Source organism: Triticum aestivum, chromosome 6B (genome assembly GCF_018294505.1).
Source record: "Triticum aestivum cultivar Chinese Spring chromosome 6B, IWGSC CS RefSeq v2.1, whole genome shotgun sequence".
NCBI lineage: Eukaryota > Viridiplantae > Streptophyta > Magnoliopsida > Poales > Poaceae > Triticum > Triticum aestivum.
The window spans coordinates 146255566-146327654 of record NC_057810.1 but is presented as its reverse complement, the minus strand read 5'-3'; the positions used below and the strand labels follow the sequence as shown (position 1 = coordinate 146327654).

General features: G+C 44.5%; 4 protein-coding genes and 1 pseudogene across 4 annotated transcripts; all 5 read left to right on the top strand.

The window, feature by feature from the left end:
• Positions 1-12331: 12331 nt before the first annotated feature.
• On the top strand, positions 12332-24632 carry LOC123136245 (phosphoglycerate mutase-like protein 4). The gene is made up of 7 exons (XM_044555579.1): positions 12332-12607; positions 13482-13614; positions 22259-22309; positions 22550-22660; positions 22811-22942; positions 23552-23627; positions 24190-24632. Exons 2-7 carry the CDS (start codon positions 13513-13515, stop codon positions 24411-24413), a joined length of 696 nt encoding a protein of 231 aa, XP_044411514.1. The 5' UTR covers positions 12332-12607; positions 13482-13512; the 3' UTR covers positions 24414-24632.
• Positions 24633-28185: 3553 nt separating this feature from the next.
• LOC123133799 (eukaryotic translation initiation factor 5) lies at positions 28186-30739 on the top strand. Its single transcript, XM_044553208.1, has 2 exons — positions 28186-28249; positions 28958-30739. Exon 2 carries the CDS (start codon positions 29200-29202, stop codon positions 30499-30501), a length of 1302 nt encoding a protein of 433 aa, XP_044409143.1. The 5' UTR covers positions 28186-28249; positions 28958-29199; the 3' UTR covers positions 30502-30739.
• Positions 30740-33972: 3233 nt separating this feature from the next.
• LOC123138987 (eukaryotic translation initiation factor 5-like) lies at positions 33973-47073 on the top strand. Its single transcript, XM_044558821.1, has 2 exons — positions 33973-33985; positions 45968-47073. The coding sequence occupies exons 1-2, from the start codon at positions 33973-33975 to the stop codon at positions 46822-46824; spliced, it is 870 nt and encodes a 289-aa protein (XP_044414756.1). The 3' UTR covers positions 46825-47073.
• Positions 47074-48064: 991 nt separating this feature from the next.
• Positions 48065-57591, top strand: LOC123138986 (eukaryotic translation initiation factor 5-like). Its single transcript, XM_044558820.1, has 3 exons — positions 48065-48177; positions 48361-48572; positions 56489-57591. The coding sequence occupies exons 1-3, from the start codon at positions 48065-48067 to the stop codon at positions 57343-57345; spliced, it is 1182 nt and encodes a 393-aa protein (XP_044414755.1). The 3' UTR covers positions 57346-57591.
• A 991-nt stretch (positions 57592-58582) lies between these two features.
• LOC123138985 (eukaryotic translation initiation factor 5-like) lies at positions 58583-67917 on the top strand (annotated as a pseudogene).
• Positions 67918-72089: the final 4172 nt, after the last annotated feature.

Here is a 72089-nt window from a genome sequence, read left to right as displayed (position 1 = left end):
GTTCAGCACTCGAAGACAAAGCACATTCAGATCCGTCATCATTTTCTTCGTGATCATGTGTTGAAGGGCGACATTGCTATTGAACATGTGAAGACTGAAGAACAGCTAGTCGATATCTTCACAAAGCCCTTGGATGAGAAGAGATTTAGCAAGTTGCGGTGTGAGCTAAATATCTTGGAATCTTCGAATGTTCTTTGAAAAGGACACACATCCTAACACTTATGCAAAATTGATGACTTAGATGTGCAACACATGAAGAAAAGTTTTTCTTCAATCAATGAAGAATAACACTCTAAGTGTGAAGAAATTAATGAAGAATTTGATTCTCAGAACCCTACGACAATTGTACGAGGTGTCTGAAATCATCATTCTTATACATTGGGTCACACCACCACCAAAGTTGAAAATCTTCAATTTGAGTTATTCCTCAGTTTTGAAATTCTTCAATTTTTCAAATTCTTCAACTTTGCAAAATCTTCACTATTTCCGTCGTCTTTCTTCATTGGCTATATACATATATATGTGTTTATGTCCTCTACAACATTCACTTATGGCTATTTCTTCAAGTTGCATTTTCTGCTAAGTGAATGTGATCGAACCCTTCCCCCTCTATGCTATACTCAACCCAATCTATTCACAAATTCTTCATGTGCGTTCTATTTGAAACCCGTTCAAAATCTTCACTGTGTCCTTGTCAGCTGAAGAAATTGCGAACGAAACTTTAAAACCTATCTTATCCAATTTTTCGGTTTTGCCACTCAAACCATCCCGTTTCCCACGATAGACTTATCTATTCACCCACGATCTAACACGATCTCCACTATTCAGTACGTGGGTGACACATGTCAAGCGAATGAGAAGGGCCAGGGGCACGTTCGTCCTAAATCTTCGGGCGAACAGTTTTTCACTGCGACTATAAATACCCCCTCACCCTTCCTCACTTCCTTTACTCCGCTCGATCGCTCTCCCTCTCGCTCGAGCTTCTCAAACCCTAGCATCGCTGCTACTCCATCATCGCCGGTGAGGAAGAGCTTCACTGCCTTGACCTCGTCGCCGTTGTACTCGTGCCGGCCGCAAAAATCTTCACTCCACCGCCGCCGTAGCTGTCTTCCTCCGCCAAGTTAGGGCGTGGAAGATCTGAACTGACGAGCTTCAAATCTACTCCTTTTAGTTCGTCATGTTCTTCAGTCAGGGTAATTAAAAGTTACTTTTACTGCCCTCTTTGATTCAAATTTTCTCCACAAAATCTTCAAAGGTGTTTTTATTCTTTAAATCCTCACACACAAAACACCTCACTAGTCATATGTTCTTGATTCGTTTCCCTAAGCATCATTTTCTTCAAAATTCCTCAATTGTGTGGATCGTCGATCTATACAACTCTGGAACCTAAGACAAAGTACGCTTACTGAAATTCTTCAAGACTCATCTGGTCAAATTCCTCAAACTTGTTCATTTTGAAAACCTTCTGAGAACGCATAGGACCTCTTCAAATTCCTCGCAACTATACTCTGTTCACAGGTACTCATGTCCGCTGATGAATCACTAGGTTCTCATCAACTTAACTCATTTGCAGCGTTCCTTGAAGAAAAGTTGCATACTTCTTCAGAGTGTTCAATTGTTCAAATTCCTCATCTGAAGAATATGGCTGAAGGTAAGAAACCACAGAAAGGAGGAAAGAAGCCTAAGGTCATGACTGCTTTTGAGATCCCTGATGACATTTATAAGGACTATTGCACACTTGATGAGGCCAAGTTTGGCAAAGAGAACAAAAATCAGCGCAAGGTGCGCATACAGAGGATTGAAAGGAGATGGGCAAGAGAATGGAGGGAGTACAGATATGTTACTCCAAAGTATATGAAGAAATTCGCTCTAAATCCTCCATGCCCAAGAGCTCCATTGGCACCTGGTCAAGAAGCTGACCCCACCAGCCTCAAGCGCGGTGAGGATTTTCCTGAAGAATGGGCCAGGCGCCAAGCCAAGTTGGCTAGACAAACCAAGGAAGCGGTGAGGAAATTTAATGAAGACTCTGCTGCTGCTGCCACAAAGGCCTCTGATAAGCCTAGGAAATCAATGGCAAAGAAGCCACTCACAAGCCAAGTGCTTCAACAACTGTGCCCTCACGGCCAAGTTCCTCAGCAATGCCCTCACGGCCAATTTCTTCAAAGCCCTTACGGCCAATTCCTCACGCTGCACCAGCTCCTCCAAAGTCCTCAGTTGCTCCGGCAAAGTCCTCAACACCTGTTCACCTGGCCACATGCCAAAGGACTACAGGCATCTCCATTGCCTCTGGTGTCTCAGCAAGTTCCTCAGCTGCACCAAATTCTTCATCAGGCCCCACTCTGCTGAAGACAAAGGCCACTGTTGGACGAGGTCCTCGGCCCAGTCCGAAGAAGAAAAAAGTTGCCTTCCATGTGCCATCTGACGATGAAGCTGATGATGAAGAACTTGCAGATATCATCAGAGACAGGCAGGAAAGGGCCGCTAGAGCCAAAGGCACAAATGTGCCACTGCTTTTGGATCCTAAAGTGATCCTCGACTACATTGATCTCTGGCACAAGGACCCAAACACTCCTATGCCTGATTTTCATCTAACACCTGGCCAAAGTCACGTGCTGACCCATTTCATCAATGAAGAAAAATGGAAATTTAAGAAGGCCAGGCGGATCAAGAAGGCTCAGTTCAGGAAAGAGAAGTTCCTGAAGAACAATGTTGTCAAAATGACACCTGATGAACTCCTCAAGATCCAGTCTGAGATCAAAACCCTTAGCGATAATTTCAATTCCTATTATGCTGATTGGCAAGGAGCCAAAGTCAGGTTTGTTAAACTGACTGAGAAGTTCACCAATGTTGCAGACCCATCGCAATAAGAAATTCCTCAAGTTGAAGCCTCTGCTCAGCAAACTAAAGAACATGCCAGCACCGCTGATGATTTTCAGCCTGCTGAAGAAAATGCTAGTTCCAGGGCTGATGACTCCATTCCAGCTGCTGAAGAAACTGCCAGGGCATCCACTAGCGGTGCGCCTGAAGAAAATGAAGAAGTCAGGGCAACTGCATTAGTTGCGCCTAAGGAAATTCAACCAGATTCCTCAGCTCCTCCTGCGCCTACACCAACTCCTACCCTTCCATCTGCATCAGATGTGAGGAAGACCAAGGCTGCAGAGAAAGCTGCAGTGAAGAAAATGAAAGCATCTTCTGCTTCAGATTCTTCAGTTCCCAAGAAAATGAAGACTATGACCAGCTCGTTTGAAAACCCTATTGATGTTGTTCCGATTTCCACCATGTCATCAAAGGAGCTTGTCCCTTATGATCAAGAATATGTGATCCCTAGCGGATCTGATGAAGAACATCATTCTGCTGCTTCGTCAGAGCAGATTGATGAAGAAATTGAAGTGGATGTGATCCCTTCAACTCCTGCTGCTTCCTCGCCCATGCCTCAGTTCACAGCTGAAGAGGCTGGCGTTGAAGAACTTGAAGATGAAGACGTGGACATTGGATGCACCACGTCTGTGATGAATGATGACTTTTGGGAAAGTCAGCATCCCAATTCCCCACACTTCACCCCACTACAACAAATACCTTAGTCCCCTGCACCAACTGTTCAAATGGGCTCTGAAGAAACTCATCCCACCTCATATGTGCATGAAGAAATTCCAGCCACTAGTGCTGAAGAAACTGCTGCTGCTGATACCTTGAACATGCAGCCTGCCACTGAAGAGGAACCAGAAATTCCTCAGCCTGAAGAACCTGAGATTGTGATTCCTGAGGTTGTGATGCAACTCACTGACACTCCTGTGCCCAAGGCAAAGGATCCATTCTCAAAGAAGCAAAAGTTCAAGGCTGCTGATTTCTTCAACGAGCATGTGTTCTTCACTGACTATAATCCATATGATTCTGCTCGCATAAGGAAGAGGCGTTTCTGGACTGCTAGTCAAGCAAATTTCTATTCCTCTGTGCTATTCGACAAAGACAAAGTCTTCGAGCATGCACACATTCCTCACGTGGACATGGAATCTCTGCCGTGCTTTGAGCCAGTCCTCAGTGTTCTTCACTATGCTGGATTACTGAATTTCAGCACTGACATATGTGATTGGAATGAAGAACTCATTCTTCAATTCTATGCGACGCTGCACATCACAGGAAATTCTGAAGATGTGAACACTTGGGTGCTGGACTGGATGTCTGAAAATACTCACTACAAGGCACCAGCAACTGAATTGCTTCGTGTCCTCCCACTCAGTCCTCCCCTTGATGGTGCTCGTTGCATCTACAATGAACCTGAGCTTACAAATCATTACATGCAAGTGCTGATGAAGCCTTTGAAGCCAGGGCAGGCCCCACAAACCAAATTCCTCGTCAAGGAATTAATGTATGTGCCACGGACTGTCTATCACATTCTGACGAAGACAATGAGTCCTATCAAAGGCCATGACTCAAATGATGAAGAAGTCGTTGGCATCATGAAGAATATGCTTTTCAATATCATTCATGGCATTCCCATTAACTTCCATGATTTCTTCATGAGGACTCTGGCCAATATTGCTATGTCACCGTTTGAGCTGAAGCCTTATGCACCATGGATTATGAAATTCATCAGGACTAGGTCTTCACTCAACTATAAGGCTGATACTCTGAACCATGGCGGTTTCTTGCCTCCAATTGAAGTCCTCAAAAGGACATATTCCTTAGCTGATGACAAAGGCAAGGCAACTACTGTGATAGATGAAGGCACTCGTCCATTGGATGGTCAATTTCGCAAGGCTGCATCTTACTCCACCAATGATGACTCTGCCACACATGATTCTGCCGCCAACACCTCTGCCAAGCAAATTCCTCAAGCCACAGCTCCCAGGGTGATGACTGACCGTGAGTTACTCCTCAGTCTTCATCAGAAGGTTGATCACAATCATAAATGGGTCAAGCGTCAGTTTGGTTCAATTCTTCACAACATGACCTCAACCCACAATGCAGTGAAGAAAAACCAATACTACCTCCATGAAACCTTCAACCGTACCTGGGCTGTTCTATCTCATATCTACAGCGCTGGTGATCTGAAGAGCATGGGTCTCAAGAAAGAATTTGACTGGTCTGCACCTCCACCGAAGAAATTCAAAAAGGTCAAGGTTCCTTCCATGGAAGGCAGCTCCTATTCTTCATCGCGCGCCACTGATGAAAATGAAGACTTGGACGACACTGCGGCAGGCCCTACTACAACAAACAACCCCGACAACGCTGGCGCTCCTCCACCAACTTGATAATCTTTAGGGGCGTTAGTCCTCAGTTTTGATCCTTTTGGTCATTCGATGACAAAGGGGGAGAAATCTGAGTTAGTCTTCAAGCGGGTCTATTATATGGGCATTTTTTTGTTGTTAAGTTACAACTCTCACTCTTCTGAAACTTTTATTGAATCGAGTTGTAATCTTAAACCCGATGGTGCTCTGATACTTTTGCTGCACTGTGCTCTAATTTTGCATGCTTATTCCTCGTTAATATTATTGCTCGCATGCTGAATTGCTTCAGGCACCATATTTCATCATGCATATCAAATTCTTCATATTATATGTCAAATGCATGTATGAATTACAAGATATAGGGGGAGATCTCCATGATTCAACTCTTCAAGTGTGCATTGCTTCAAAAGCAAATTCCTCACTATGCACATCTTCAGGGGGAGTTTTTATATATCTTGCAATCAAATTCCTCAATATCAGTACTTACACTTCATATGTTTATCCCCGTTGAAAACTTAACCTATATTGTCATCAATCACCAAAAAGGGGGAGATTGTAAGTGCATCTAGTGCCCCTTAGTGATTTTGGTGTATTGAAGACTTATAGGTTAAGGGACGAATGTGTTTACGAGTGTACATAGGTCTATAAGTCTACGAGGAGTTTGATATTTACAAAGAAAGTCGACCCCTAAAAATGAATATCTTCGACTGAAGATTTTGGTATTCCTGAAGACTTTCATGAAGACTTTGAAAGTGAAGAAATTGGTGTCTCCGTGAAGACTTGATACTCATGCGAGGAATATGAAGCTTGAAGACTTTTGTTTTCATAGTTTTGTTTTTCTCTTTCTTGAGTCATAGGAAACATCGTACTGTTAAAGGGGGTCGAGGAAATACTAAGGAAAAATTTCCATGTGATGCTCAACTCAAAATCCTACACCTAGCAATCCCTTCGAGTGAAGCCATTGGAAATCTCATACAGTTCAGTCAATTTCTTCAGAGTCAGAGACGAAGTTCTTCTGGTCGCTGAGGAATTTGTCCTGACTAAGGAGTTAGGAATTCACCAGTGCAGATTGCCTACACAGTGAGGAACATGATAGCCCTGAGGAATTTGTGAGTCAAATTTCCGACCGTTGCTGTGCTTCGCACCAGCTGTCCCAAAATATCTTATCCACATAACGGTCATATCATTGAAGGGCATTTATGTCTTATCATGTCGGGCTGCTCCCTAGGCTATAAATAGCCGCCCCCTACAACCACTAGCTGGTTGGCTGCTCCGAGAGGAACTGACACTTGTCATTTGAGAGCAACCCATCCTCCGAGGACTTTGAGTGAAAATCATCGAGTGAGGAAAATCCAAACCCAAACACCCACAAACCCAAAGTGATTGAGCATCACTGAAGAGATTGATCCTGCGTGGATCCGACGCTTGTTACCTTTGAAGATTGTGCTTCTTCCAGACGGTTAGGCGTCATGGTCTAGAGCATCCAAGAGGAATTGTGGATTGCCGAGCGACCAAAGTCTGTGAAGGTTTGGAAGTCGCCTGAAGACTTACCATGAGTGATTGGACGAGGTCTGTGTGACCTTAGTTCAAGGAGAATACAGTGAGGACTTGGTGTCCTGAGCTGCGTGCTCAGTGACTGGGTGTCCGGGACTGTGTGTCCTCGAGTTTAAATACTCAGCCGCTCCAACCAGACGTACAACTGAGACAACAGTTGGAACTGGTCTACCAAATCATTGTCTTCACCAACCTTACTGGTTCTATTTCCTCAACTCTTTCATTTCCTCATTACTGTGTTGAGTGTTTGTTCATATATGTGTTTGAAGATTTTGACTGAAGACTTTCTCAATTTCCTCAGTTCAATTTCTTCAGTCTGTTTGTCTTCATCTTGTGTTATCCTGTGTTTACGCTTTCTGTACTCCGTGTTTGTCTTCATTTCATCATGATGACTATGTATGTCTTCTGTCATGCTTACTTCTGAGTACTTATTCCGCTGCAAGTAGTTCTTCGCTAAGGAATTTCCTCACCCGCAAATTCCTCAGTGAAGAATTCATAAAAATCGCCTATTCACCCCCCCTCTAGTCGATATAACGCACTTTAAGATCCCCACCGCGTCCTCTTGCCATGCATGCCGGTATTGCCCCCGTTGCCGCTCTCTTTTTGCCTAGATCTTCCATCTAGTTTTTAGGGGCAATAGGCATTGTGTTTCTCGATTTTTGGCTAAGTCGAGGCTTGAGTAGGATGGAGATGGCTTCTAGGCCTGTTGGATTGAAGTTTGGTAGGTTTAGTTTTGAATTTGGCATCCACGGCCGTGCCGGATCCATCCACGGCAGTAGGGAACCTCCGTTCCCCGTCTAGAGCGGTACTACCGCTCATCTGGAGCGGTACTACCGCTCAAGCGGTATTGCTGCGGTTAGGTCGCGGTACTACCGCTGGTGCCCAATTCCATCATTGTCCTACCAATTTTTGATCCATGTTGCTTTGTTTGGAGGCTTATGCTCTTTCTGTCATGGTGTTTCTTTTGCTCGCGTGTTTGGTTCCAGGTGATGAACACCCTGAGCAGCAAGCCTATCGTGTCAACCCCGGACGTTCAACGTCAAAGCGCTACCGCACCTCTAATATAGAGGGTGCTTCATCAAGCTCCCATCCTTTGCCTCAACTCAAGAAGAAGCCTGCCAACAAGCCAAAGCCGAGGGGCAAGACTATGACTGAAAACTACCAAGGAGTTCTGGGAAAGGCGTCTCTGCAACCCCTATGCGGAAGACCAAGAACCCACTTTGGTCAACTGTCTGTTCTGGAATCGTTTTCAGTTTGCCATCTTCTTTGATGTGATCAAGGTCAAGAAGAATCTCTACGTTGATGTGCGCTCCATCAACACGAATGCTATGGAGAAGGACCCTGAGTACTTTGGTGAAGCCCTTCAGATGTGCTCTCAGCTGAACATCCTCAGAATCATGCAGTTCAACAAGGACTTTGATGCATACTTGGTGGCTCAATTATATGCCACTGTTCATCTCGGGACTGATGCTGAAAGGACCCTGACTTGGATGACAAATGGCAAGTTGCTATCTGTCAAGTGGAAGGCCTTCATGGAGTTACTTGGGGTGGAAGATCATGGGCTTGAGACTCCAGTTGGCTTCCGTCCTCACCGCAATACCACCTCCACTCACAAGCAAGCTCTCTGGCCCTACTGTTCTGTGAAGAAGCACCCCATGACTGAGAAGGTAACCTATGAGCTGTCTGCCTTTCTGGACATCCTTCACCGTGTTTTCCGAGAGACTCTATTCCCTCGTATCGGGAATCTGGATATGGTCCACTCCTATCTTGTGGATATGCTACTCTTCTGCCAGCATGAGAAGGAAACAAACACTGGCGAGTCCCTGGACATCTCTCATGTTATGTGGTCTGAACTTCTTTCTGCCGTGTCTGAGCGCAAGTGCCCAATCTATGGTCCATTTATCATGTTGCTCATTGAGAAGGCCTGGGCTCACGTCTATCCCAAGGTTATGCTGGAAACTGGAGAATTGGTTTCTCATGAGATCAAGCGTCTTAGGAAGAAGGACAACTAGGGCACCCCGGCTCCTAAATCTGGAGGTCCATCTACTGCTGCTGACATAGATACCGAGGGCGAGGCTGAGGCTGCTAATGATGAGGATTATGAGCCCTCTGGAGTGGAGCCCTCTTGGGCAAAGAAGCTTAAGCATAAGATGAAGAAACTCTTATGCATGGAGTCTCATGGCCAGTACATGTCACATGTCTCTGAGAAGAAGGCCCGCTGCCGTCACAAGGAGCTCATGCGTCAGTTGGGTGCAACTGTTAACAGCGAGTCTGAGGGCAGGATCACCGATGAGGAGGAGTGGGTTCAGCAGCACTACTAGTGGACCGATTCAGACGCCGAGCAGTTTCCGACCGAAGACGGCGATGCAGACGATCCCGCTGAGATGTGATGGTCGAGATCCTTAGTTTGCTATCACCTGGAGCCGTAGCAACGCTCTTTGCCTTTTTGGTGTCTCGATGCCAAAGGGGGAGAGAGTATAGGGATTTGTGTCTTTGCTGAGTTGCGAGTGTGTGTGTCTTTGTGGTTTATTTGTGTCGTTGCTTTCTCTTGTCGCTTGCTTGATTTGGTTGTGTGCCTGTGAGACCTAAGTTCCAGTCATATGGTGTGAGACATATGCTACCTTATCCTCTATTATCTATGTCCATCAAGTACTTTGGGAATCTGTGAGTTGCATGCTTATTCTGTTATATACCCTGCTCTCGTACCCATATGCTTAGGTTGTTGGACTATAAAAGATAGGGGGAGTGTTGATCCTAATGTGTGTGCTTTGCATTCCAAAGGCACTACTAATTAGGTGCACACATTCAGGGGGAGCCCGTCTATACTTTGTAGTTCTAAGTATATCTTTATTCTTGTTCTATCCTTGTGCAAATCCCTTGTTGTCATCAATCCACCAAAAAGGGGGAGATTGTTAAGGCATATCTCTCTCGATGTAGTTTTGGTGATTGATGACAACATGTTTGCGGACTAATCGTGTGCTTTGAGCATTTCAGAGATCTATCATTTGGCACGAGACGATTCCTTCCCCTCGGAGTTTTAAACAAGACGGTGTAGCTCTTTCATTTCTGTTTTGGTGGACATGTTTTGTAGGAGTCACCGTACTATCAAGAGGGGATCCGCTTTTGATAAGGCTAGGGTGGAATCAACACGTACACATCCATTTTGCACCCCCTGAGCCTTCCCGCTTTGATTGAGGCTTTCTTCCCCTTCTATGGGTTTTGGCTTGGTCCCAGCGGTAGTACCGTGGTGCCCAGCGGTAGTACCACTCAAGAGACACAACGGCAGCACCGCTCTTTAGCGGTAGTACCGCTTGTGGATCCTCAGCTGTAGTACCGCTGCAGTACCGGGGTCCTGCCGCGTCGACTCGAGGGGGTCGCCCCTCGTGTCGGACTGTGCGACACTAAGCAGCGGCAGTACCGCCCTACCACCACGGTAGTACCGCACTGGGTCCATCCCTTGCCCATGTGCCTGCCCTTCCTGGCTGCACGACAGTACCGCGAGCGGTAGTACCATTGGGGCCAGCGGTAGTACCGCTGTCCCCTGCGGTAGTACCGCTCTCTGCAGGGATGTTCTGGGGGGTAACAGTTGGATTGTTCCCCCCACTATAAAAGGGAGTCTTCTTCTCTAAAGTTGATTTACCTCTTCCCCCAAAAGCTCCATTGTTGCTTCAAGCTCCATTTTCGCCCGATCTCTCTCCCTAGCCAATCAAACTTGTTGATTTGCTCAGGATTGGTTGAGAAGGCCCCGATCTACACTTCCACCAAGAGAAATTTGATTCCCCCCACTAATCCCTAGCGGGTCTTGTTACTCTTGGGTGTTTGAGCACCCTAGACGGTTGAGGTCACCGCGGAGCCATAGTCCATTGTGGTGAAGCTTCATGGTGTCGTTGGGAGCCTCCAATTAAGTTGTGGAGATAGCCCCAACCTTGTTCCTTCAAGGGCACCAATAGTAGAATCACAACATCTTGCATTGTGTGAGGGCGTGAGGAGAATACGGTGGCCCTAGGGTGCATTGTGCCTCCACACCGCTCTAATGGAGACGTACTTCCCCTCAAAAGGAAGGAACTTCGGTAACACATCCTCGTCTTCATCGGCTCCACTCTTGGTTATCTCGTGCCTTTACTTGTGCAAGCTTATTTGTGTTGTATCCCTTGCTTGCTTGTGTACTTGTCGTTGTTGCATCATATAGGTTGCTCACCTAGTTGCATATCTAGACAACCTACTTTGATGCAAAGTTTAATTTGGTAAAGAAAAGCTAAAAATTGTTAGTTGCCTATTCACCCCCCTCTAGTCAACTATATCGATCATTTCACAAGCCTCAAGGGTACCACCGCTCCCAACGCCTCGAGGCTCATCGTGGCTAGGATGCAGTGCTTGTTGGGATGGATCAATGGATGTAAGCTCGATTTACCCCCTAGTGAAAATCTTACTCTATCCCGTTCAAAACGCTCATCCCTAATTGGGCATGCCTAAATCAAGTGCCAAGTTAATGCCCAAGAGGTAGATTGGATGCCTAGTGAGTGATGCATAGAATGCGGGCATGATAAAACGATTCCATCGGGGACAAAGGGCTTACCGCCAGTGACGACACCTGTTGGTGAGGTGATGAGGCCGGTGATTGATGCCGGCGGTCATCGCCTAGATCTTTCCTCCGATGCTCACCGTTCAGATCTTTGTGCTTGCCGCCGTCAGTGTGAGAGTGGTGAGGGGAGAGTAAGCAGTGAGAGAGGGTGATGAGCGTTATGGCGGCGCTTCAGTAAGCAACACGACGTCTTGAGCATGGCTCCTCGCGTGCAACCTCAGACGCCCACATGCCTTGAGTTGCATTGCTTGGGCTGGGTGTGGAAAAGCGGCCAATTTGAGCATTCCTACTCAGCAGGGCTTGGAGGTGCTTTAAATATCGTGCGGGTTAAGATTTAGGTGCAACACAAACAACTAAACGGGCCGAAACACCCATAATCCTTTTCCTGATATTCACAACCATGTCGGGTGGTTGTAGATGCAAGAACACCTCAAGATTGATTTCGTCAATACATTTTCGAAAAGTGAACTTGACATAGCTCAGATGGTTAGATTCTTTGCGATGGAGCCAACTCACCATGATTCAATTACTAGACTTGGCACTTATGCTCGCATTTTTATAAATTTATTTCAGACTTTTCGGCTATGTTCATTTGGTGGAAGTAGGCATTCCATCGACTACGGAGGGGCCCGTGGTGACTACGCAATCTCCAGATGATGTCGGCTCAGTCTCTCGGAGGTGCTCATAGGATAGGATATGCGTGCGTGCATCATAGGAGTGAGTGTATGTGCGTATATATGAGCATCCGCGTCTGTAACGTGTTAAAAAACTTTGTATTAGACTTTTTTGAGCAAAAAAGTAACTATATATTTTTTTGAGCAAAAAAAAAACCTTTAGATTTTTTTGAGGGTTAAAAAAAAACCCCTTTAGATGAAGGAAAGCAACAGGGCTGGATATGGATATGGGGTGGCCTTTGGGCTTTGGCCACTCAAACGTGCGCGTGAAGTTGTTCGGCCTGGCTCAAACCCAAGTTACCAGCGACCGTCGAATCGATCCATTAGGCAGCCAGCTCTGGCTTCATCGCCAACGCGTCGGCCCAGCGCCCCATTGCCTAGTGCAGTCGCTCCGCGGCACTGGAGCAGGGCGGCGCCCCAGCAGCAGCGGCGGCGCGCGCCGCGCTCGCCGGCCCAGGCCTTCTCCCCGCGCTCCGCTTCCCCGCGTCGCCCGCCTCTGGTCGGCAGCGCCTCGCCCGCAACCTCCTCTGCTCGGTTCCTCCCAGCCGGCGCCGAATTCCCTGCTCTAGGTGAGCAATCTCGTCCGTCATCTCTCCTCCAGTTCCGCTGTTAGTTGGATTCGCCGTATCCGTTTGTGCTCGACGTATCGGGACGGACCTGGGGCCCTATGCTGCTACCTCTGGTTGATTCAGCGAGGCGAGTTTAGACTTCAGATTAGATTAAAAATCTTCTCTGCCGCTTGTTTCTCTGTTTTGTTTCCAGCTTGCAGATTATTTTTTTAGGAAGAAAAAGGGAAAACCATGCCAGTATTTGTAGTGATTGTCATGGCCCGTTGTTGAGTAGTATTTTATTGGTGACCTAATAATACCTGAAGGCAGATAAGTAGGCATCATCCTCTTTGCTTTTCAGTTTTAGATACCTGTTGATTTGCCATCCTGAGCATTGCTTCCTTCTCATTGTGAACCGAGGCCAATCATGTGAATACATCCACATTCATTGGGCTATTTAATGAAGGATGGTGACATGGGTAAGATGTATGACTGCCTGTATACTAGCCTAGTAGTTTGTACTTGAGTAGTTCAAGTATCGTCATTTGAGTGTTAATAGAAGAATACTGGCGATTAATCAAAATTTGGGAGTTGCACTTGCGGTTAAATGTCCTTTGCATGTTGCTACTTGCTAGTGGATTTGCTTCTGCATTGCATCTTTCTATAGTTTGCACGGAACCATTGGTAATTTCTAGGCACTATCTGATTTGGTTTTTATACTGACCACACCTGTGATGTATGGAATGTTGTTGATTTTGCAGTTCGTGCCATATGGATTGATAGTGTAATCCCGTGTTCCCTTTCTGGGAAATACCTTTGGCTGAATTGGATTTTTCAGTCTTACCTTGTATGCAGAACCGCTAATGCATGATCTTTGACTTGTTTTAATCTATAGGTGGCAGAATCTCTTCGCTACAGCTTTAGGGATGTCGTCCTCTTCCACAATCGAGGGCAAGTATGGTGAGTTCACCGAGGTTGTGGTGGTGCGGCATGGCGAGACTTCCTGGAACGCCTCGCGCATCATACAGGTGATCAGAATTGCTGAATACTCCCGTCTTTTTTTCATTGAATTTAGAGCTTGGTACTATACTGTTAAAAGATAGGCGAGCCAGCCGGCTGATCTGGCCTGCGGATCAGCCGGTTTGTGGGACATTGGATCAACCCCCTTCTAAAGGCCAGGATGCTGGTTATATATGTCGTGTTGTTTCTTCCGTTACAGTCCATGCTCAGTTGCATGCATACATTTTTTGACTTTTTTTCTTTCTCATTGGCCTGGAACCCTGGTTCTATACAGGTGCCCCTTTGCAACATGAAAACTACACGCGAAAAGCTTGCATAGGATGGAACATGGTTTGTCTTTGTCTCTACGAGGATGCCATTGAGCTCTTGGCTATTTCTTGTAAATTCAGAGCATGTCCAACTCTAGACGCTTACATAGATGATAGAAAACAGAATAAATATTATATAATAAAAAAATCACCGAAACACTCAGTTTCTAGATTGAGCCCTAATTACATGCTTTCAGTAACGGTAGAACCGGTCGGAAAAACAGTCCCTGCACGCAATATTTTAACTTGTGTGGAAAAGTGCTCGACACCACATTTTGCGTCGATGCCACGTGTGACGCTAGGATTGGTTGGCCCAACTATCCATCGGCCAGGATATTACTCCCAGCGCTTTCTCCTAGCACCCGTGTCGGGCATGCTCTTCCAAGTTGGTCACTAGCAAGCATGATTTTGCCCCTCAAGCGTCATGACTTTGGCTTACAACATCGCTAGCATGGCTTCCTAGCATCACAATTCCGGCTTTGCTGCAGCAACATCGTCCATCCTTGTAGCGGTGCGCGTTATTGCAGCATTGTTGGTCCATCTTTGCAGCATTTCGTTATTCGGCTTGTAGCATCGCTAGTTCAGCCTTGCAACGTCATAATTTCACCTTGCAGCAGCGGTGTCCCCACCTTGCAGCATCGCTGGTCTGGCCTTGCAACGTCACTATTCCAGCTTTGCAACAACAGCCGCCCGCTATGCAACGCCAAGCGTCTCGATTTTCAGCATCATCCGCTAGGCATTTCAGCATCGCTATTCCAACTTGCACTAGCGACAATTGTCCTTGAAGCGGCGCGTGTCCGGCCTGCAACGTCGTGCAACATCGATGCACGGTGGCCCGGCTTAGAAAATGAAACAACGATCATCCTTGCATGTCGAGCACTTGCAACATCACGTGACCGGCGAGAAATTGGATGATGAGGACGTTGTCTCCCAACAGCCTAAACGTGAAGTTGATTCGTTAGTCCCGACAACGTGCTCGCTTGTGGAGCTTGTATTGGTTAGTGAGCTCTATGACCAACTTGTTAGTTTTGAGACGCCATATCCATGCGAGGCAGAAGGTCGCAGCCCTCTGCAAACGTTGCTGCCCGCGGCGGCCTGACAAACCACGAGTCTGAAGGAGTACCACCGCAAGCACGCAGTGGTGGTAATGGAAACAACAACCACTACCACGACAACTTTAGCAACAACTTCGTCGGCTCCCATGGCAACTCTAGAGGAGGTGATCACCCTGACAGTACAATATACTGTGCGTGGCCTCCGGAAGGGAGCCCGGCAACATGCCTGCCTCGAGGCCCGTGAAGCTTGGTGAAGGTCTAACTACAAGAGGGGTAGATCAGATCGATCTCCTATAAAACCCTAGCCCCCGTCATCTATATAAGGTGGGGGCTAGGGGTAGTCCCATCTACATTGGTAGAACCATAGTCTCATACTTCATCCTCCATGGTAATCCTCGCATGAGGTACCCCATCATGAATACAAACCAAAAGCAAAACGTAGGGTGTTACTCCTTCCGGGAGTCCCGAACCTGGGTAACTATTTCGTGTGATCTCCAATCTGATACATCCAGCGACGAACTGGTTTATGTATCGTCAGTTGGCGCCAGGCAGGGTAACAAACGTGGTCGGAAGTACCAGATCGGATGTCACACGAGGAAGTTACCCAGGTTCGGTCCTCCAGGAAGGAGTAACACCTTACGTCCTGCTTTTGGTTTGTATTCATGGTGGAGTACCTTGTGCTGGATTACAATGGAGGATGAAGTATGAGATTACTGAGAGTATGGTTCTACCAGAATAGATGGGAACGATTGCCCCTAGCCCCCACCTTATATAGATGACAGGGGCTAGTGTTTTACAGGAGATCAATTTGATCTAAGCTGTCGCCATCTTGGCTTGCACGCCAAGATGATTCATCGCAATGGGCTTCCGCGATCCCCTTTTGTAGTTGGACCTTTATCAAGCATCATGGGCCTCGAGGCAGGCCTGCTGCCATCCTCCGTTCCGGGAGGACACCCCCGGTGTATTGCATTGACAACAGGGCCAAGGAAACAACCACGATAGCTTCAAAAACAACTCCGTCGGCTCCCACGGCCACTCCGGAGGCGGTGATCACCGAAAGGAAGAACAACGGGGCCAAGGCTACGCCAACAATTACCCCGTCTCAAAAGTTCAGTGACAAATTTGTCGCTAGGGCCACCCTACACGGAAGTGTTGAGGAGGTATGGTTGCTCCTATGGTGGATAAAAAAAGAACGTGGGGCCAAGCATAACATTGTACGCTGTTGACATGAATTGGTAAGTGAACACGGGAGACACATTCCACATCACCGCCAATCTCAACCAATTGAACACTCGTGACCGCTACAACGACAATGAACAAGTCCAAACCGCCAGGTATGGACATTAGTCATATCGATTATTCATCAATTCAAACCCCAAATCGTCCTCTCCACCTCAAAGATATTCTTCATGTTTCTCAAGATAGTAGAAAGCCTTATATCTGCTAGCAGGCTTGCACGTGATAACAATGGCTTTCTTAAGATTTAGGGGCTGTTTGGATTAGGGCCCCAAGCTGCCGTGCCAAAAAATATGCGGTGACTGAGCAGTTAGTTGAGCGCTTGGTTGGATGCCGATAAATTGGCGTGCCCCCGCTTGCTTGGCTTCTCAGTTCAATTTCACACCAACGTTTTGGCGAGAAGCGGACGCCTCCTTAGCCAATTATTTGGCACACCCGTGAATTGTCAGGGCTCGCCCCGCCGACATCCAAACAGCCCCTTATCCTCGCTCTTTTTTATCAAGGATTAGGAAACAAGGAGAACTTTGCTTCACGGCAGGGGTAGAAGATTATACCCCCTCCAGGCCACTTTGTTAACTCAAGGAAAAGCTTGTTTAGTGTCATCAAACCATCTTTGGAGAGATGACATTGTCGTCTAGATCATCTACCGTGATCTATAGTTATGCAAGTTGTTAGTCGCAATAACTTCCATGTGCTAGCAAGTCGAATAAAAACACTATGCGTGATACGTGTCAAAAAGCCAAGAGTCATCAATTACCATATTGTAATTTGATTAGTGAACTAAGTGCTCCTTTAGAGCTTATATTTTCTGATGTTTGGCGCCCTGCGCTTGAGTCTTTTGGATGGAAGAGATACCATGCTAGTTTTATTGATGATAGCAAGTTCACATGGATTTATGTAATCGAACACAAATCTGAAGTATTCCAAATATTCCATGATTTTCAAGCTCTCGTGGAACTACAATTTAGTAAGAAAATTCTTGCTATTCAGTCTGACTTGGGAGTAGAGTATGAAAAACTCAACTCTTTTTTTGTTTTACCAAAATTGGTATGTCTCTCATCCACACACTCATCAACAAAATGGCTCTGCTGAGCGAAAACACCGTCATATTATTGAAACAAAATTGTCTCTTTTAGCTCAAGCATCCATGCCCCTTGAGTTTTGGATGAAACTTTCAATTGCCGCCACATATCTTATAAATCATGTACCTAGTAAAGTCATCAATTTTGAGACTCCACTAGAACGTCTGTATCATCACAAACCTGATTTATTCATGCATAGATGCTTCAACTAACAGTGGTCTATTTGAACAATGTGACGTTTTCGCACATCAGGGCCATTTTGTTGATGTGTGTGTGGACAAGAAACATGATTGGAGATACCAATTTTGGTAAAAAGAAGTTTGAGTTTTTCATATTCTCCTCCCCAATCAGATTGAAGAACAAGAATTTTCTTGCTAAATTGTCGTTCCATGAGAGCTTGGAAATCGTTGAATTTTTTGAACACTTAAGATTTTTGTTTGATCAGATAAATCCGTGTGAGCTTGCTAAATCATCAATACCATAATATTTCATTTGTCCAACAGACTCGTGCAAGGGCCCAAACATCGGAAAATATAAGCTCTAAAGGAGCACTTGATTCACTAATCGCTCGGATATGGCAATTGATGGCTCTTGCCTTTTTGACATGCATCATACATAGTGGTTTTATTCGACTCACTAGCACATGGAAAGATTATTGCAACTAACAACTTGCTTAACTATAGATGACGAGGATGACCTAGAAGGCAATGCCATCTCTTGAAAAAAGGTTTTATGGCATTGAACAAGCTTTTTCTTGAGTTCCTCTCGGGGTGGGTTGTGTGGCATGACGAGCTGCGGGGCCATCCCCTGATTCGCTTGAGGCTGGTTATTCCTGCACGACTCATATAAATGGCGGGGAGCTGGTTCGTAGGTGCTTGGCCTGTGGGGCTCTCTATTGCGGTTGCCTGACCTATGTCTCTGCTGGGAGGCCGTGCTGACCAAGTCACCGGACGTCCTGGCGTGGCTCTTGGATAGGGCATAATTATCTTGCATGACCACGGTTGTGTTGAGAGGCTCCATCCCTAGCTTAGATATCTCCTTGTCCGGATATCCGTTGGGGAACCTCACATTAATGAGGGCTCCTACCGCTGCCTGGATATTCTTTGCCGGCGTGCGATAGGACTTCGGGCTTGGATCTATGGCATTCTCGAGTGCTTGATCCATCCTTCTGCTTCGAAGAGCTAGGGCGGCTGTATCTGCCGTCGGCATGGTCTTTCGACTTCTCTGGCCAGATTGGAACTGCTCCTCAGACCTCTGCAACTCGGCTGTGCTCCTTTCCAAGCGTCTCTTTTCCTTTAACCTTGTTGAGGGTCGCCAAGATTTCACCCGGGTAGCCTCTTGGGCCTCGTTCTCCAAGATCGGCTCATCAATCGCTTCGATGTCATCATCATTGATTTCTTCCGCCTCACTGCTTTCCTCTTGGTTCGTATCCGACGTGCCTACCATGTAGCAGGCCTTGATTGAGGCCGCCTTCCATGGTCTGTGAAGTGCCGTAGTTGGCGGGCGGCTATTGGCTTAGTCACCCATCTCCTCATCGGGGTCGTCTAGCTTCTTGATGATGGCGGTGAGGTCTTCCACGTTAGCAATGAAGTGGGTGGTGGGTCGGTCAAAACATTCGGCCTGCTGCTCCTGGGCCTGGCATGACGCCAGGCCTTGGAGGACAAGCTCGCTGCGTGAGGCGGCAACTGGCGATCCCATCTGATTCTCTGAGTTCACTGCCCAGGACCTGTGTGGGCCACCACCGTCGGAAGCTATCTTGGCTAGTCGAATAGATCCGAGGGGAAACAAGAGACCAGTTTTACCCAGATTCAGGCCCTCATGATAGAGGTAATACCCTACTCCTGCTCGTGTTGTATTCCGATGGGTTGTACAGAGTACAAGGTACAATCGAAGGATTGATCTCAATGTAATCTAATGTGTCTATCAACTAGCTCGGGCCTTGCTTATATAGGACCTAGTCGGCTGCGTCGGTGGAGGGGAGTCCTCCATAGATCCGGCTTCCTTGTCTTGTACGGCAAGGCTTCCAGCATCCTCCTTCTACAGAGCCCATGGGCCGGCATGATGGCCCAGGGTGGAAACCGACCTAGGGATCCTCAGGCCGGCCTACTTGGGCCGACTACCAGCAAGGTGAGGCACCCTTGGCCGTAACACCATCACTGACCCTCCACCATGCATGGACATGCACATCTCAAAACTGGCGAGCTGGCCGTAGAGCTCGCTCACCGATACAGGGTCGACAAGCGAGCACATCGCCGAGATACCTGATCAAAGTCCTCGGCTAGGCCGCTGAGGATGTGGGAGACAATGTCCTCATCATCCAATTTCTTACCCGGGGCCTCCATCACATTAGAGGCCCCTGAGCTTGCCGATGTACTCAACTATGCTCGAGTTGCCCTTCTAGGTGTTTGCGAGTACCATCCGGATGTTCACCGTGCGTGTGCGGTTCTGTGACGCGAACTTGTCCTGGACCATGCCGCCGCCATGGTGTAGGAAATAACCTGCATGGAAATTTCCCTCGGTAGGGAGGTGAGCAGGAACGAGTACACCTGCTGACCAGCTACAACCCAAACCTCATATTCAGGGTTAATGTGTTTCCCTATTGTCTTCCTGTCCGTCGCGATCGCGTCGATCTCCTGATCCATCGAGGAACCCCTCCATGTGAGCGCCCCTCACATGGGAGAGGATTTGAGCTCACCAGATGAGGTCATTGCCCTTAGAGAGCTTCTTGGTGACACCATGGGCGCAGGGGAAACAGAGATGGTGGAGTTTGAGGAATAGCCTGGCCAAGGCTCGTTGCAGACCAATCCGGGAGATTCACAGGTATTCCGTTTATATAGGCACCCATTGTAGCAAAGGATAAACCCTATTCTCTAACTACCTATCAATTTATCTTTTACGTCTAGTTGTAGAAAAAGTTTACTGGCTAAATATCTGGGAGACTGTCTTGAAGAGGACTATTTAATAGAGATTATTCACGTGTGATGCACTCACTGGCGGAGGACTCCAACGGGCAAGGCGTGGCGGCCGCCATACCTTGAATCGCAGTAATTTTGTTTATACCTATCCATATGCATCTCTCGGCTAGCACGAGTTTTTAGTTCATGAGTCGCCGTGAGTTTTTCGTTGAGTTCGAGTCGATCCGTACAATTACGATCTAGTCTCTACAGGGTCGCATATCTACGTGTGGTTCTGGCTAGCCGTGCGTGCACTATTCAAAGGAAGATCAATCAAGCTGCCAAGTTGCTTGCTTCTTCTAGCTTTGCACCTACGCGTACGTATACAACTTCCGGTGGATTTGTTCTAGCGTTTTAAAAGCCAACACTCAACTTTGCATCCTTCATGGCCGGCAGAATGCAGTGCTGCGTAGCCGCGTCCCCAAAGTGCGGAGAGCGAATGGAAGGAGCTAACAAGTTAAAAGGGAAGGGATATATCTATACATTTTAGTAGCATTTTTTAATAGCTTGTAGGAGTAATATGCAATTGTAATGATTTTAGAACTTTAGAGACAATTTAGTGTTGTGGAGATCTGAAAAATATGCTTTGAAGTACTCGATAGTGGCAGTAGCTCCAAGGGTAGGGCCTTCATAAAATTGAGGAAGATTTTCAAAACAAGGGTTGGGCATTGTCATTGCATGAGTCTTCTACGCCATTGCGATACATTTAGATTCTTTTTCTATTTAAACATTTTCATTTTCCTTGGTTATTCTGTTGAGGATCACATGAAAATATTAATGTGCATTGTTAGTGTGTATTTACTATTACGATTTTGCATCAAGAAATTTACTGAAGAGTTCGCCCCACCTTAATTTTTTTTCGTCCTCCGCCTCTGGATGCACTGATGTCAACATGTGAACTTCGATATATTATAGGCATCTGATGTAGCAATTTACAAAGCAACTCAGGAAGCAGCTTAATCAGTTTTCCTTCAATTGATTCTTTTACTTGATTCATTGCAATATTGTCAACCACTATTTTGCTTCCGTTGCTAGCAGTTGATTTCTAAGCCACCTATAGCAAGAGGAATTTTCCTTTCATGTCCTCATTTTAGTTTGTCATGTAATGCGCAACTGATTTCTAAGCCACCTGTAGCAAGAGGAATTTTCCTTTCACGTCCTCAATTAGCTTGTCATGTGATGAAACTTAGGACTTTTGAGGTAATGCATGTTTTCTCACGCTACTTTTTTGAGAAAACGCAAATGGCTTTTGAGTTTCATTGCATTGGAAAGAAAGGGGAATTTACATCCTCCTAGGAGGTAGTTTTACACAGCCAAGAGGGCCTCAGTGGACATCCCAGGATGGTGGCAAAACGACCCTGAGCCCTTGGGCTCCGGCCTTTGCCCAACATCGGGTCTCACGCCACTTACAGAAGACTACAGTATTTACATATCTTCGCTTCGTATCTTCGTTGCATTATCTCATATTCTAGTTGTGTGCCTCGTTAAAATTATATATCTTGCTTCTGCTCTTGGAGGTGCCCATTGGTCATTGACCATGGGCCAGGGGCAGCCATCCATTGCAAAAGCAGCTTAAGAGATGACAGACAGTAATGTTATACCACTGCTATTGTCAGTTTTCACCTATACATCATACTTGTACCTGAATAAGGAGAGAATGTCAAAATTTATGTTCTGTTGCTCCTCGGTGTAGATTTAGATTGCCTGGTAGCTACAAACACATATTGGCCTTCTCTTAATTGGGCAAGCTATAGTAATTTAGTATTTCCAGCTTTCTCTTGCAAATGACCATGAATTTGTGATGGTGCTGAGCCAATTAGCAGTTTTGTAGTGTGTGTGAGCAAATGCCAACAAATAATAGCGTCCTAGGGCCATTTTCCCTTATCCGATTTTATAATCCAAATAAATAGGTAGGAGCAATAAATTTAACGGCATGATATGATTTTCAACTCTGGTGCGTATTTACACATTACCCAACCCTCAACTGATCTGATAAGCTATCCTACTCTTGTGTTAGGGGCACTTGGATGCAGAGCTGAATGAAATTGGGAGGCAGCAAGCTGTTGCGGTATTGTATGGCTTGCTTATATTACTACTCCCTCCGTTCGTATATATAAGTCTTTTTACAGATTCCACTACGGACTACATACGGATGTATAGACATATTTTAGAGTTTAGATTCACTCATTTTACTCCTTATGTAGTCTGTAGTGGAATCTCTAAAAAGACTTATATTTAGGAACAGAGGTAGTACAAGACATCTGGAGTAGCATTTTTTATGTGGAACTCGTGTGACTCTAATGCCCAGGTTGCTCATCGGCTGTCTAAAGAAGCCAAACCAGCTGCCATATACTCGTCAGATTTGAAGCGGGCGGCAGAGACTGCAAGAACAATAGCAAAAATCTGCAATTTACCAAATGTTTGTTCGTTCACCTTGACCCTTTCTGTTATTCAAATATCTCGAGTACACACCACATTGTTGCCACGTAATTTGTGCAGTCTCTGCATCTCCACACATCTTGACAAATTGCTTGATATAATATTAATGAGCAAACAATTTGCATTATAGGTTGTGTTTGATCCTGCACTTAGAGAAAGACACATAGGAGATGTGCAGGGCCTGACGCTTCAAGATGCTGTCAAAGAAAAGCCAGAGGCTTACAAAGCTTTTATGTCCCACAAGAGAAACCAGCAAATTCCTGTAAGCATTCACATTTTTCTACTTTTGAGAAAATGTTTTATCAGTTGATTTTATTTTTTTTGAGCTAAAAGTTGATATTAGTTCACTGACCAGTGGAGAATGCTGTACTTAGAAATATTGCAAATACATGGTTGGGTGTAACCGTAGTCTTAAAGATGTCACAAGTAGATATGCATTGACACTGCACCATTCAATGGCCTGCATGTAGTCAACATTTTGTAGGCTTGAACATGTTGAACATGGATTGATCTTCCAGTGGCAAGAACATTGTTCACTTAATATGACGTGCTCCTGAAATCCTAATGAATTGAGGTATTAGTGCAAGTCACTGTTTTTGGTACCCTGCCGTAGACTTGCAGCTGTTTCTGAGGGCAACTTAACAGACAAACAACTCTGCCATATCAAACTGTCATTTCTTATGAACTTACACACACAACAGGTTCATATAGGTTTGTAAATGAAAGACGGTTTTGTATTCTAGGTCGATTTTTATCATACAGGATGCTCAGACAGCTTTTCTCTAACCAGCCGTATGCTTGTATCAGCCGCATGCATTAGCTTGTCTCGAAAGATTTATTGTTCTGAATTTTTTGGGGCTTGTCCTTTCAGGGTGGTGGAGAGAGTCTTGATCAACTATCCGAGCGATGTGTCTCATGCCTGTATAAAATAGTCGAGAAACATAGAGGTAAACTCCGGGCTTCAGACTTTTTACTGCAAAAAGCAAAAACAAAACAAAACTAAACTTTGAGCTTCATTTTTTTTCGTTGACATATAACTGGTATTAAATCAGACTATTATTTTGTAAACTTGACAATCTGGATAAATTATATATTTCAATCTCGAAAAAGAAAACCCTGAGAGTTTGCTCACCACCTATCAAAAGGAATGCTATTCAAAGAAAGGGTGGGCTTATTGGCATCCTTTGGTTCTTGTGGGCTGTAGAGGAGATACTGTGTTGATGTTTAAAACTTCAAATAACCGTTAAAGAGAAATATTAAAGACAAAAAATACTCCTTCCGTTCCTAAATATAAGTTTTTTTAGAGATTCCACTATGAACTACATACGGAGCAAAATGAGTGCATCTACACTCTAAAATATGTCTATTACATCCGTATGTAGTTTGTAGTGGAATCTCTAAAAAGACTTGTATTTAGGAACGGAGGGAGTACCTGTTATGCATGAGATCTGCTTACTTGGCTATGACCTCCTGAGCATTTCTGATCTTGTTTTTCTCATTTACTTACAGGGGAGCGTGTTATCCTAGTCTCTCATGGTGGAACCATCAGAGAGCTCTACAGGCACGCCAGTCCCGTGCCGCTCCGCGGTAAAATATACAACACGTCGGTTACTGTCGTGCTCGTTTCTGGTGACACTGGCCGCTGCATTGTCAAGATGTGTGGAGATGTTAGCCACCTTGAGGCCACCGGTGTTCTGGAGAATGCCTTTGGCGGCGACAAGTCTTCAGCCTAAGAGCACCCTACCTGCAGCAGTTCGCGCATGTAGAGGATACAGACACAGTATCATTTTTGTCGTCATGTTTTTGCTGTAACACATACGAATGGGATATATGGAGCGGATGCTACTTGAAAACGAATACGGATCAGATGTTACGGATGCTACTTGAAAACGGATACGGATCAGATGTTACGGATGCTACTTGAAAACGTATACGGATCAGATGTTACTCAATTCGGAGCATATATGGATCTTAAGATTTAGTGATGTATTACGTGCAAAACTAAGTTAGCAAATGTGACACAAAGTTATCTACTCGTAAATAATCCCAAATGATAAGTGTTGTGTGTGGCACAAAGCAACATGGTTCAAACGTACTATTAATATCCATTTTGTCACATCAAATAGATGATATCAGTGAAATCTTTTTGGTTTTTCAGACTTAAAAAATGTTGTATCTGCTAAATAAAAAAAATGTGTTCATTATTAAATCTGTCTCGACGAGATCTTTAAAACTAGATCCTGTTTTGATATGCTTTGACAACTAATTTTTTTTTGCTCAAAAGTTGCCATGATGTTTACATTAAAGTTGTCATATTGTTAACACTAAAGTTGCCATGATATGCTTCATCTATTTTTTATTCTAGATTTTAAAGCTACCATTGTATTTCAACTATTTTTCAAGGCAAATTTAGTAATTGACCATGGTAATTTTTAGTAATTAACCATGGCAAACTTAATTCATGGATTATGGAAATCTTTAGTAATTCTTCATGGCAAATTTAGTTTATAGATTATGGCAATTTTAGTTTACAGATCATGTCAATTTTAGTATTTTGATCACAAAAAATATTTTAGTGCATGAATCATGCAAATTTAAGTAATTCACCATGGCAATTTTAGTGCATGGTTCATGGCAAATTTGGGTCATGGATCATGCATTTTTAAAGTAATTGACGGCAAATTTCTTTATAAACCATGTCAAAAAAAAATTATGGTCATGACAATTTTTAGTAATTCACCCTGATAAGTTTAGTTTCTTAATTCCTTTTTTTAACATGTCAAAATTTACTTTAAACGTACGAGAAAAAGTAGTTGAAAACATAGCATGACAACTTCAGTGTAAACACCATGACAATTTATGTGCGATAGACATGACAACTTTTAACACAAAAAAGGTCATTGACATATATCGATATGAGATCTAGTTTCGAATATCTCGTCACGACGAATGGTGAAAACGGTTTTTCAATTGAATTTTTTATTTAAGAGATAAAACATTCTAAAAACTAAAAAGATGCAAAAGATTTCCGCTGACATCATCAATTTTTCACTTCTGCATGCATGTGGTGACATGGCGCAATCTGTGACCATAGGGACGTTTGGGCCAAGCTACAAACCACCACTCACCAGTCACTTATCGCGGTCCTAAATTATACTCCCTCCGTTCGGTAATACTTGTCGGAGACATGGATGTATCTAGACATATTTTAGTTCTATATGCATCCATTTTTATACATTTCTCCGACAAGTATTTCGGGACGGACGAAGTAGATGAATAAATACTACCCCCCCTCCCCCCCCTCCCCCGTTAGAAAATAACAGTCTCTCAGACTCATTTAAACCCAAAGTGGGTAGGTTTTGCTACAAAGGAACCTAACCAACAATTTGCATAATAATTTCCAAGTGTAATCATACAAATACAAAAGTGTAATTTGACCACTTTTTAGGCTTTTTATGTTGTATAATTGAGATTTGGGGCTATAACCATTTAATTAGTAGGCATATTTTTTCTCAAAATATGAATATATATCCACTTTCACATCTACATTTTTTTAATTGTCTATCATATTTGTATTTATAAGATAAATTCAGATATTTTTCACATCAAGTTATATATTTTTCAGATAATGATGTCAACTTGCTATACCAGTATTTTCCCGAATCAAACATTGGGTATTCCAAATTATCCGGTGCTACTTCCACGCCTACAACATTTTTTTTATGATTTGATCATTTGAAGATTGTTTTTAGGGACATTTGAAGATTGTTAATTCACGGGTCACATGATATATGCGGTCAGTTTTTTTTATGAGGGAATGTCATCACAGCGGATTAGATTGATTTGGGGAAAAAGATACATCGTCAGCCAGTACATCAACTAAGAACTCAGGTGGGTCTGCCGTCCACACAATCGTTTGAGCATCAACCACCATACTAGCTATCACATGAGCTGCCAAATTTGCTTCTTTAGGACAATGAGCAAAAGCAACCGAAGTAAAATCGAACATAAAAAAGTACACTCTTCATAAGTCGCCGCGGCAGGTCCGATAGAGTTTCCCCTTTGTTGCATAGTCTCTACCACTTCCATGCATTCCTGACCCAACAAGTAGTTCAGAGCATCACATTTGGCCAGCAAGAATCAATCCATTTAGGAGAGCTCTAGCTTCAGCTCCAGCTAGATCATCCACAAAAGGAACCCCCGAGGCGCTAGCTGCAATGAACCTAACCATTTCATCCCCAATGATTAGCAAAATACAAATCTATACCTCATAATAAATGGGCTATTGCTTCTGGCAGTACGTCATGGAAATTGTTTTCAAAATTATAAAATATTACCCACCAACACTACTATAGGTGATAAAAAATGTTTCACACATGGGAATCCCTCGCCTTGGGCGGCCCATGCAGTAGGGACCTCCTATATTACGCTCTGTGCGTTGGGAAAAGACCCAGCACCTGTTTGGGCTGTCCATGTCCGTGCGGCCTGTTTTCAAGTTTTTATTTATTCCTTTTCTTTTTTATTTTTCTACTTTAAATAATTTGGGACTTAAAAAAAGTTCCATTTTTTTTCAAAAATAGAATTTGGAGATAAAATGTTTAGAAAATCATAAAATGTTGTGGATTAAAAAAATATTTGCAATTTTGTAAAAAAATGTGTTACTTATTCAAAAAATCTTCAAAATTTTGAAAAAAAATCGAAAAAAAAGAATATTCATGATTTTTTTAAAAATGTATGTGTATTATAAAACGTTAACGAAATTGAGCAAAACTTTGCCAATTCAAAAAATGTTCATGAACGGAAAAATATCCTAAAAATTTAAAAACTGTTTGTGACTTACAAAATAGTTTATTCATTCATGAAATGTTTGCTGATTCAAAAATGATCCTGCATTTAGAAAATGCTCATTAAATAAAAAAATCGTGAATTTCAAAAAAGTTCCACCTGTTTCCAAAAAAATATTTTCATTCTAGAAATGTTAGCCAATTCAAGAAAATTGTTTTAACTTTTTTGAAGTTTGCAAATACTATAGAATATTCATCAATTCAAAAAATGTTCTTGCTTTTAGGAAAAAAATGAGAATTTGTAAAAGTGTTCATGAATTTAATAAATGTTCACAATTCCAAATATGTGCACGAGTTTAAAACAATGTTCACGATTTCAAAAAGTGTTCATGATTTCATGAAATTGAGAGTGATAATGTATCTCGGTGATGCAACAAAATGTGATCATTATGATTCTTTTTTTTCTCTCTCGTTGCAATACACGGACCCTTTTGCTAGTAATTTGAAAACAGTTTGTTTATACCCCGCAAAAAAAAACAGTTTGTTTATGCTCCCAGTACAAAGCATGGGCAATTATCCGGTAACTTAAAAAAAAAAACTGTTTCTAGCACCGGTCGGACTCTTTCTCCTGTCAGAAACCGTACCCATCACGAAATCCACCCGGCCGCCCCTCGACCGCTATAAATAAAAGCCGCACGCCCGCCTTGGATCCTCTCCTCACAGCGCCCGCCGCCATCGCCTGCAGCCTCCTGCTCGAGTTCCCCCAGCCGGCGCCGAAGCCCTAGGTAAGTAACCTCGTTCTGTATTTCCTTTTTTGTTTTGTTATTAAATCTAGCGATTGTTGCTGTGGACTGGGCATGAGCTAGGGTTTCGTTGGGTGTCCTCGTATATATAGAGAGAAAAAAAATCTTAGTATCGTCGACTACTGTGTCTGTTGAGCTGGACCTGATCCGGCGTAGGTATTATTTGTTTTTCATGAGGAACAATTTGATCTCCACGGTTGTAGCCCTGGAAGCGATTCAGCGTTCGTAGCGTATATTTGATTCTGTGCTGCTAGTTTTGGTTTATTGCTTGAGATCATAGATTAAATAAATATTGTTCAGTCCACGCATAGATCATATCTAGTACTAGTAGCAGACTAGACCTATCTGGTCATTTAGGGACCTAGAGCAGAAGTGAAAGGTGCAGTTTTGTTCAGTCCAATAGGCTATATTCACTTTTGATGAACATGCGGCCGTTCTGTGTTGGATTTGCTTCTGCGTCGCGTCTCTAGTTTGCACGGAACCATGCCCATTGTTAATTTCTAGGCACTATCTGATTTTGTTTATACAGTCCACACATGTTCTATTTGGAATGTTGATTGCCATATGGATTGATATTGTAATCCTCTGTTCCCTTTCTGGCATGATGATACACCTCCTGCTGATTTTTTTGTCAATCTTGCCTTGTATGAAGAATCGCTAATGCATGATCTTTGGCTTGTTTAAATCCAGGTTGCAGAATTTCTTTGCTACAATCTGACAAAGTGGAGGGCTCGGAAGTCCAAGTTTCTTTCATGTCTGGACAGCACTCGCTCTACTTCGGATCAGTTGGATTGCCGGGAGAGTGTTCTAGTACATCGAGAAAAAGGGATAAGTTTCTCTTCCCTCACTTGCCACTGCTCAAGGTCAGCTCAAAGGCGGCTCTTGCTTCTGAATTTGGACACGGCTGATAGGATCAGAAAGCTTGAGCCAAGATGGCGCTGCAGAACATTGGCGCTTCGAACAAGGATGACGCCTTCTACAGGTACAAGATGCCCAAAATGCTAACCAAGATAGAAGGCCATGGTAATGGCATCAAGACAAACATCGTGAACATGGTTGACATAGCGAAAGCACTTGCCAGGCCAGCTTCCTACACAACAAAGTACTTTAGCTGCAAGCTTGGGGCGCAGTATAAATTTGATGACAAGACAGGAGTTTCCATAGTCAATGGTGCCCATGACACTGCAAAGCTGGCTGGCCTTCTTGAGAACTTCATCAACAAGTATGTTCAGTGCTATAAGTGTGGCAACCCTGAAACAGAGGTTGTCATCTCGGAGAAACAGACGCTGTCTCTGAAATGTGCTGCCTGTGGCTTCATCTCGGATGTTGACATGAGGGACAAGCTCGCTACATTCATCGTGAAGAACCCACCAGAGCAGAAGAAGGGAGGCAAGGACAAGAAAGCTATGCGAAGGGCTGAGAAGGAGCGACTCAAGGAAGGTCAGGCTGCTGATGAGGAGATGAAGAAACTCAAGAAGGATGGGAAGAAGAAAGGTGCTGCATCCAAGGACAGCACTGCAAAACGTGTTGCTGCAAAGAAAAATGCTACCACTGATGGTTCTGATGAAGAACATGCAATCTCGCCAACTTACAGTCAAGGTGCTCACTTTGCGGCTGCTGCAGACGACGACGACGACGATGATGACGTGGAGTGGCAGACTGACACGTCAGCAGAGGCTGCGAGAAAGCGCATGGAGGAGCAGCTGAGTGCGGCGACTGCCGAGATGGTCATGCTTGCCACCGAAAAGGCAGAGAAGAAGAAGAGGAAGAAACAGGCCAAAATGACTCCATATGATGAACTGGTCGAGGAGATCAAGGCCAGCTTGGGCAATGCCGCCACTCCTGCTCAGATCAAGGCTGTGCTGTCCTCCTCAACCCTCCCCGCCAAGGACGCGATGCACGCCCTCTTTGAGGCGCTCTTCCACGGTGCGGGCAAGGGGTTTGCAAAGGACGTCAAGAAGAACAATGACTACCTTGCTGCTGCCGTGCCTGATGAAGGGGCCCAGATGCTGCTGCTCCAGGCCATCGAGGCGTTCTGCGGCAAGTGCAGCGCCGAGGCCCTGAAGGAGGTGCCGGTGGTCCTGAAATGCCTGTATGACGGCGACGTCCTCGAGGAAGAAGCCATTGTCCAGTGGTACGTTGAAGCTGTTGCTGCCGGCAAGGACTCCCAGGTTGTGAAGAATGCCAGGCCGTTTGTGGTCTGGCTCCAGGTCGCCGAAGCGGACGAGGAGTGAAGAGGCCGTGCCCGTTTGATCCCGTTTATACGCTTTCTTTTTCTACCGCCTACTTGCTTTAGGTATCTTTTGATTGTGTTTGAATTTTCCATTTTTTGGATCAGTATTTTAAGTGTCAGACGTTAAAACACTTGTTGTCATCATTGATTCAGTGTTGAGTCGGTTAAAATATTTCTTATAACAAATTATGTCTTTTGATAGTGCTTGAAGTGTCCATTTTTGGACCAGTATTTGAAGTGACAGTCGTATGCCTCGTTTCCTGCATCCGCTGTGTCCTGTTTTCAACTGTTTCTTATAAAAAATTATTCAGAATTTGTAGTTTTCCTTGTTTTCCAAAATTATGCTTGCATTTACGGTTGTAACAATGGTGCCGTTTACTCTGCTGTTGCTAAGGGCATGTACAATGGTTGATAAGATAGTCTTATCTTAAGTTTTGCATGTAAATTAGAGATGACAAAAAAACATGTTTATAATGGGTCATCTCTTAGCCTTATCTTCAATAATTAGTTGTTCCTAAAAACATGGTGAGACAAATTGTGCTAAGAGATATCTCTTGTCTTCTCTAAGAGAAGACAAACCTTCTCTTATGATTTCTCTCTCCTCCACCTCATCATTTATCCTACGTGGCACCCTTAAGATAGAACCATTGTACATGCCCTAAATGTAGTAAATAAGTTGTTGAACATTTGTAAGAGCATCTTCAATAGATGGTCCAAATTTTGACGGTCTAAAACAGAAGATGTAATATGGACTGCCATATGGTGCGTTTTGGAGCTCCGAAAAATGCTCAACTCCAACAAATGATCCAAATTGGAGATGTAAAAAAAAAGCAACTCCAATAAATGATCCAAAATGAAGATTAAAACGACCAACTACTACTTCATCTCAACATAGTTCAAACATGAAATTCAACATAGTTTCATACACAAATTCAACTACTACTACTACTAGATGAAACTACTCCTTGTCGTTCGAGTTGCAGAACTGCTTCCAGAACTCGTCCTTGGTCGGGTCATCGCACCCCTCGTCCTCCTCCTCGGAGTCACCCCAGTCCTCATTCGACAACTCGATAGGGATCACAGTCGAGGGGCCAGCCTCGTCCTCCTCCTATACCCCCTTCTTTTTCGCCTCGATGTCGCGCTTCTAGTAGTGCTCCAGCTCGGCCTGGACGTACTGCGGATGCTCTCGCGCAAACCGAGCCATCGCTGCCTCATCGTTCTTGCCGGGAGTGATGACAACCGCCAGTCTCTTCTTTGCCTTCTTCGCCGGCATCTCCTCCATCCGGATGCCCTGCGTCACGAGCCACTCCGCCACTGCCTGGGACTCGATCTGCGGGAAGTTGAGGTCCGTCTTCGGCCGTCCGGCATGCCACACCGCCACGTCGTAGGCACGCACGGCATCATCGGCGGTGGGATACGTGCCGAGCTACCAACGCCGCCCTGCGTCAGAGAACTCCACTCCGAACTTCCCGGAGTGCTTCTCCCTCACGCCGAAGAAACCGTACTTGCCCTTCGGCGTCTTCTTCAGCGTCATCAGGGAGCAAGCGGCGGACGGACCGGAGGCGGAGGCGGCCGGAGAGGAGGCAGACGGAGCGGCGGCAGGCGGCGACCCAGGCGGGTGGAATCAGCGGTGGGGGTCTGGATCTACGGTGGCCCGGCGTCGGAGAGCTGTGGCGGGGCGGCGGCCGAGCGGGGAGCTGCGGCGGCGGGCGGGCAGAAGGGAATGAAGTGGCAGTTGGGCGTTTGGCGGGCGGCCGCGGTTTTGGACCAGTTGCATCTCGTGATGTAAATTTGCATCACAAAGTTTTCAATTTTACATCACCGGAAGGCCGCAGTCCAATTTTTTTACATATGGACCGTCTGTTGGAGCAGCGTTTTTTGCACCATACGGTTCAAAACTTAGGTATTTTTACATTTGGACCATCTATTGGAGATGCTCTAAGTAGACCACAAGTATTGTGTGGTGATGTCACTTGTGTAACCTGTATTAGTTCCGAGAGCAGGAAAGAGAAGTATTCCCTCCATCCAATCCAATAATATAAGACCGCTTTTGACAAACTTGACGAGCCTAGCATTAGCATGTACAGACATGGTCTCGGAACACTGGCAACCAAAAGATCGAACATGAGTCATATAGTAGATATGATCAACATAAAGATGTTCACCATTAAAGACTACACTCTAAAAAAGCTCTTATATTATGGAACGGAAGAAGTACATCTTTTGTTATAACCAAAATAAATAAATACTACACTGTAGCACCGTGAATCTCCTTGTTTCACATTCATCATCTCCTTGTCCTCTGTAGAGCAGGAAAGACGAGTACAAGGCAGACTGACCGACACACAAGTAATAAAATAGCCATCGTCCCCTTGTTTTTGGTGCCACCCAACCTTCCACTACCACCTCGCGCGTAAGCTGCCACTCGCACGCATCGACAGGGGCGGAGCCAGGATTTGAGCATAGGGGGGTGAAGATGGCAACAACAATACATGGCACAAAAGATATAGAATAGCACGTAAATATACCATATGGTTTGTTTTCAGTTTTAGCTTATTCGGAAGTTTTACTTTGTGCCACAATATTTTGAGTAGGACTTTGCATTCCAATCAAGCAGAACACCTCCTCAATCAGATTAAAAATTTGGTACTAGAGTGATGCTTAATTATTTTCTCTTTATTCTTGAAGCATAACAAACTTCAAAATAATAAATAGACTTCTAACCGGTCTTTTAGATTTTGTGTTATGCGATTCCATGTTAATAGCCCATTACAAGTGGCAACTTAATGCTACGTTGTTCTAAAAAACTAAAGGGTACGTGATACTTAGTCCCCGCTGGATTCTGCTGGTGGTTAAGCTGTCGCTCATGTTCAGTCAAGACAGACTTAGATTCAGTTAACAGACGGACTAGATCAAGTGCAATTATGAAGATCCAATGGCTCACATTCGCTCGCCTACTTACTACTCCCTCCGTTCCTAAATATAAATCTTTCTAGAGATTTTACTATGAACTACATACAGATGTATATAGACATAGTTTAGAGTGTAGATTCACTCATTTAGTTCGTATGTAGTCTATATTGAAATCCCTAAAAAGACTTATATTTAAGAATGGAGGGAGTATATCGTGTCACCGTCCCTTTTGTACTGCATTTTTTCTACCGTTGTCGGGCTATATAAAAGCCGACACCGTGGGGTTGTATCCTCATCATTACTTTGACAGATAGACTGTAAGGGATCCCCCTAGGTATACTTGGCCATGGGCAGCCCGGCCCGGACGGCCCGACCCGACCTTGCCCACGGACCAGGCCTAGGCCTAGATTTTGAGCCCGATGGACGGGCCATGCCCGTCGTATTTGCAATTTAACAAAGAGGCCCGGCCCGAGGCCCGACGGGCTTTTTGCGTGATGGGCCGGGCTTGGGCCTGATTTTTAGGCCCGACGGTCGGGCCGGGCTGGGGCCTAGGTTTTCCATGTCGTGCTTTGGTAGGCCCAGCCCGAGGGATGGCCAGGTATACCCCTAAGAGCATTGATACGTCCATTTTGCATCATGTTTTTATATTGATATTTATCGCATTATGGGCTGTTATTACACATTATATCACAAATACTTATGCCTTTTCTCTGAAGAATGCAGACGGTTGGAATTCTGGACTTGAAAATGAGCAAATATTAAAGACCTATTCTGCACAACTCCAAAAGTCCTGAAACTTCACGGAGATCAGTTTTGGAATAAATAAAAAATATTAGGCAAAAAAAGCACCAGAGGAGGGCCACCAGCCAGCCACAACGGTGGAGGGCGTGCCCTACCCCCTGGGCGCGCCCCCTATCTTGTGGGCCCCCTGGCGGGAGCCCGACGCCCATCTTCTGCTATATGGTGTCTTTTGCCCTGGAAAAAAAAATAGGACAGAAGCGTTCGGGACGAAGCGCCGCCGTCTCGAGGCGGAACTTGGGCAGGACCAATCTAGGGCTCCAGCGGAGCTGTTCTGTCGGGGAAACATCCCTCCTGAAGGGGAAAATGATCGCCATCGTCATCACCATCGATCCTCTCATTGAGAGGGGGTCAATATCCATCAACATCTTCATCAGCACCATCTCCTCTCAAACCCTAATTCATCTCTTGTATCCGATCTTTGTCTCAAAACCTCAGATTGGCACCTGTGGGTTGCTAGTAGTGTTGATTACTCCTTGTAGCTGATGCTAGTTGGTTTATCCAGCGGAAGATTATATTTTTAGATCCTTAATGATAATTAATACTCATTTGATTATGAACATGAATATGCTTTGTGAGTAGTTACGTTTGTTTCTGAGGACATGGGAGAAGTCTTGTTATAAGTAATCATGTGAATTTGATATTCGTTCAATATTTGGATGAGATGTATGTTGTCCCTCCTCTAGTGGTGCTATGTGAACGTCGACTACATGATATTTCGTCATGATTTGGGACTAGGGGGAGGCACTGGGAAGTAATAGGTAGATGATGGGTTGCTAGAGTGACAGAAGATTAAACCCTAGTTTATGCGTTGCTTTGTAAGGGGCTGATTTGGATCCATATGTTTCATGCTATGGTTAGGTTTACCTTAATTCTTTTTTCATAGTTGCGGATGCTTGTGAGAGGGGTTAATCATAAGTGGGAGGCTTGTCCAAGGTAGGTAAGCACCCAAGCACCGGTCCACCCATATATCAAATTATCAAATTAACAAACGCGAATCATATGAGCATGATGAAAACTAGCTTTACAATAATTCTCATGTGTCCTCGAGAGCACTTTGATTTATATAAGAGTTCGTCCAGGCTTGTCCTTTGCTACAAAAAGAATTGGGCCACCTTGCTGCACCTTGTTTACTTTTATTACTTGTTACCCGTTATGAATTATCTTATCACACAACTATCTGTTACCGATAACTTCAATGCCTCCAGAGAATACCTTGGTGAAAATTGTTTGTTATTTCCTTCTGCTCTTCGTTGGGTTCGACACTCTTACTTATCGAAAGGACTATGATAGATCCCCTATACTTGTGGGTCATCAAGACTCTTTTCTGGCGTCGTTGCCGGGGAGTGAAGCGTCTTTCGTAAGTGGAATTTGATAAGGAAACATTTATATATTGTGCTGAAATTTACTATCACTTGTTACTATAGAAAATAATCCTTTGAGAGCTTGTTAGGGGTATCTTCACCTCGACCGAAAGAGCAAAAAGTTGCTCCTCAACCTACTGCACCTACTGAAAATATTTATTTTGAAATTCCTTCGGGTATGATAGTGAAACTGCTAGCTAATCCTTATACAGGAGATGGAACATTACATCCTGATATGCACCTAATCTATATGGATGAAGTTTGTGGATTATTTAAGCTTGCAGGTATGCCTGAGTATGCTGTCAAGAAGAAGGTCTTCCCTTTATCTTTGAAGGAAAATGCATTGACATGGTATAGGCTATGTGATGATATTGTATCATGGAACTACAACCGATTGAAATTGGAATTTTATCAGAAGTTTTATCCTATGCATCTGGTTCATCGTGATCAAAATTATAATTATATGTATGTATATATATATATGTATATGTATATATATACAAATGTTTCCTACAAGCAGTGGTAGTTACCATCACTTTCGTTTTGTATGTTGTATGTAGTATCTCTCGGAATCGAGAGTATGTACGTGTAGTATGTAGTATATAACAATGATTAGGTAGTATATATACTAATTTTTAGGTAGTATATACCATTTTTTGAGTATGCTCATTTTTACGTATAAATATGTACGTATTTTACAAATATAACAAAAACTATGGGCTCGTATGCAATTTTTTCATGTAACTTGCTTTGAAATATCTTAGATATAGTATATGAACATATTTAAAATAATAAAATAGTATATATAATACCACATGGTAGTATATGAGACATGTGAGGTAACCTACCACCGGGTGATAGGATGGATTATATATATATATATATATATATATATATATATATATATGTATATGTATATATATATATACATGTATATGTATATATATATATATACATATATATATATATATGTATATATATATATATATGGTTGCTAAACTAAGCCTGAGCGCATATTTCCTATTCTGCGCTCCGGTCTAACAACGCGCACCCAAGGAGCCGATAAAACAGCGCACACACCATGGTACAGCCGAACCAGCGCTCCCACCTGAACGTAAACGCCTCGCTAAACATAGTAACCCCCTCCATCCATTTACTACCAGTGGGAAATCAATGGTAAAAAAAAATGAAATTCGTGGTAAGAGACACGTGGTTAGTCTGCACACACCACTCCTATGCCTAGTTCTGCCAACTACTAAAAATAATAGAAAAACATGGTAACGACGGTGAAGATATTACTGCTAATTAGCCCACACGAATCCCACTATCATACGTAACTTTCATCGAAAGCATAGTAATGAAGGAGAAAAAGTCTGCTCATATTCTTTTGTATGGATAGTTGATTTGCTAAACAAATTTTTTTTGGCCTTTGCTTCATAGTCTGTTAATATGCAAAAATATAAAAAATCTCTGCTTCATATGGATTTTCTGTTGTGGAACGTAGTAATTTCAAAAAAATTCCTACGCACACGCAAGATCATGGTGATGATATAGCAACGAGGGGAGAGTGTTGTCTACGTACCCTCGTAGACCGAAGCGGAAGCGTTGACGCAACGTAGAGGAAGTAGTCGTACGTCCTCCGGTTCAACCGATCCAAGTACCGTTACTCCGGCACCTCCGAGTTCTTGACACGCGTACAGCTCGATGACGCACCCTCGATCTCCGATCCAGTAGAGGCGCCGAGGGGGAGTTTCGTCAGCACGACGGCATGGTGACGATCTTGATGTTCTCCTGTTGCAGGGCTTCGCCTAAGCACCGCTACAATATGACCGAGGTGTAATATCGTGTAGGGGGGCACCGCACATGGCTAAGGAACGATCAATGATCAACTTGTGTGTCCTAGGGTGCCCCCCTACCCCCGTATATAAAGGAGGGAGGGAGGAGGTGGCCGGCCCTAGGGGGGCGCGCCATGAGGAGGGGGAAACCTACTCCAAGTAGGTTTCCCTCTCTTTTCCTTATCTTATTTGGAGGGGGAAGGAAAGAGTACTAGTATTAGGAAGTAGTACTAGTAGTAGTAATAGGAAGAGGGGGAAGGAGAAAGGAAAGGGGGGGGGGCCCTCCGCAATTCGGATTGGGCTTGGGGGGGCGCGCCCCCTTCCCTTGCTCCTTCTCTCTTCCTCCTACATGGGCCCAATAAGGCCCATATACCTCCCGGGGGGTTCCGGTAACCTTCCGGGGCTCCAAACTTCTCCGGAACCTTTCCGGTGTCCAAATATATCCGTCCAATATATCAATCTTTATGTCTCGACCATTTCGAGACTCCTCGTCATGTCCGTAATCATATCCGGGACTCCGAACAACCTTCGGTACATCAAAATACATAAACTCATAATATAAATGTCATCGAAACCTTAAGCGTGCGGACCCTACGATTCGAGAACGATGTAGACATGACTGAGACACATCTCTGGTCAATAACCAATAGCGGGACCTGGATGCCCATATTGGTTCCTACATATTCTACGAAGATCTTTATCGGTCAAACCGCATAACAACATACGTTGTTCCCTTTGTCATCGGTATGTTACTTGTCCGAGATTCGATCGTCGGTATCCAATACCTAGTTCAATCTCGTTATCGACAAGTATCTTTACTCGTTCTGTAATACTTCATCTTATAACTAACTCATTAGTTACATGCTTGCAAGGCTTAGGTGATGAGCATTGCCGAGAGGGCCCAGAGATACCTCTCCGACAATCGGAGTGACAAAACCTAATCTCGAATTATGCTAACTCAACATGTACCTTCGGAGACACCTGTAGTACTCCTTTATAATCACCCAGTTACGTTGTGACGTTTGGTAGTACCCAAAGTGTTCCTCCGGTAAACGGGAGTTACACAATTCTCATAGTTACAGGAACATGTATAAGTCATGAAGGAAGCAATAGCAGAATACTAAACGATCAAGTGCTAAGCTAACGGGATGGGTCATGTCAATCACCTCATTCTCCTAATGATGTGATCCCATTAATCAAATGACAACACATGTCAATGGTTAGGAAACATAACCATCTTTGATTAATGAGCTAGTCAAGTAGAGGCATACTAGTGACTATATGTTTGTCTATGTATTCACACATGTATCATGTTTCCGGTTAATACAATTCTAGCATGAATAATAAACATTTATCATGATATGAGGAAATAAATAATAACTTTATTATTGCCTCTAGGGCATATTTCCTTTAGTCTCCCACTTGCACTAGAGTCAATAATCTAGATTACATAGTAATGATTCTAACACCCATGGAGTCTTGGTGCTGATCATGTTTTGCTCGTGAGAGAGGCTTAGTTAACGGGTCTGCAACATTCAGATCCGTATGTATCTTGCAAATCTCTATGTCTCCCACTTGGACTTGGTCCCGAATGGAATTGAAGCGTCTCTTGATGTGCTTGGTCCTCTTGTGAAATCTGGATTCCTTTGCCAAGGCAATTGCACCAGTATTGTCACAGAAGATCTTCATTGGTCCCGATGCACTAGGTATGACACCTAGATCGGAAATGAACTCCTTCATCCAGACTCCTTCATTTGCTGCTTCAGAAGCAGCTATGTACTCCGCTTCACATGTAGATCCTGCCACGACGCTTTGTTTAGAACTGCACCAACTTACAGCTCCACCATTTAATAAAAACACGTATCCGGTCTGCGATTTAGAATCGTCCGGATCAGTGTCAAAGCTTGCATCGACGTAACCATTTACGACTAGCTCTTTGTCACCTCCATATACGAGAAACATATCCTTAGTCCTTTTCAGGTATTTCAGGATGTTCTTGACCGCTGTCCAGTGATCCACTCCTGGATTACTTTGGTACCTACCTGCCAAGCTTATTGCTAAGCATACGTCAGGTCTGGTACACAGCATTGCATACATGATAGAGCCTATGGCTGAAGCATAGGGAACATCTTTCATTTTCTCTCTATCTTCTGCTGTGGTCGGGCATTGAGTTTGACTCAACTTCACACCTTGTAGCACAGGCAAGAATCCTTTCTTTGCCTGATCCATTTTGAACTTTTTCAAAATTTTGTCAAGGTATGTACTTTGTGAAAGTCCTATTAAGCGTCTTGATCTATCTCTATAGATCTTGATGCCCAATATGTAAGCAGCTTCACCGAGGTCTTTCATAGAAAAACTTTTATTCAAGTATCCCTTTATGCTATCCAGAAATTCTATATCATTTCCAATTAATAATATGTCATCAACATATAAAACTAGAAATGCTACAGAGCTCCCACTCACTTTCTTGTAAATACAGGCTTCTCCAAAAGTCTGTATAAAGCCATATGCTTTGATCACACTATCAAAACGTTTATTCCAACTCCGAGATGCTTGCACCAGTCCATAAATGGAACGTTGGAGCTTGCACACTTTGTCAGCACCTTTTGGATCAACAAAACCTTCAGGTTGCATCATATACAACTCTTCTTCTAGAAATCCATTCAAGAATGCAGTCTTGACATCCATTTGCCAAATTTCATAATCATGAAATGCAGCAATAGCCAACATGATTCGGACAGACTTAAGCATCGCTACGGGTGAGAAAGTCTCATCATAGTCAACCCCTTGAACTTGTCGAAAATCTTTTGCAACAAGTCGAGCTTTGTAGACAGTAACATTACCATCAGCGTCAGTCTTCTTCTTAAAGATCCATTTATTCTCAATGGCTTGCCGATCATCGGGCAAGTCAACCAAAGTCCATACTTTGTTTTCATACATGAATCCTATCTCAGATTTCATGGCCTCTAGCCATTTTGCGGAATCTGGGCTCATCATCACTTCCTCATAGTTCGTAGGTTCATCATGGTCTAGTAACATGACTTCCAGAATAGGATTTCCGTACCACTCTGGTGCGGATCTTACTCTGGTAGACCTACGAGGTTCAGTAGAAACTTGATCTGAAGTTTCATGATCAATATCATTAGCTTCCTCACTAATTGGTGTAGTTGTCACAGGAACCGGTTCTTGTGATGAACTACTTTCCAATAAGGGAGTAGATACAGTTATCTCATCAAGTTCTACTTTCCTCCCACTCACTTCTTTCGAGAGAAACTCCTTCTCTAGAAAGGATCCTATTTTAGCAACGAAAATCTTGCCTTTAGATCTGTGATAGAAGGTGTACCCAATTGTCTCCTTTGGGTATCCTATGAAGACACATTTCTCCGATTTGGGTTCGAGCTTATCTGGTTGAAGTTTCTTCACATAAGCATCGCAGCCCCAAACTTTGAGAAACGACAACTTTGGTTTCTTGCCAAACCACAGTTCATAAGGCGTCGTCTCAACGGATTTTGATGGTGCCCTATTTAACGTGAATGCGGCCGTCTCTAAAGCATAACCCCAAAACGATAGCGGTAAATCGGTAAGAGACATCATAGATCGCACCATATCAAGTAAAGTACGATTACGACGTTCGGACACACCATTTCGCTGTGGTGTTCCAGGTGGCGTGAGTTGCGAAACTATTCCACATTGTTTCAAATGTAAACCAAACTCGTAACTCAAATATTCTCCTCCACGATCAGATCGTAGAAACTTTATTTTCTTGTTACGATGATTTTCTACTTCACTCTGAAATTCTTTGAACTTTTCAAATGTTTCAGACTTGTGCTTCATCAAGTAGATATACCCATATCTGCTCAAATCATCTGTGAAGGTGAGGAAATAACGATATCCGCCACGAGCCTCAACATTCATCGGACCACATACATCTGTATGTATGATTTCCAACAAATCTGTTGCTCTCTCCATAGATCCGGAGAACGGTGTTTTGGTCATCTTGCCCATGAGGCACGGTTCGCAAGTACCAAGTGATTCATAATCAAGTGATTCCAGAAGTCCATCAGTATGGAGTTTCTTCATGCGTTTTACACCGATATGACCTAAACGGCAGTGCCACAAATATGTTGCACTATCATTATAAACTCTGCATCTTTTGGCTTCAACATTATGAATATGTGTATCACTACTATCGAGATTTAATAAAAATAGACCACTCTTCAAGGGTGCATGACCATAAAAGATATTACTCATATAAATAGAACAACCATTATTCTCTGATTTAAATGAATAACCGTCTCGCATCAAACAAGATCCAGATATAATGTTCATGCTCAACGCAGGCACCAAATAACAATTATTCAGGTCTAAAACTAATCCCGATGGTAGATGTAGAGGTAGCGTGCCGACCGCGATCACATCGACTTTGGAACCATTTCCCACGCGCATCGTCACCTCGTCCTTAGCTAATCTTCGCTTAATCCGTAGTCCCTGTTTCGAGTTGCAAATGTTAGCAACAGAACCAGTATCAAATACCCAGGTGCTACTGCGAGCATTAGTAAGGTACACATCAATAACATGTATATCACATATACCTTCGTTCACTTTGCCATCCTTCTTATCCGCCAAATACTTGGGGCAGTTTCGCTTCCAGTGTCCAGTCTGCTTGCAGTAGAAGCACTCAGTTTCAGGCTTAGGTCCAGACTTGGGTTTCTTCACTTGAGCAGCAACTTGTTTGCCGTTCCTTTTGAAGTTCCCCTTCTTCTTCCCTTTGCCCCTTTTCTTGAAACCAGTGGTCTTGTTGACCATCAACACTTGATGCTCCTTTTTGATTTCTACCTCCGCGGCTTTCAGCATCGCGAAGAGCTCGGGAATAGTCTTGTTCATCCCTTGCATATTATAGTTCATCACAAAGCTCTTGTAGCTCGGTGGCAGTGATTGGAGAATTCTGTCAATGACGCTATCATCCGGAAGATTAACTCCCAGTTGAATCAAGTGATTATTATACCCAGACATTTTGAGTATATGCTCACTGACAGAACTGTTCTCCTCCATCTTGCAGCTGTAGAACTTACTGGAGACTTCATATCTCTCAATCCGGGCATTTGCTTGAAATATTAACTTCAACTCTTGGAACATCTCATATGCTCCATGACGTTCAAAACGTCGTTGAAGACCCGGTTCTAAGCCGTAAAGCATGGCACACTGAACTATAGAGTAGTCATCAGCTTTGCTCTGCCAGACGTTCTTAACGTCGTCAGTTGCATCAGCAGCAGGCCTGGCACCCAGCGGTGCTTCTAGGACGTAACTCTTCTGTGCAGCAATGAGGATAATCCTCAGGTTACGGACCCAGTCCGTGTAATTGCTACCATCATCTTTCAACTTTGCTTTCTCAAGGAACGCATTAAAATTTAACGGAACAATAGCACGAGCCATTTATCTACAAACAAACATAGACAAGAAAAATACTATCACGTACTAAGTTCATGATAAATTTAAGTTCAATTAATCATATTACTAAAGAACTCCCACTTAGACAGACATCTCTCTAGTCATCTAAGTGATTACGTGATCCAAATCAACTAAACCATGTCCGATCATCACGTGAGATGGAGTAGTTTCAATGGTGAACATCTCTATGTTGATCATATCTACTATATGATTCACGCTCGACCTTTCGGTCCCCGTGTTCCGAGGCCATATCTGTATATGCTAGGCTCGTCAAGTATAACCTGAGTATTCCGCGTGTGCAACTGTTTTGCACCCGTTGTATTTGAACGTAGAGCCTATCACACCCGATCATCACGTGGTGTCTCAGCACGAAGAACTTTTGCAACGGTGCATACTCAGGGAGAACACTTCTTGATAATTAGTGAGAGATCATCTTAAAATGCTACCGTCAATCAAAGCAAGATAAGATGCATAAAGGATAAACATCACATGCAATCAATATAAGTGATATGATATGGCCATCATCATCTTGTGCTTGTGATCTCCATCTTCGAAGCACCGTCGTGATCACCATCGTCACCGGCGTGACACCTTGATCTCCATCGTAGCATCGTTGTCGTTACGCCATCTATTGCTTCTACGACTATCGCTACCGCTTAGTGATAAAGTAAAGCAATTACAGGGCGTTTGCATTTCATACAATAAAGCGACAACCATATGGCTCCTGCCAGTTGCCGATAACTTCGGTTACAAAACATGATCATCTCATACAATAAAATATAGCATCATGTCTTGGCCATATCACATCACAACATGCCCTGCAAAAACAAGTTAGACGTCCTCTACTTTGTTGTTGCACATTTTACGTGGTTGCTACGGGCTTAAGCAAGAACCAATCTCACCTACGCATCAAAACCACAACGATAGTTTGTCAAATAGACTCCGTTTTAACCTTCACAAGGACCGGGCGTAGCCACACTCGGTTCAACTAGAGTGAGAGAGACAGACACCCGCCAGCTACCTTTAAGCACGAGTGCTCATAACGGTGAAACCAGTCTCGCGTAAGTGTACGCGTAATGTCGGTCCGGACCGCTTCATCTCACAATACCGCTGAACCAAAGTATGACATGCTGGTAGGCAGTATGACTTATATCGTCCACAACTTACTTGTGTTCTACTCATGCATATAACATCAACACATAAAACCTAGGCTCGGATGCCACTGTTGGGGAACGTAGTAATTTCAAAAAATTTCCTACGCACACGCAAGATCATGGTGATGATATAGCAACGAGGGGAGAGTGTTGTCTACGTACCCTCGTAGACCGAAGCGGAAGCGTTGACGCAACGTAGAGGAAGTAGTCGTACGTCCTCCGGTTCAACCGATCCAAGTACCGTTACTCCGGCACCTCCGAGTTCTTGACACGCGTACAGCTCGATGACGCACCCTCGATCTCCGATCCAGCAGAGGCGCCGAGGGGGAGTTTCGTCAGCACGACGGCGTGGTGACGATCTTGATGTTCTCCTGTTGCAGGGCTTCGCCTAAGCACCGCTACAATATGACCGAGGTGTAATATCGTGTAGGGGGGCACCGCACACGGCTAAGGAACGATCAATGATCAACTTGTGTGTCCTAGGGTGCCCCCCTACCCCCGTATATAAAGGAGGGAGGGAGGAGGTGGCCGACCCTAGGGGCGCGCCATGAGGAGGGGGAAACCTACTCCAAGTAGGTTTCCCTCTCTTTTCCTTATCTTATTTGGAGGGGAAAGGAAAGAGTACTAGTATTAGGAAGTAGTACTAGTAGTAGTAATAGGAAGAGGGGGAAGGAGAAAGGAAAGGGGGGGCCGACCCCCCAAGCCCAATTCGGATTGGGCTTGGGGGGGCGCGCCCCCTTCCCTTGCTCCTTCTCTCTTCCTCCTACATGGGCCCAATAAGGCCCATATACCTCCCGGGGGGTTCCGGTAACCTTCCGGGGCTCCAAACTTCTCCGGAACCTTTCCGGTGTCCAAATATATCCGTCCAATATATCAATCTTTATGTCTCGACCATTTCGAGACTCCTCGCATGTCCGTAATCATATCCGGGACTCCGAACAACCTTCGGTACATCAAAAATACATAAACTCATAATATAAATGTCATCGAAACCTTAAGCGTGCGGACCCTACGGTTCGAGAACGATGTAGACATGACTGAGACACATCTCTAGTCAATAACCAATAGCGGGACCTGGATGCCCATATTGGTTCCTACATATTCTACGAAGATCTTTATCGGTCAAACCGCATAACAACATACGTTGTTCCCTTTGTCATCGGTATGTTACTTGTCCGAGATTCGATCGTCGGTATCCAATACCTAGTTCAATCTCATTATCGACAAGTATCTTTACTCGTTCTGTAATACTTCATCTTATAACTAACTCATTAGTTACATGCTTGCAAGGCTTAGGTGATGAGCATTGCCGAGAGGGCCCAGAGATACCTCTCCGACAATCGGAGTGACAAAACCTAATCTCGAATTATGCTAACTCAACATGTACCTTCGGAGACACCTGTAGTACTCCTTTATAATCACCCAGTTACGTTGTGACGTTTGGTAGTACCCAAAGTGTTCCTCCGGTAAACGGGAGTTACACAATTCTCATAGTTACAGGAACATGTATAAGTCATGAAGGAAGCAATAGCAGAATACTAAACGATCAAGTGTTAAGCTAACGGGATGGGTCATGTCAATCACCTCATTCTCCTAATGATGTGATCCCATTAATCAAATGACAACACATGTCAATGGTTAGGAAACATAACCATCTTTGATTAATGAGCTAGTCAAGTAGAGGCATACTAGTGACTATATGTTTGTCTATGTATTCACACATGTATCATGTTTCCGGTTAATACAATTCTAGCATGAATAATAAACATTTATCATGATATGAGGAAATAAATAATAACTTTATTATTGCCTCTAGGGCATATTTCCTTAATTTTCCACATACAACTCATGCATTAGTTGAGTAGCCAATAGTAATTAGTTCACAAAAGATGTAGTAACTGAATTACCACCCTTTGTTTGCACCTTTGAGTAGCTAATATAATTAACTCATATAGGAGTGGACAAGGACAAGGACAAGAAAGCTATGCGAAGGGCTGAGAAGGAGCGACTCAAGGAAGGTCAGCCTGCTGATGAGGAGATGAAGAAACTCAAGAAGGATGGGAAGAAGAAAGGTGCTGCATCCAAGGACAGCACTGCAAAACGTGTTGCTGCAAAGAAAAATGCTACCACTGATGGTTCTGATGAAGAACATGCAATCTCGCCAACTTACAGTCAAGGTGCTCACTTTGCGGCTGCTGCAGACGACGACGACGACGATGATGACGTGGAGTGGCAGACTGACACGTCAGCAGAGGCTGCGAGAAAGCACATGGAGGAGCAGCTGAGTGCGGCGACTGCCGAGATGGTCATGCTTGCCACCGAAAAGGCAGAGAATAAGAAGAGGAAGAAACAGGCCAAAATGACTCCATATGATGAACTGGTCGAGGAGATCAAGGCCAGCTTGGGCAATGCCGCCACTCCTGCTCAGATCAAGGCCGTGCTGTCCTCCTCAACCCTCCCCGCCAAGGACGCGATGCACGCCCTCTTTGAGGCGCTCTTCCATGGTGCGGGCAAGGGGTTTGCAAAGGATGTCAAGAAGAACAATGACTACCTTGCTGCTGCCGTGCCTGATGAAGGGGCCCAGATGCTGCTGCTCCAGGCCATCGAGGCGTTCTGCGGCAAGTGCAGCGCCGAGGCCCTGAAGGAGGTGCCGGTGGTCCTGAAATGCCTGTATGACGGCGACGTCCTCGAGGAAGAAGCCATTGTCCAGTGGTACGTTGAAGCTGTTGCTGCCGGCAAGGTCTCCCAGGTTGTGAAGAATGCCAGGCCGTTTGTGGTCTGGCTCCAGGTCGCCGAAGCGGACGAGGAGTGAAGAGGCCGTGCCCGTTTGATCCCGTTTATACGCTTTCTTTTTCTACCGCCTACTTGCTTTAGGTATCTTTTGATTGTGTTTGAATTTTCCATTTTTTGGATCAGTATTTTAAGTGTCAGACGTTAAAACACTTGTTGTCATCATTGATTCAGTGTTGAGTCGGTTAAAATATTTCTTATAACAAATTATGTCTTTTGATAGTGCTTGAAGTGTCCATTTTTGGACCAGTATTTGAAGTGACAGTCGTATGCCTCGTTTCCTGCATCCGCTGTGTCCTGTTTTCAACTGTTTCTTATAAAAAATTATTCAGAATTTGTAGTTGCCCTTGTTTTCCAAAATTATGCTTGCATTTACGGTTGTAACAATGGTGCCGTTTACTCTGCTGTTGCTAAGGGCATGTACAATGGTTGATAAGATAGTCTTATCTTAAGTTTTGCATGTAAATTAGAGATGACAAAAAAACATGTTTATAATGGGTCATCTCTTAGCCTTATCTTCAATAATTAGTTGTTCCTAAAAACATGGTGAGACAAATTGTGCTAAGAGATATCTCTTGTCTTCTCTTAAATAAGAGAAGACAAACCTTCTCTTATGATTTCTCTCTCCTCCACCTCATCATTTATCCTACGTGGCACCCTTAAGATAGAACCATTGTACATGCCCTAAATGTAGTAAATAAGTTGTTGAACATTTGTAAGAGCATCTTCAATAGATGGTCCAAATTTTGACGGTCTAAAACAGAAGATGTAATATGGACTGCCATATGGTGCGTTTTGGAGCTCCGAAAAATGCTCAACTCCAACAAATGATCCAAATTGGAGATGTAAAAAAAAGAGCAACTCCAATAAATGATCCAAAATGAAGATTAAAACGACCAACTACTACTTCATCTCAACATAGTTCAAACATGAAATTCAACATAGTTTCATACACAAATTCAACTACTACTACTACTACTAGATGAAACTACTCCTTGTCGTTCGAGTTGCAGAACTGCTTCCAGAACTCGTCCTTGGTCGGGTCATCGCACCCCTCGTCCTCCTCCTCGGAGTCACCCCAGTCCTCATCCGACAACTCGATAGGGATCACAGTCGAGGGGCCGGCCTCGTCCTCCTCCTATACCCCCTTCTTTTTCGCCTCGATGTCGCGCTTCTAGTAGTGCTCCAGCTCGGCCTGGACGTACTGCGGATGCTCTCGCGCAAACCGAGCCATCGCTGCCTCATCGTTCTTGCCGGGTGTGATGACAACCGCCAGTCTCTTCTTTGCCTTCTTCGCCGGCATCTCCTCCATCCGGATGCCCTGCGTCACGAGCCACTCCGCCACCGCCTGGGACTCGATCTGCGGGAAGTTGAGGTCCGTCTTCGGCCGTCCGGCATGCCACACCGCCACGTCGTAGGCACGCACGGCATCATCGGCGGTGGGATACGTGCCGAGCTACCAACGCCACCCTGCGTCAGAGAACTCCACTCCGAACTTCCCGGAGTGCTTCTCCCTCACGCCGAAGAAACCGTACTTGCCCTTCGGCGTCTTCTTCAGCGTCATCAGGGAGCAAGCGGCGGACGGACCGGAGGCGGAGGCGGCCGGAGAGGAGGCAGACGGAGCGGCGGCAGGCGGCGACCCAGGCGGGGTGGAATCAGCGGTGGGGGTCTGGATCTACGGTGGCCCGGCGTCGGAGAGCTGTGGCGGGGCGGCGGCCGAGCGGGGAGCTGCGGCGGCGGGCGGGCAGAAGGGAATGAAGTGGCAGTTGGGCGTTTGGCGGGCGGCCGCGGTTTTGGACCAGTTGCATCTCGTGATGTAAATTTGCATCACAAAGTTTTCAATTTTACATCACCGGAAGGCCGCAGTCCAATTTTTTTACATATGGACCGTCTGTTGGAGCAGCGTTTTTTGCCCCAAACGGTTCAAAACTTAGGTATTTTTACATTTGGACCATCTATTGGAGATGCTCTAAGTAGACCACAAGTATTGTGTGGTGATGTCACTTGTGTAACCTGTATTAGTTCCGAGAGCAGGAAAGAGAAGTATTCCCTCCATCCAATCCAATAATATAAGACCGCTTTTGACAAACTTGACGAGCCTAGCATTAGCATGTACAGACATGGTCTCGGAACACTGGCGACCAAAAGATCGAACATGAGTCATATAGTAGATATGATCAACATAAAGATGTTCACCATTAAAGACTACACTCTAAAAAAGCTCTTATATTATGGAACGGAAGAAGTACATCTTTTGTTATAACCAAAATAAATAAATACTACACTGTAGCACCGTGAATCTCCTTGTTTCACATTCATCATCTCCTTGTCCTCTGTAGAGCAGGAAAGACGAGTACAAGGCAGACTGACCGACACACAAGTAATAAAATAGCCATCGTCCCCTTGTTTTTGGTGCCACCCAACCTTCCACTACCACCTCGCGCGTAAGCTGCCACTCGCACGCATCGACAGGGGCGGAGCCAGGATTTGAGCATAGGGGGGTGAAGATGGCAACAACAATACATGGCACAAAAGATATAGAATAGCACGTAAATATACCATATGGTTTGTTTTCAGTTTTAGCTTATTCGGAAGTTTTACTTTGTGCCACAATATTTTGAGTAGGACTTTGCATTCCAATCAAGCAGAACACCTCCTCAATCAGATTAAAAATTTGGTACTAGAGTGATGCTTAATTATTTTCTCTTTATTCTTGAAGCATAACAAACTTCAAAATAATAAATAGACTTCTAACCGGTCTTTTAGATTTTGTGTTATGCGATTCCATGTTAATAGCCCATTACAAGTGGCAACTTAATGCTACGTTGTTCTAAAAAACTAAAGGGTACGTGATACTTAGTCCCCGCTGGATTCTGCTGGTGGTTAAGCTGTCGCTCATGTTCAGTCAAGACAGACTTAGATTCAGTTAACAGACGGACTAGATCAAGTGCAATTATGAAGATCCAATGGCTCACATTCGCTCGCCTACTTACTACTCCCTCCGTTCCTAAATATAAATCTTTCTAGAGATTTTACTATGAACTACATGCAGATGTATATAGACATAGTTTAGAGTGTAGATTCACTCATTTTACTTCGTATGTAGTCTATATTGAAATCCCTAAAAAGACTTATATTTAAGAATGGAGGGAGTATATCGTGTCACCGTCCCTTTTGTACTGCATTTTTTCTACCGTTGTCGGGCTATATAAAAGCCGGCACCGTGGGGTTGTATCCTCATCATTACTTTGACAGATAGACTGTAAGGGATCCCCCTAGGTATACTTGGCCATGGGCAGCCCGGCCCGGACGGCCCGACCCGACCTTGCCCACGGACCAGGCCTAGGCCTAGATTTTGAGCCCGATGGACGGGCCATGCCCGTCATATTTGCAATTTAACAAAGAGGCCCGGCCCGAGGCCCGACGGGCTTTTTGCGTGATGGGTCGGGCTTGGGCCTGATTTTTAGGCCCGACGGTCGGGCCGGGCTGGGGCCTAGGTTTTCCATGTCGTGCTTTGGTAGGCCCAGCCCGAGGGATGGCCAGGTATACCCCTAAGAGCATTGATACGTCCATTTTGCATCATGTTTTTATATTGATATTTATCGCATTATGGGCTGTTATTACACATTATATCACAATACTTATGCCTTTTCTCTGAAGAATGCAGACGGCTGGAATTCTGGACTTGAAAATGAGCAAATATTAAAGACCTATTCTGCACAACTCCAAAAGTCCTGAAACTTCACGGAGATCAGTTTTGGAATAAATAAAAAATATTAGGCAAAAAAAGCACCAGAGGGGGGCCACCAGCCAGCCACAAGGGTGGAGGGCGTGCCCTACCCCCTGGGCGCACCCCCTATCTTGTGGGCCCCCTGGCGGGAGCCCGACGCCCATCTTCTGCTATATGGTGTCTTTTGCCCTGGAAAAAAAATAGGATAGAAGCGTTCGGGACGAAGCGCCGCCGTCTCAAGGCGGAACCTGGGCAGGACCAATCTAGGGCTCCAGCGGAGCTGTTCTGCCGGGGAAACATCCCTCCTGAAGGGGAAAATCGTCGCCATCGTCATCACCATCGATCCTCTCATTGAGAGGGGGTCAATATCCATCAACATCTTCATCAGCACCATCTCCTCTCAAACCCTAATTCATCTCTTGTATCCGATCTTTGTCTCAAAACCTCAGATTGGCACCTGTGGGTTGCTAGTAGTGTTGATTACTCCTTGTAGCTGATGCTAGTTGGTTTATCCAGCGGAAGATTATATTTTTAGATCCTTAATGATAATTAATACTCCTCTGATTATGAACATGAATATGCTTTGTGAGTAGTTACGTTTGTTTCTGAGGACATGGGAGAAGTCTTGTTATAAGTAATCATGTGAATTTGATATTCGTTCAATATTTGGATGAGATGTATGTTGTCCCTCCTCTAGTGGTGCTATATGAACGTCGACTACATGATATTTCGTCATGATTTGGGACTAGGGGAAGGCATTGGGAAGTAATAGGTAGATGATGGGTTGCTAGAGTGACAGAAGATTAAACCCTAGTTTATGGGTTGCTTTGTAAGGGGCTGATTTGGATCCATATGTTTCATGCTATGGTTAGGTTTACCTTAATTCTTTTTTCATAGTTGCGGATGCTTGCGAGAGGGGTTAATCATAAGTGGGAGGCTTGTCCAAGGTAGGTAAGCACCCAAGCACCGGTCCACCCATATATCAAATTATCAAATTAACAAACGCGAATCATATGAGCATGATGAAAACTAGCTTTACAATAATTCTCATGTGTCCTCGAGAGCACTTTGATTTATATAAGAGTTCGTCCAGGCTTGTCCTTTGCTACAAAAAGAATTGGGCCACCTTGCTGCACCTTGTTTACTTTTGTTACTTGTTACCCGTTATGAATTATCTTATCACACAACTATCTGTTACCGATAACTTCAATGCCTCCAGAGAATACCTTGGTGAAAATTGTTTGTTATTTCCTTCTGCTCTTCGTTGGGTTCGACACTCTTACTTATCGAAAGGACTATGATAGATCCCCTATACTTGTGGGTCATCAAGACTCTTTTCTGGCGTCGTTGCCAGGGAGTGAAGCATCTTTCGTGAGTGGAATTTGGTAAGGAAACATTTATATAGTGTGCTGAAATTTACTATCACTTGTTACTATGGAAAATAATCCTTTGAGAGCTTGTTAGGGGTATCTTCACCTCGACCGGAAGAGCAAAAAGTTGCTCCTCAACCTACTGCACCTACTGAAAATATTTATTTTGAAATTCCTTCGGGTATGATAGTGAAACTGCTAGCTAATCCTTATACAGGAGATGGAACATTACATCCTGATATGCACCTAATCTATATGGATGAAGTTTGTGGATTATTTAAGCTTGCAGGTATACCTGAGTATGCTGTCAAGAAGAAGGTCTTCCCTTTATCTTTGAAGGAAAATGCATTGACATGGTATAGGCTATGTGATGATATTGTATCATGGAACTACAACCGATTGAAATTGGAATTTTATCAGAAGTTTTATCCTATGCATCTGGTTCATCGTGATCAAAATTATAATTATATGTATGTATATATATATGTATATGTATATATGTACAAATGTTTCCTACAAGCAGTGGTAGTTACCACCACTTTCGTTTTGTATGTTGTATGTAGTATCTCTCGGAATCGAGAGTATGTACGTGTAGTATGTAGTATATAACAATGATTAGGTAGTATATATACTAATTTTTAGGTAGTATGTACCATTTTTTGAGTATGCTCATTTTTACGTATAAATATGTACGTATTTTACAAATATAACAAAATCTATGGGCTCGTATGCAATTTTTTCACTTGAGCAGCAACTTGTTTGCCGTTCCTTTTGAAGTTCCCCTTCTTCTTCCCTTTGCCCCTTTTCTTGAAACCAGTGGTCTTGTTGACCATCAACACTTGATGCTCCTTTTTGATTTCTACCTCCGCGGCTTTCAGCATCACGAAGAGCTCGGGAATAGTCTTGTTCATCCCTTGCATATTATAGTTCATCACAAAGCTCTTGTAGCTTGGTGGCAGTGATTGGAGAATTCTGTCAATGACGCTATCATCCGGAAGATTAACTCCCAGTTGAATCAAGTGATTATTATACCCAGACATTTTGAGTATATGCTCACTGACAGAACTGTTCTCCTCCATCTTGCAGCTGTAGAACTTATTGGAGACTTCATATCTCTCAATCCGGGCATTTGCTTGAAATATTAACTTCAACTCTTGGAACATCTCATATGCCCCATGACGTTCAAAATGTCGTTGAAGACCCGGTTCTAAGCCGTAAAGCATGGCACGCTGAACTATAGAGTAGTCATCAGCTTTGCTCTGCCAGACGTTCTTAACGTCGTCAGTTGCATCAGCAGCAGGCCTGGCACCCAGCGGTGCTTCCAGGACGTAACTCTTCTGTGCAGCAATGAGGATAATCCTCAGGTTACGGACCCAGTCCGTGTAATTGCTACCATCATCTTTCAACTTTGCTTTCTCAAGGAACGCATTAAAATTTAACGGAACAATAGCACGAGCCATCTATCTACAAACAAACATAGACAAGCAAAATACTATCAGGTACTAAGTTCATGATAAATTTTAAGTTCAATTAATCATATTACTAAAGAACTCCCACTTAGACAGACATCTCTCTAGTCATCTAAGTGATTACGTGATCCAAATCAACTAAACCATGTCCGATCATCACGTGAGATGGAGTAGTTTCAATGGTGAACATCTCTATGTTGATCATATCTACTATATGATTCATGCTCGACCTTTCGGTCCCCGTGTTCCGAGGCCATATCTGTATATGCTAGGCTCGTCAAGTATAACCTGAGTATTCCGCGTGTGCAACTGTTTTGCACCCGTTGTATTTGAACGTAGAGCCTATCACACCCGATCATCACGTGGTGTCTCAGCACGAAGAACTTTCGCAACGGTGCATACTCAGGGAGAACACTTCTTGATAATTAGTGAGAGATCATCTTAAAATGCTACCGTCAATCAAAGCAAGATAAGATGCATAAAGGATAAACATCAGATGCAATCAATATAAGTGATATGATATGGCCATCATCATCTTGTGCTTGTGATCTCCATCTTCGAAGCACCGTCGTGATCACCATCGTCACCGGCGTGACACCTTGATCTCCATCGTAGCATCGTTGTCGTTACGCCATCTATTGCTTCTACGACTATCGCTACCGCTTAGTGATAAAGTAAAGCAATTACATGGCGTTTGCATTTCATACAATAAAGCGACAACCATATGGCTCCTGCCAGTTGCCGATAACTTCGGTTACAAAACATGATCATCTCATACAATAAAATATAGCATCATGTCTTGGCCATATCACATCACAACATGCCCTGCAAAAACAAGTTAGACGTCCTCTACTTTGTTGTTGCAAATTTTACGTGGCTGCTACGGGCTTAAGCAAGAACCAATCTCACCTACGCATCAAAACCACAACGATAGTTTGTCAAATAGACTCCGTTTTAACCTTCACAAGGACCGGGCGTAGCTACACTCGGTTCAACTAAAGTGAGAGAGACAGACACCCGCCAGCCACCTTTAAGCACGAGTGCTCGTAACGGTGAAACCAGTCTCGCGTAAGCGTACGCGTAATGTCGGTCCGGGCCGCTTCATCTCACAATACCGCTGAACCAAAGTATGACATGCTGGTAGGCAGTATGACTTATATCGTCCACAACTTACTTGTGTTCTACTCATGCATATAACATCAACACATAAAACCTAGGCTCGGATGCCACTGTTGGGGAACGTAGTAATTTCAAAAAATTTCCTACGCACACGCAAGATCATGGTGATGATATAGCAACGAGGGGAGAGTGTTGTCTACGTACCCTCGTAGACCGAAGCGGAAGCGTTGACACAATGTAGAGGAAGTAGTCGTACGTCTTCCGGTTCAACCGATCCAAGTACCGTTACTCCGGCACCTCCGAGTTCTTGACACGCGTACAGCTCGATGACGCACCCTCGATCTCCGATCCAGCAGAGGCGCCGAGGGGGAGTTTCGTCAGCATGACGGCATGGTGACGATCTTGATGTTCTCCTGTTGCAGGGCTTCGCCTAAGCACCGCTACAATATGACCGAGGTGTAATATCGTGGAGGGGGGCACCGCACACGGCTAAGGAACGATCAATGTTCAACTTGTGTGTCCTAGGGTGCCCCCCTACCCCCGTATATAAAGGAGGGAGGGAGGAGGTGGCCGACCCTAGGGGGGCGCGCCATGAGGAGGGGGAAACCTACTCCAAGTAGGTTTCCCTCTCTTTTCCTTATCTTATTTGGAGGGGGAAGGAAAGAGTACTAGTATTAGGAAGTAGTACTAGTAGTAGTAATAGGAAGAGGGGGAAGGAGAAAGGAAAGGGGGGGCCGACCCCCCAGCCCAATTCGGATTGGGCTTGGGGGGGCGCGCCCCCTTCCCTTGCTCCTTCTCTCTTCCTCCTACATGGGCCCAATAAGGCCCATATACCTCCCGGGGGGTTCCGGTAACCTTCCGGGGCTCCAAACTTCTCCGGAACCTTTCCGGTGTCCAAATATATCCGTCCAATATATCAATCTTTATGTCTCGACCATTTCGAGACTCCTCGTCATGTCCGTAATCATATCCGGGACTCCGAACAACCTTCGGTACATCAAAATACATAAACTCATAATATAAATGTCATCGAAACCTTAAGCGTGCGGACCCTACGGTTCGAGAACGATGTAGACATGACTGAGACACATCTCTAGTCAATAACCAATAGCGGGACCTGGATGCCCATATTGGTTCCTACATATTCTACGAAGATCTTTATCGGTCAAACCGCATAACAACATACGTTGTTCCCTTTGTCATCGGTATGTTACTTGTCCGAGATTCGATCGTCGGTATCCAATACCTAGTTCAATCTCATTATCGACAAGTATCTTTACTCGTTCTGTAATACTTCATCTTATAACTAACTCATTAGTTACATGCTTGCAAGGCTTAGGTGATGAGCATTGCCGAGAGGGCCCAGAGATACCTCTCCGACAATCGGAGTGACAAAACCTAATCTCGAATTATGCTAACTCAACATGTACCTTCGGAGACACCTGTAGTACTCCTTTATAATCACCCAGTTACGTTGTGACGTTTGGTAGTACCCAAAGTGTTCCTCCGGTAAACGGGAGTTACACAATTCTCATAGTTACAGGAACATGTATAAGTCATGAAGGAAGCAATAGCAGAATACTAAACGATCAAGTGCTAAGCTAACGGGATGGGTCATGTCAATCACCTCATTCTCCTAATGATGTGATCCCATTAATCAAATGACAACACATGTCAATGGTTAGGAAACATAACCATCTTTGATTAATGAGCTAGTCAAGTAGAGGCATACTAGTGACTATATGTTTGTCTATGTATTCATACATGTATCATGTTTCCGGTTAATACAATTCTAGCATGAATAATAAACATTTATCATGATATGAGGAAATAAATAATAACTTTATTATTGCCTCTAGGGCATATTTCCTTCATTTTCCACATACAACTCATGCATTAGTTGAGTAGCCAATAGTAATTAGTTCACAAAAGATGTAGTAACTGAATTACCACCCTTTGTTTGAACCTTTGAGTAGCTAATATAATTAACTCATATAGGAGTGGACAAGGACAAGGACAAGAAAGCTATGCGAAGGGCTGAGAAGGAGCGACTCAAGGAAGGTCAGCCTGCTGATGAGGAGATGAAGAAACTCAAGAAGGATGGGAAGAAGAAAGGTGCTGCATCCAAGGACAGCACTGCAAAACGTGTTGCTGCAAAGAAAAATGCTACCACTGATGGTTCTGATGAAGAACATGCAATCTCGCCAACTTACAGTCAAGGTGCTCACTTTGCGGCTGCTGCAGACGATGACGACGACGATGATGACGTGGAGTGGCAGACTGACATGTCAGCAGAGGCTGCGAGAAAGCACATGGAGGAGCAGCTGAGTGCGGCGACTGCCGAGATGGTCATGCTTGCCACCGAAAAGGCAGAGAATAAGAAGAGGAAGAAACAGGCCAAAATGACTCCATATGATGAACTGGTCGAGGAGATCAAGGCCAGCTTGGGCAATGCCGCCACTCCTGCTCAGATCAAGGCCATGCTGTCCTCCTCAACCCTCCCCGCCAAGGACGCGATGCACGCCCTCTTTGAGGCGCTCTTCCACGGTGCGGGCAAGGGGTTTGCAAAGGATGTCAAGAAGAACAATGACTACCTTGCTGCTGCCGTGCCTGATGAAGGGGCCCAGATGCTGCTGCTCCAGGCCATCGAGGCGTTCTGCGGCAAGTGCAGCGCCGTGGCCCTGAAGGAGGTGCCGGTGGTCCTGAAATGCCTGTATGACGGCGACGTCCTCGAGGAAGAAGCCATTGTCCAGTGGTACGTTGAAGCTGTTGCTGCCGGCAAGGACTCCCAGGTTGTGAAGAATGCCAGGCCGTTTGTGGTCTGGCTCCAGGTCGCCGAAGCGGACGAGGAGTGAAGAGGCCGTGCCCGTTTGATCCCGTTTATACGCTTTCTTTTTCTACCGCCTACTTGCTTTAGGTATCTTTTGATTGTGTTTGAATTTTCCATTTTTTGGATCAGTATTTTAAGTGTCAGACGTTAAAACACTTGTTGTCATCATTGATTCAGTGTTGAGTCGGTTAAAATATTTCTTATAACAAATTATGTCTTTTGATAGTGCTTGAAGTGTCCATTTTTGGACCAGTATTTGAAGTGACAGTCGTATGCCTCGTTTCCTGCATCCGCTGTGTCCTGTTTTCAATTGTTTCTTATAAAAAATTATTCAGAATTTGTAGTTGCCCTTGTTTTCCAAAATTATGCTTGCATTTACGGTTGTAACAATGGTGCCGTTTACTCTGCTGTTGCTAAGGGCATGTACAATGGTTGATAAGATAGTCTTATCTTAAGTTTTGCATGTAAATTAGAGATGACAAAAAAACATGTTTATAATGGGTCATCTCTTAGCCTTATCTTCAATAATTAGTTGTTCCTAAAAACATGGTGAGACAAATTGTGCTAAGAGATATCTCTTGTCTTCTCTTAAATAAGAGAAAACAAACCTTCTCTTATGATTTCTCTCTCCTCCACCTCATCATTTATCCTACGTGGCACCCTTAAGATAGAACCATTGTACATGCCCTAAATGTAGTAAATAAGTTGTTGAACATTTGTAAGAGCATCTTCAATAGATGGTCCAAATTTTGACGGTCTAAAACAGAAGATGTAATATGGACTGCCATATGGTGCGTTTTGGAGCTCCGAAAAATGCTCAACTCCAACAAATGATCCAAATTGGAGATGTAAAAAAAAGAGCAACTCCAATAAATGATCCAAAATGAAGATTAAAACGACCAACTACTACTTCATCTCAACATAGTTCAAACATGAAATTCAACATAGTTTCATACACAAATTCAACTACTACTACTACTAGATGAAACTACTCCTTGTTGTTCGAGTTGCAGAACTGCTTCCAAAACTCGTCCTTGGTCGGGTCATCGCACCCCTCGTCCTCCTCCTCGGAGTCACCCCAGTCCTCATCCGACAACTCGATAGGGATCACAGTCGAGGGGCCGGCCTCGTCCTCCTCCTATACCCCCTTCTTTTTCGCCTCGATGTCGCGCTTCTAGTAGTGCTCCAGCTCGGCCTGGACGTACTGCGGATGCTCTCGCGCAAACCGAGCCATCGCTGCCTCATCGTTCTTGCCGGGTGTGATGACAACCGCCAGTCTCTTCTTTGCCTTCTTCGCCGGCATCTCCTCCATCCGGATGCCCTGCGTCACGAGCCACTCCGCCACCGCCTGGGACTCGATCTGCGGGAAGTTGAGGTCCGTCTTCGGCCGTCCGGCATGCCACACCGCCACGTCGTAGGCACGCACGGCATCATCGGCGGTGGGATACGTGCCGAGCTACCAACGCCACCCTGCGTCAGAGAACTCCACTCCGAACTTCCCGGAGTGCTTCTCCCTCACGCCGAAGAAACCGTACTTGCCCTTCGGCGTCTTCTTCAGCGTCATCAGGGAGCAAGCGGCGGACGGACCGGAGGCGGAGGCGGCCGGAGAGGAGGCAGACGGAGCGGCGGCAGGCGGCGATCCAGGCGGGGTGGAATCAGCGGTGGGGGTCTGGATCTACGGTGGCCCGGCGTCGGAGAGCTTTGGCGGGGCGGCGGCCGAGTGGGGAGCTGCGGCGGTGGGCGGGTTGAAGGGAATGAAGTGGCAGTTGGGCGTTTGGCGGGCGGCCGCGGTTTTGGACCAGTTGCATCTCGTGATGTAAATTTGCATCACAAAGTTTTCAATTTTACATCACCGGAAGGCCGCAGTCCAATTTTTTTTACATATGGACCGTCTGTTGGAGCAGCGTTTTTTGCCCCAAACGGTTCAAAACTTAGGTATTTTTACATTTGGACCATCTATTGGAGATGCTCTAAGTAGACCACAAGTATTGTGTGGTGATGTCACTTGTGTAACCTGTATTAGTTCCGAGAGCAGGAAAGAGAAGTATTCCCTCCATCCAATCCAATAATATAAGACCGCTTTTGACAAACTTGACGAGCCTAGCATTAGCATGTACAGACATGGTCTCGGAACACTGGCAACCAAAAGATCGAACATGAGTCATATAGTAGATATGATCAACATAAAGATGTTCACCATTAAAGACTACACTCTAAAAAAGCTCTTATATTATGGAACGGAAGAAGTACATCTTTTGTTATAACCAAAATAAATAAATACTACACTGTAGCACCGTGAATCTCCTTGTTTCACATTCATCATCTCCTTGTCCTCTGTAGAGCAGGAAAGACGAGTACAAGGCAGACTGACCGACACACAAGTAATAAAATAGCCATCGTCCCCTTGTTTTTGGTGCCACCCAACCTTCCACTACCACCTCGCGCGTAAGCTGCCACTCGCACGCATCGACAGGGGCGGAGCCAGGATTTGAGCATAGGGGGGTGAAGATGGCAACAACAATACATGGCACAAAAGATATAGAATAGCACGTAAATATACCATATGGTTTGTTTTCAGTTTTAGCTTATTCGGAAGTTTTACTTTGTGCCACAATATTTTGAGTAGGACTTTGCATTCCAATCAAGCAGAACACCTCCTCAATCAGATTAAAAATTTGGTACTAGAGTGATGCTTAATTATTTTCTCTTTATTCTTGAAGCATAACAAACTTCAAAATAATAAATAGACTTCTAACCGGTCTTTTAGATTTTGTGTTATGCGATTCCATGTTAATAGCCCATTACAAGTGGCAACTTAATGCTACGTTGTTCTAAAAAACTAAAGGGTACGTGATACTTAGTCCCCGCTGGATTCTGCTGGTGGTTAAGCTGTCGCTCATGTTCAGTCAAGACAGACTTAGATTCAGTTAACAGACGGACTAGATCAAGTGCAATTATGAAGATCCAATGGCTCACATTCGCTCGCCTACTTACTACTCCCTCCGTTCCTAAATATAAATCTTTCTAGAGATTTTACTATGAACTACATGCAGATGTATATAGACATAGTTTAGAGTGTAGATTCACTCATTTTACTTCGTATGTAGTCTATATTGAAATCCCTAAAAAGACTTATATTTAAGAATGGAGGGAGTATATCGTGTCACCGTCCCTTTTGTACTGCATTTTTTCTACCGTTGTCGGGCTATATAAAAGCCGGCACCGTGGGGTTGTATCCTCATCATTACTTTGACAGATAGACTGTAAGGGATCCCCCTAGGTATACTTGGCCATGGGAAGCCCGGCCCGGACGGCCCGACCCGACCTTGCCCACGGACCAGGCCTAGGCCTAGATTTTGAGCCCAATGGACGGGCCATGCCCGTCATATTTGCAATTTAACAAAGAGGCCCGGCCCGAGGCCCGACGGGCTTTTTGCGTGATGGGTCGGGCTTGGGCCTGATTTTTAGGCCCGACGGTCGGGCCGGGCTGGGGCCTAGGTTTTCCATGTCGTGCTTTGGTAGGCCCAGCCCGAGGGATGGCCAGGTATACCCCTAAGAGCATTGATACGTCCATTTTGCATCATGTTTTTATATTGATATTTATCGCATTATGGGCTGTTATTACACATTATATCACAATACTTATGCCTTTTCTCTGAAGAATGCAGACGGCTGGAATTCTGGACTTGAAAATGAGCAAATATTAAAGACCTATTCTGCACAACTCCAAAAGTCCTGAAACTTCACGGAGATCAGTTTTGGAATAAATAAAAAATATTACGCAAAAAAAGCACCAGAGGGGGGCCACCAGCCAGCCACAAGGGTGGAGGGCGTGCCCTACCCCCTGGGCGCACCCCCTATCTTGTGGGCCCCCTGGCGGGAGCCCGACGCCCATCTTCTGCTATATGGCGCCTTTTGCCCTGGAAAAAAAATAGGATAGAAGCGTTCGGGACGAAGCGCCGCCGTCTCAAGGCAGAACCTGGGCAGGACCAATCTAGGGCTCCAGCGGAGCTGTTCTGCCGGGGAAACATCCCTCCTGAAGGGGAAAATCGTCGCCATCGTCATCACCATCGATCCTCTCATTGAGAGGGGGTCAATATCCATCAACATCTTCATCAGCACCATCTCCTCTCAAACCCTAATTCATCTCTTGTATCCGATCTTTGTCTCAAAACCTCAGATTGGCACCTGTGGGTTGCTAGTAGTGTTGATTACTCCTTGTAGCTGATGCTAGTTGGTTTATCCAGCGGAAGATTATATTTTTAGATCCTTAATGATAATTAATACTCCTTTGATTATGAACATGAATATGCTTTGTGAGTAGTTACCTTTGTTTCTGAGGACATGGGAGAAGTCTTGTTATAAGTAATCATGTGAATTTGATATTCGTTCAATATTTGGATGAGATGTATGTTGTCCCTCCTCTAGTGGTGCTATGTGAACGTCGACTACATGATATTTCGTCATGATTTGGGACTAGGGGAAGGCATTGGGAAGTAATAGGTAGATGATGGGTTGCTAGAGTGACAGAAGATTAAACCCTAGTTTATGCGTTGCTTTGTAAGGGGATGATTTGGATCCATATGTTTCATGCTATGGTTAGGTTTACCTTAATTCTTTTTTCATAGTTGCGGATGCTTGCGAGAGGGGTTAATCATAAATGGGAGGCTTGTCCAAGGTAGGTAAGCACCCAAGCACCGGTCCACCCATATATCAAATTATCAAATTAACAAAGGCGAATCATATGAGCATGATGAAAACTAGCTTTACAATAATTCTCATGTGTCCTCGAGAGCACTTTGATTTATATAAGAGTTCGTCCAGGCTTGTCCTTTGCTACAAAAAGAATTGGGCCACCTTGCTGCACCTTGTTTACTTTTGTTACTTGTTACCCGTTATGAATTATCTTATCACACAACTATCTGTTACCGATAACTTCAATGCCTCCAGAGAATACCTTGGTGAAAATTGTTTGTTATTTCCTTCTGCTCTTCGTTGGGTTCGACACTCTTACTTATCGAAAGGACTATGATAGATCCCCTATACTTGTGGGTCATCAAGACTCTTTTCTGGCGTCGTTGCCAGGGAGTGAAGCGTCTTTCATAAGTGGAATTTGGTAAGGAAACATTTATATAGTGTGCTGAAATTTACTATCACTTGTTACTATGGAAAATAATCCTTTGAGAGCTTGTTAGGGGTATCTTCACCTCGACCGGAAGAGCAAAAAGTTGCTCCTCAACCTACTGCACCTACTGAAAATATTTATTTTGAAATTCCTTCGGGTATGATAGTGAAACTGCTAGCTAATCCTTATACAGGAGATGGAACATTACATCCTGATATGCACCTAATCTATATGGATGAAGTTTGTGGATTATTTAAGTTTGCAGGTATGCCTGAGTATGCTGTCAAGAAGAAGGTCTTCCCTTTATCTTTGAAGGAAAATGCATTGACATGGTATAGGCTATGTGATGATATTGTATCATGGAACTACAACCTATTGAAATTGGAATTTTATCAGAAGTTTTATCCTATGCATCTGGTTCATCGTGATCAAAATTATAATTATATGTATGTATATATATATGTATATGTATATATATACAAATGTTTCCTACAAGCAGTGGTAGTTACCACCACTTTCGTTTTGTATGTTGTATGTAGTATCTCTCGGAATCGAGAGTATGTACGTGTAGTATGTAGTATATAACAATGATTAGGTAGTATATATACTAATTTTTAGGTAGTATTTACCATTTTTTGAGTATGCTCATTTTTACGTATAAATATGTACGTATTTTACAAATATAACAAAAACTATGGGCTCGTATGCAATTTTTTCACTTGAGCAGCAACTTGTTTGCCGTTCCTTTTGAAGTTCCCCTTCTTCTTCCCTTTGCCCCTTTTCTTGAAACCAGTGGTCTTGTTGACCATCAACACTTGATGCTCCTTTTTGATTTCTACCTCCGCGGCTTTCAGCATCGCGAAGAGCTCGGGAATAGTCTTGTTCATCCCTTGCATATTATAGTTCATCACAAAGCTCTTGTAGCTTGGTGGCAGTGATTGGAGAATTCTGTCAATGACGCTATCATCCGGAAGATTAACTCCCAGTTGAATCAAGTGATTATTATACCCAGACATTTTGAGTATATGCTCACTGACAGAACTGTTCTCCTCCATCTTGCAGCTGTAGAACTTATTGGAGACTTCATATCTCTCAATCCGGGCATTTGCTTGAAATATTAACTTCAACTCCTGGAACATCTCATATGCCCCATGACGTTCAAAACGTCGTTGAAGACCCGGTTCTAAGCCGTAAAGCATGGCACACTGAACTATAGAGTAGTCATCAGCTTTGCTCTGCCAGACGTTCTTAACGTCGTCAGTTGCATCAGCAGTAGGCCTGGCACCCAGCGGTGCTTCCAGGACGTAACTCTTCTGTGCAGCAATGAGGATAATCCTCAGGTTACGAACCCAGTCCGTGTAATTGCTACCATCATCTTTCAACTTTGCTTTCTCAAGGAACGCATTAAAATTTAACGGAACAATAGCACGAGCCATCTATCTACAAACAAACATAGACAAGAAAAATACTATCAGGTACTAAGTTCATGATAAATTTAAGTTCAATTAATCATATTACTAAAGAACTCCCACTTAGATAGACATCTCTCTAGTCATCTAAGTGATTACGTGATCCAAATCAACTAAACCATGTCCGATCATCACGTGAGATGGAGTAGTTTCAATGGTGAACATCTCTATGTTGATCATATCTACTATATGATTCACGCTCGACCTTTCGGTCCCCGTGTTCCGAGGCCATATCTGTATATGCTAGGCTCGTCAAGTATAACCTGAGTATTCCGCGTGTGCAACTGTTTTGCACCCGTTGTATTTGAACGTAGAGCCTATCACACCCGATCATCACGTGGTGTCTCAGCACGAAGAACTTTCGCAACGGTGCATACTCAGGGAGAACACTTCTTGATAATTAGTGAGAGATCATCTTAAAATGCTACCGTCAATCAAAGCAAGATAAGATGCATAAAGGATAAACATCACATGCAATCAATATAAGTGATATGATATGGCCATCATCATCTTGTGCTTGTGATCTCCATCTTCGAAGCACCGTCGTGATCACCATCGTCACCGGCGTGACACCTTGATCTCCATCGTAGCATCGTTGTCGTTACGCCATCTATTGCTTCTACGACTATCGCTACCGCTTAGTGATAAAGTAAAGCAATTACAGGGCGTTTGCATTTCATACAATAAAGCGACAACCATATGGCTCCTGCCAGTTGCCGATAACTTCGGTTACAAAACATGATCATCTCATACAATAAAATATAGCATCATGTCTTGGCCATATCACATCACAACATGCCCTGCAAAAACAAGTTAGACGTCCTCTACTTTGTTGTTGCAAATTTTACGTGGCTGCTACGGGCTTAAGCAAGAACCAATCTCACCTACGCATCAAAACCACAACGATAGTTTGTCAAATAGACTCCGTTTTAACCTTCACAAGGACCGGACGTAGCCACACTCGGTTCAACTAAAGTGAGAGAGACAGACACCCGCCAGCCACCTTTAAGCACGAGTGCTCGTAACGGTGAAACCAGTCTCGCGTAAGCGTACGCGTAATGTCGGTCCGGGCCGCTTCATCTCACAATACCGCTGAACCAAAGTATGACATGCTGATAGGCAGTATGACTTATATCGTCCACAACTTACTTGTGTTCTACTCATGCATATAACATCAACACATAAAACCTAGGCTCGGATGCCACTGTTGGGGAACGTAGTAATTTCAAAAAATTTCCTACGCACACGCAAGATCATGGTGATGATATAGCAATGAGGGGAGAGTGTTGTCTACGTACCCTCGTAGACCGAAGCGGAAGCGTTGACACAATGTAGAGGAAGTAGTCGTACGTCCTCCGGTTCAACCGATCCAAGTACCGTTACTCCGGCACCTCCGAGTTCTTGACACGCGTACAGCTCGATGACGCACCCTCGATCTCCGATCCAGCAGAGGCGCCGAGGGGGAGTTTCGTCAGCACGACGGCATGGTGACGATCTTGATGTTCTCCTGTTGCAGGGCTTCGCCTAAGCACCGCTACAATATGACCGAGGTGTAATATCGTGTAAGGGGGCACTGCACACGGCTAAGGAACGATCAATGATCAACTTGTGTGTCCTAGGGTGCCCCCTACCCCCGTATATAAAGGAGGGAGGGAGGAGGTGGCCGACCCTAGGGGGCGCGCCATGAGGAGGGGGAAACCTACTCCAAGTAGGTTTCCCTCTCTTTTCCTTATCTTATTTGGAGGGGGAAGGAAAGAGTACTAGTATTAGGAAGTAGTACTAGTAGTAGTAATAGGAAGAGGGGGAAGGAGAAAGGAAAGGGGGGGCCGACCCCCCTCCCCAATTCGGATTGGGCTTGGGGGGGCGCGCCCCCTTCCCTTGCTCCTTCTCTCTTCCTCCTACATGGGCCCAATAAGGCCCATATACCTCCCAGGGGGTTCCGGTAACCTTCCGGGGCTCCAAACTTCTCCGGAACCTTTCCAGTGTCCAAATATATCCGTCCAATATATCAATCTTTATGTCTCGACCATTTCGAGACTCCTCGTCATGTCCGTAATCATATCCGGGACTCCGAACAACCTTCGGTACGTCAAAATACATAAACTCATAATATAAATGTCATCGAAACCTTAAGCGTGCGGACCCTACGGTTCGAGAACGATGTAGACATGACTGAGACACATCTCTAGTCAATAACCAATAGCGGGACCTGGATGCCCATATCGGTTCCTACATATTCTACGAAGATCTTTATCGGTCAAACCGCATAACAACATACGTTGTTCCCTTTGTCATCGGTATGTTACTTGTCCGAGATTCGATCGTCGGTATCCAATACCTAGTTCAATCTCATTATCGACAAGTATCTTTACTCGTTCTGTAATACTTCATCTTATAACTAACTCATTAGTTACATGCTTGCAAGGCTTAGGTGATGAGCATTGCCGAGAGGGCCCAGAGATACCTCTCCGACAATCGGAGTGACAAAACCTAATCTCGAATTATGCTAACTCAACATGTACCTTCGGAGACACCTGTAGTACTCCTTTATAATCACCCAGTTACGTTGTGACGTTTGGTAGTACCCAAAGTGTTCCTCCGGTAAACGGGAGTTACACAATTCTCATAGTTACAGGAACATGTATAAGTCATGAAGGAAGCAATAGCAGAATACTAAACGATCAAGTGCTAATCTAACGGGATGGGTCATGTCAATCACCTCATTCTCCTAATGATGTGATCCCATTAATCAAGTGACAACACATGTCAATGGTTAGGAAACATAACCATCTTTGATTAATGAGCTAGTCAAGTAGAGGCATACTAGTGACTATATGTTTGTCTATGTATTCACACATGTATCATGTTTCCGGTTAATACAATTCTAGCATGAATAATAAACATTTATCATGATATGAGGAAATAAATAATAACTTTATTATTGCCTCTAGGGCATATTTCCTTAATTTTCCACATACAACTCATGCATTAGTTGAGTAGCCAATAGTAATTAGTTCACAAAAGATGTAGCAACTGAATTACCACCCTTTGTTTGCACCTTTGAGTAGCTAATATAATTAACTCATATAGGAGTGGACAAGGACAAGGACAAGAAAGCTATGCGAAGGGCTGAGAAGGAGCGACTCAAGGAAGGTCAGCCTGCTGATGAGGAGATGAAGAAACTCAAGAAGGATGGGAAGAAGAAAGGTGCTGCATCCAAGGACAGCACTGCAAAACGTGTTGCTGCAAAGAAAAATGCTACCACTGATGGTTCTGATGAAGAACATGCAATCTCGCCAACTTACAGTCAAGGTGCTCATTTGCGGCTGCTGCAGACGACGACGACGACGATGATGACGTGGAGTGGCAGACTGACACGTCAGCAGAGGCTGCGAGAAAGCACATGGAGGAGCAGCTGAGTGCGGCGACTGCCGAGATGGTCATGCTTGCCACCGAAAAGGCAGAGAATAAGAAGAGGAAGAAACAGGCCAAAATGACTCCATATGATGAACTGGTCGAGGAGATCAAGGCCAGCTTGGGCAATGCCGCCACTCCTGCTCAGATCAAGGCTGTGCTGTCCTCCTCAACCCTCCCCGCCAAGGACGCGATGCACGCCCTCTTTGAGGCGCTCTTCCACGGTGCGGGCAAGGGGTTTGCAAAGGATGTCAAGAAGAACAATGACTACCTTGCTGCTGCCGTGCCTGATGAAGGGGCCCAGATGCTGCTGCTCGAGGCCATCGAGGCGTTCTGCGGCAAGTGCAGCGCCGAGGCCCTGAAGGAGGTGCCGGTGGTCCTGAAATGCCTGTATGACGGCGACGTCCTCGAGGAAGAAGCCATTGTCCAGTGGTACGTTGAAGCTGTTGCTGCCGGCAAGGACTCCCAGGTTGTGAAGAATGCCAGGCCGTTTGTGGTCTGGCTCCAGGTCGCCGAAGCGGACGAGGAGTGAAGAGGCCGTGCCCGTTTGATCCCGTTTATACGCTTTCTTTTTCTACCGCCTACTTGCTTTAGGTATCTTTTGATTGTGTTTGAATCTTCCATTTTTTGGATCAGTATTTTAAGTGTCAGACGTTAAAACACTTGTTGTCATCATTGATTCAGTGTTGAGTCGGTTAAACTATTTCTTATAACAAATTATGTCTTTTGATAGTGCTTGAAGTGTCCATTTTTGGACCAGTATTTGAAGTGACAGTCGTATGCCTCGTTTCCTGCATCCGCTGTGTCCTGTTTTCAACTGTTTCTTATAAAAAATTATTCAGAATTTGTAGTTGCCCTTGTTTTCCAAAATTATGCTTGCATTTACGGTTGTAACAATGGTGCCGTTTACTCTGCTGTTGCTAAGGGCATGTACAATGGTTGATAAGATAGTCTTATCTTAAGTTTTGCATGTAAATTAGAGATGACAAAAAAACATGTTTATAATGGGTCATCTCTTAGCCTTATCTTCAATAATTAGTTGTTCCTAAAAACATGGTGAGACAAATTGTGCTAAGAGATATCTCTTGTCTTCTCTTAAATAAGAGAAGACAAACCTTCTCTTATGATTTCTCTCTCCTCCACCTCATCATTTATCCTACGTGGCACCCTTAAGATAGAACCATTGTACATGCCCTAAATGTAGTAAATAAGTTGTTGAACATTTGTAAGAGCATCTTCAATAGATGGTCCAAATTTTGACGGTCTAAAACAGAAGATGTAATATGGACTGCCATATGATGCGTTTTGGAGCTCCGAAAAATGCTCAACTCCAACAAATGATCCAAATTGGAGATGTAAAAAAAAGAGCAACTCCAGTAAATGATCCAAAATGAAGATTAAAACGACCAACTACTACTTCATCTCAACATAGTTCAAACATGAAATTCAACATAGTTTCATACACAAATTCAACTACTACTACTACTAGATGAAACTACTCCTTGTCGTTCGAGCTGCAGAACTGCTTCCAGAACTCGTCCTTGGTCGGGTCATCGCACCCCTCGTCCTCCTCCTCGGAGTCACCCCAGTCCTCATTCGACAACTCGATAGGGATCACAGTCGAAGGGGACGGCCTCATCCTCCTCCTATACCCCCTTCTTTTTCGCCTCGATGTCGCGCTTCTAGTAGTGCTCCAGCTCGGCCTGGACGTACTGCGGATGCTCTCGTGCAAACCGAGCCATCGCTGCCTCATCGTTCTTGCCGAGAGTGATGACAACCGCCAGTCTCTTCTTTGCCTTCTTCGCCGGCATCTCCTCCATCCGGATGCCCTGCGTCACGAGCCACTCCGCCACCGCCTGGGACTCGATCTGCGGGAAGTTGAGGTCCGTCTTCGGCCGTCCGGCATGCCACACCGCCACGTCGTAGGCACGCACGGCATCATCGGCGGTGGGATACGTGCCGAGCTACCAACGCCGCCCTGCGTCAGAGAACTCCACTCCGAACTTCCCGGAGTGCTTCTCCCTCACGCCGAAGAAACCGGACTTGCCCTTCGGCGTCTTCTTAAGCGTCATCAGGGAGCAAGCGGCGGACGGACCGGAGGCGGAGGCGGCCGGAGAGGAGGCAGACGGAGCGGCAGCAGGCGGCGACCCAGGTGGGGTGGAATCAGCGGTGGGGGTCTGGATCTACGGTGGCACGGCGTCAGAGAGCTGTGGCGGGGCGGCGGCCGAGCGGGGAGGTGCGGCGGCGGGCGGGCAGAAGGGAATGAAGTGGCAGTTGGGCGTTTGGCGGGCGGCCGCGGTTTTGGACCAGTTGCATCTCGTGATGTAAATTTGCATCACAAAGTTTTCAATTTTACATCACCGGAAGGCCGCAGTCCAATTTTTTTGCATATGAACCGTCTGTTGGAGCAGCGTTTTTTGCCCCAAACGGTCCAAAACTTAGGTATTTTTACATTTGGACCATCTATTGGAGATGCTCTAAGTAGACCACAAGTGTTGTGTGGTGATGTCACTTGTGTAACCTGTATTAGTTCCGAGAGCAGGAAAGAGAAGTATTCCCTCCATCCAATCCAATAATATAAGACCGCTTTTGACAAACTTGACGAGCCTAGCATTAGCATGTACAGACATGGTCTCGGAACACTAGCGACCAAAAGATCGAACATGAGTCATATAGTAGATATGATCAACATAAAGATGTTCACCATTAAAGACTACACTCTAAAAAAGCTCTGATATTATGGAACGGAAGAAGTACATCTTTTGTTATAACCAAAATAAATAAATACTACACTGTAGCACCGTGAATCTCCTTGTTTCACATTCATCATCTCCTTGTCCTCTGTAGAGCAGGAAAGACGAGTACAAGGCACACTGACCGACACACAAGTAATAAAATACCCATCGTCCCCTTGTTTTCGGTGCCACCCAACCTTTCACTACCACCTCGCGCGTAAGCTGCCACTCGCACGCATCGATAGGGGCGGAGCCAGGATTTGAGCATAGGGGGGTGAAGATGGCAACAACAATACATGGCACAAAAGATATAGAATAGCACGTAAATATACCATATGGTTTGTTTTCAGTTTTAGCTTATTCGGAAGTTTTACTTTGTGCCACAATATTTTGAGTAGGACTTTGCATTCCAATCAAGCAGAACACCTCCTCAATCAGATTAAAAATTTGGTACTAAAGTGATGCTTAATTATTTTCTCTTTATTCTTGAAGCATAACAAACTTCAAAATAATAAATAGACTTCTAACCGGTCTTTTAGATTTTGTGTTATGCGATTCCATGTTAATAGCCCATTACAAATGGCAACTTAATGCTACGTTGTTCTAAAAAACTAAAGGGTACGTGATACTTAGTCCCCGCTGGATTCTGCTGGTGGTTAAGCTGTCGCTCATGTTCAGTCAAGACAGACTTAGATTCAGTTAACAGACGGACTAGATCAAGTGCAATTATGAAGATCCAATGGCTCACATTCGCTCGCCTACTTACTACTCCCTCCGTTCCTAAATATAAATCTTTCTAGAGATTTCACTATGAACTACATACAAATATATATAGACATAGTTTAGAGTATAGATTCACTCATTTTACTTCGTATGTAGTCTATATTGAAATCCCTAAAAAGACTTATATTTAAGAATGGAGGGAGTATATCGTGTCACCGTCCCTTTTGTACTACATTTTTTCTACCGTCGTCGGGCTATATAAAAGCCGGCACCGTGGGGTTGTATCCTCATCATTACTTTGACAGATAGACTGTAAGGGATCCCCCTAGGTATACTTGGCCATGGGCAGCCCGGCCCGGACGGCCCAACCCGACCTTGCCCACGGACCAGGCCTAGGCCTAGATTTTGAGCCCGATGGACGGGCCATGCCCGTCGTATTTGCAGTTTAACAAAGAGGCCCGGCCCGAGGCCCGACGGGCTTTTTGCGTGATGGGCCGGGCTTGGGCCTGATTTTTAGGCCCGACGGTCGGGTCGGGCTGGGGCCTAGGTTTTCCATGTCGTGCTTTGGTAGGCCCGGCCCGAGGGATGAACAGGTATACCCCTAAGAGCATTGATACGTCCATTTTGCATCATGTTTTTATATTGATATTTATCGCATTATGGGCTGTTATTACATATTATATCACAATACTTATGCCTTTTCTCTGAAGAATGCAGACGGCTGGAATTCTGGACTTGAAAATGAGCAAATATTAAAGACCTATTCTGCACAACTCCAAAAGTCCTGAAACTTCACGGAGATCAGTTTTGGAATAAATAAAAAATATTAGGCAAAAAAAGCACCAGAGGGGGGCCACCAGCCAGCCACAAGGGTGGAGGGCGCGCCCTACCCCCTGGGCGCGCCCCCTATCTTGTGGGCCCCCTGGCGGGAGCCCGACGCCCATCTTCTGCTATATGGTGTCTTTTGCCCTGGAAAAAAATAGGATAGAAGCGTTCGGGATGAAGCGCCGCCGTCTCGAGGCGGAACCTGGGCAGGACCAATCTAGGGCTCCAGCGGAGCTGTTCTGCCGGGGAAACATCCCTCCTGAAGGGGAAAGTCATCGTCATCGTCATCACCATCGATCTTCTCATTGAGAGGGGGTTAATATCCATCAACATCTTCATCAACACCATCTCCTCTCAAACCCTAATTCATCTATTGTATCCGATCTTTGTCTCAAAACCTCAGATTGGCACCTCTGGGTTGCTAGTAGTGTTGATTACTCCTTGTAGCTGATGCTAGTTGGTTTATCCAGCGGAAGAT

What these genes read in the sequence shown, in the direction of transcription:
- LOC123136245 (XM_044555579.1), top strand. Translation starts at nt 13,513, where the DNA reads ATGTCGTCCTCTTCCACAATCGAGGGCAAGTATGGTGAGTTCACCGAG. An exon ending in GGAGGCAGCAAGCTGTTGCG is followed by an intron (nt 22,310 to 22,549) that starts GTATTGTATGGC and finishes TCTAATGCCCAG; the next exon opens with GTTGCTCATCGGCTGTCTAA. An exon ending in AATAGTCGAGAAACATAGAG is followed by an intron (nt 23,628 to 24,189) that starts GTAAACTCCGGG and finishes ATTTACTTACAG; the next exon opens with GGGAGCGTGTTATCCTAGTC.
- LOC123138986 (XM_044558820.1), top strand. Translation starts at nt 48,065, where the DNA reads ATGACAACCGCCAGTCTCTTCTTTGCCTTCTTCGCCGGCATCTCCTCC. An exon ending in TCGATCTGCGGGAAGTTGAG is followed by an intron (nt 48,178 to 48,360) that starts GTCCGTCTTCGG and finishes CGTCTTCTTCAG; the next exon opens with CGTCATCAGGGAGCAAGCGG. An exon ending in GGGAATGAAGTGGCAGTTGG is followed by an intron (nt 48,573 to 56,488) that starts GCGTTTGGCGGG and finishes TAACTCATATAG; the next exon opens with GAGTGGACAAGGACAAGGAC.
- LOC123133799 (XM_044553208.1), top strand. Translation starts at nt 29,200, where the DNA reads ATGGCGCTGCAGAACATTGGCGCTTCGAACAAGGATGACGCCTTCTAC.